The 68,481-nt window shown below is 36.1% G+C and overlaps 9 protein-coding genes across 18 annotated transcripts; 3 read left to right on the forward strand and 6 right to left on the reverse strand.

The window, feature by feature from the left end:
• Positions 1-616: 616 nt before the first annotated feature.
• On the reverse strand, positions 617-15,322 carry LOC100262222 (UDP-galactose/UDP-glucose transporter 5). Of its 3 annotated transcripts, XM_019220511.2 has the most exons (13): positions 15,103-15,312; positions 14,879-15,003; positions 11,609-11,722; positions 11,272-11,364; positions 11,022-11,087; positions 9,991-10,089; positions 5,763-5,842; positions 3,366-3,478; positions 1,654-1,742; positions 1,359-1,445; positions 1,187-1,255; positions 961-1,100; positions 617-838 (listed from the first exon to the last, which is right to left on the reverse strand). In XM_019220511.2, the coding sequence occupies exons 2-12, from the start codon at positions 14,984-14,986 to the stop codon at positions 984-986; spliced, it is 1,035 nt and encodes a 344-aa protein (XP_019076056.1). In that variant the 5' UTR covers positions 14,987-15,003; positions 15,103-15,312; the 3' UTR covers positions 617-838; positions 961-983. The 3 variants fall into 3 exon arrangements, with proteins under 3 accessions (XP_019076056.1, XP_059593428.1, XP_059593427.1); XM_059737445.1 differs by having other exon boundaries at positions 617-1,100; positions 15,103-15,322; XM_059737444.1 differs by having other exon boundaries at positions 617-1,255.
• Positions 15,323-15,417: 95 nt separating this feature from the next.
• On the reverse strand, positions 15,418-19,606 carry LOC100267389 (monofunctional riboflavin biosynthesis protein RIBA 3, chloroplastic). 2 transcript variants are annotated; one of them, XR_002030279.2, is made up of 8 exons: positions 19,424-19,605; positions 18,999-19,332; positions 18,684-18,905; positions 18,248-18,573; positions 17,537-17,666; positions 17,129-17,425; positions 16,750-17,030; positions 15,418-15,529 (listed from the first exon to the last, which is right to left on the reverse strand). XR_002030279.2 is itself a non-coding variant. In XM_002281410.4 (7 exons), exons 1-7 carry the CDS (start codon positions 19,477-19,479, stop codon positions 16,836-16,838), a joined length of 1,560 nt encoding a protein of 519 aa, XP_002281446.1. In that variant the 5' UTR covers positions 19,480-19,606; the 3' UTR covers positions 16,671-16,835. The 2 variants fall into 2 exon arrangements, 1 of the variants encoding a protein (XP_002281446.1); XM_002281410.4 differs by lacking the exon at positions 15,418-15,529 and having other exon boundaries at positions 16,671-17,030; positions 19,424-19,606.
• Positions 19,607-19,838: 232 nt separating this feature from the next.
• LOC100262091 (60S ribosomal protein L23A-like) lies at positions 19,839-23,636 on the forward strand. Its single transcript, XM_002284409.4, has 4 exons — positions 19,839-20,148; positions 20,243-20,301; positions 21,405-21,771; positions 23,328-23,636. The coding sequence occupies exons 2-4, from the start codon at positions 20,286-20,288 to the stop codon at positions 23,410-23,412; spliced, it is 468 nt and encodes a 155-aa protein (XP_002284445.1). The 5' UTR covers positions 19,839-20,148; positions 20,243-20,285; the 3' UTR covers positions 23,413-23,636.
• Positions 23,637-24,617: 981 nt separating this feature from the next.
• On the forward strand, positions 24,618-33,062 carry LOC100267249 (ABC transporter B family member 20). 5 transcript variants are annotated; one of them, XR_785967.3, is made up of 12 exons: positions 24,618-25,541; positions 26,587-26,641; positions 26,743-26,918; positions 27,099-27,299; positions 28,107-28,366; positions 28,463-28,773; positions 28,901-29,124; positions 29,214-29,554; positions 29,730-30,526; positions 30,624-30,865; positions 31,269-32,591; positions 32,689-33,062. XR_785967.3 is itself a non-coding variant. In XM_010652762.3 (12 exons), exons 2-12 carry the CDS (start codon positions 25,161-25,163, stop codon positions 32,496-32,498), a joined length of 4,218 nt encoding a protein of 1,405 aa, XP_010651064.1. In that variant the 5' UTR covers positions 24,618-25,033; positions 25,140-25,160; the 3' UTR covers positions 32,499-33,062. The 5 variants fall into 5 exon arrangements, 4 of the variants coding, with proteins under 4 accessions (XP_010651064.1, XP_059593429.1, XP_059593430.1 ...); XM_010652762.3 differs by having other exon boundaries at positions 24,618-25,033; positions 25,140-25,541; positions 31,269-33,062; XM_059737446.1 differs by having other exon boundaries at positions 31,269-33,062.
• Positions 33,063-33,614: 552 nt separating this feature from the next.
• LOC132253938 (RING-H2 finger protein ATL1-like) lies at positions 33,615-34,493 on the reverse strand. The gene has a single exon (XM_059737448.1). The coding sequence runs from the start codon at positions 34,475-34,477 to the stop codon at positions 33,866-33,868; it is 612 nt and encodes a 203-aa protein (XP_059593431.1). The 5' UTR covers positions 34,478-34,493; the 3' UTR covers positions 33,615-33,865.
• Positions 34,494-35,982: 1,489 nt separating this feature from the next.
• LOC100244942 (hypothetical protein) lies at positions 35,983-38,643 on the reverse strand. 3 transcript variants are annotated; one of them, XM_010652759.3, is made up of 3 exons: positions 38,347-38,573; positions 37,149-37,180; positions 35,983-37,014 (listed from the first exon to the last, which is right to left on the reverse strand). In XM_010652759.3, exon 3 carries the CDS (start codon positions 36,952-36,954, stop codon positions 36,097-36,099), a length of 858 nt encoding a protein of 285 aa, XP_010651061.1. In that variant the 5' UTR covers positions 36,955-37,014; positions 37,149-37,180; positions 38,347-38,573; the 3' UTR covers positions 35,983-36,096. The 3 variants fall into 3 exon arrangements, with proteins under 3 accessions (XP_010651061.1, XP_002284421.2, XP_010651062.1); XM_002284385.4 differs by lacking the exon at positions 37,149-37,180 and having other exon boundaries at positions 38,347-38,643; XM_010652760.3 differs by lacking the exon at positions 37,149-37,180 and having other exon boundaries at positions 38,343-38,573.
• Positions 38,644-50,714: 12,071 nt separating this feature from the next.
• Positions 50,715-51,941, forward strand: LOC100250080 (aquaporin TIP1-2). Its single transcript, XM_002284375.5, has 3 exons — positions 50,715-50,923; positions 51,011-51,261; positions 51,369-51,941. The coding sequence occupies exons 1-3, from the start codon at positions 50,791-50,793 to the stop codon at positions 51,741-51,743; spliced, it is 759 nt and encodes a 252-aa protein (XP_002284411.1). The 5' UTR covers positions 50,715-50,790; the 3' UTR covers positions 51,744-51,941.
• Positions 51,942-52,807: 866 nt separating this feature from the next.
• LOC100255240 (uncharacterized) lies at positions 52,808-57,825 on the reverse strand. The gene is made up of 9 exons (XM_002284370.5): positions 57,703-57,825; positions 57,541-57,626; positions 57,313-57,360; positions 57,121-57,209; positions 56,804-56,857; positions 54,653-54,720; positions 54,473-54,522; positions 54,094-54,161; positions 52,808-53,230 (listed from the first exon to the last, which is right to left on the reverse strand). The coding sequence occupies exons 1-9, from the start codon at positions 57,759-57,761 to the stop codon at positions 53,126-53,128; spliced, it is 627 nt and encodes a 208-aa protein (XP_002284406.1). The 5' UTR covers positions 57,762-57,825; the 3' UTR covers positions 52,808-53,125.
• Positions 57,826-62,897: 5,072 nt separating this feature from the next.
• Positions 62,898-64,291, reverse strand: LOC100260318 (transcription factor MYB59). The gene is made up of 3 exons (XM_019220512.2): positions 64,079-64,291; positions 63,854-63,983; positions 62,898-63,713 (listed from the first exon to the last, which is right to left on the reverse strand). The coding sequence occupies exons 1-3, from the start codon at positions 64,197-64,199 to the stop codon at positions 63,188-63,190; spliced, it is 777 nt and encodes a 258-aa protein (XP_019076057.1). The 5' UTR covers positions 64,200-64,291; the 3' UTR covers positions 62,898-63,187.
• Between the last annotated feature and the right edge of the window lie 4,190 nt (positions 64,292-68,481).

The following is a 68,481-nucleotide window of genomic DNA, read 5'->3' on the forward strand; positions in this document are numbered from 1 at the left end:
GTTTTATAACTCTATTTTATTATTAAGAGAGTGATAAATTTAGTTACAAACTTGTAATCATTACAGGATAGCATAGCATTTTTCTTTTCCAAAATCAAATCATACCTAAAAAGATTGCGTTCATCCTAAGCTGAAACGAATATTTGGCATCCTTTGGAGAATACAAATTCCCACTCCCACTTTGGTAAGACAGGTGTCAAGCGGTGGGGCCCAGCACCACTAACTCCTAGGGAAATCATATATAATAATTTAAAAGGGGAAAAGTATGTTATGGGTTGTTGATTTGAAAATATTGGGATTTTCCTATTTAGAAGCCGGATAAGTCCTAGAGCAATCGTATATAATGATTTAAAAGCCGGCTAAGTCCATCTAAACATGCCTGTTTCACACTCATCTCATATATGAAGGTTGGACATACTCAGTGGAGGGATTGTATTGTATTTTTAGCACCACCACCATCACTCCTGAGCCATGGTCTGATGATTTCCACAGACTAAGAGTCCAGGACGCATGACCCAGAACACAACCCATGGTAGTCCGAATCCTTCAGTTGGGATCACATATGAAACAGATAAAGCTTTTGACTGTAACATGACAAGGATTTCAGAGGGCAAAATTGCACAGCAATGACATACCTCATATTTTCCCTTTTTTTTCCTAGTAAATTCATCAAATCAAGATGCTGTTTCAACAATTGCCTTTTGCATTTCTTGGATCATTCCTATAGAAGGAAAATGTAATGTGAAATAAAAGGACAAGTATATGTGGTTTTAGTTAATGTGAACTCACTGCTCCCGTGAGAAGTCGTGAAGTCAAAACTATTCTGAATTCTACCCACCTGCATGAGGTTTTGTGTTGATGTAGGTAAGTTCGTGTGGGAGCGTTGTATATATTCTTTAGTATGTAGCCCAATAATCTAGCACTAAAGCTGCCTATCAACAACTGGTTAATGGCAGATACCGTGGGAAATCTGATTGCTTGTATCAGGGGCTCTCCTTCAAAGGCTTAGAAGCCTCAATCTCCCTTTCTTCAGAGGGTGAAGGTTTCTGTGGCATACTTTTCAGGAAGCTTTTTGCATAGAGAGAACCAAAAACAATGATCTGATCAACATGTTATAAACAGGGTTAATGGAGCTCCCCAAAATATGAACAAAAAAGTGAAAAGGTAATTTGAGGTTGAGGCTTACAGCTCCTATCCATTGTTGCCAGCTTAGGGGATGGGAAAACCAGACACATGACAACATGATGCTCACCAACTTCATCAGCAAAGAGAACTTGTCAGAGCCAGGATCAATTGAAGGTATAACTATGAAGAGGAGAATGCATGAAACTGAGTAGTACTGGAGACTTATATTTCACCTGTCTGGTGGTCATAATGGTGGCAAATGTGAGAGCACCAAATGTTCGAATTGTGTAAGAAATGAAAAACTGACTGGCTGTTGCTACCTGCAATGAAAATCCTTACTAACATGGAGTTCTAGGGTATATCTTTGTGCTGATCATGGGGAGTGGGGGAAGAACACATAATAATAAATTGGCAGAAGGTATGAATTGAAAACGGAAAAATTATTTAGACAAGCTAAGATCTTTCATGGGTGTGAAAATTATAGTTGTAAGAGAGCGATAAAAATAAATAAAAAATAATATCCCTTACAGTTGAAAGCAGCACAATGTCAAAGAAACAGTCATTATGGCGACGAACAAAATCTATTGCTAGAGGAAGATGTCCTTGGAATATTAGACCTGAATCAAATGAAGAAAACCAAGTTAATGAATAATCAGGTACTGCAACACAATACCAAAACAAATTGTAAAGTAGTACAAGATGCCCAAATAGGGTGTTGGAATATAAGTGAAACCTAACTTCAACTGGGATAAATTAACTATACTAAAAGGAGTGTTTCATAAACAACAGCACAAGAGAGATTGCATTCCTTGACAAATCGAAATGCACAAGAACATTTCAATCTTCCTAATAAAGATCAAGTAAAGAAGTATGAATTTTCCTCTGTTATTATAAATAATAGTAATAATAATTTTTTTTTTAAATGTAGCATAGGCTGGGATATGTTTCTCCTTTTTTGTATGAAAGGTTAGCAGTCTAAATAACACAATAAGAGAAGGTAAGCCCATTAAACATCTAGTTGTTCACACAAACTGTCCTTTAAGTATATCAGAGATAGGTACTAGAATATCAATATCAAAGTGAGCAAGAAGATTGTAAGCATCTTACAAGTTAACTTAATATCTTCCAGGCAAGGTCATTGGTTCAATTAAAAGCATGTATAATGAAGCATAATAAGGGCATATTAATAAATTAAGGCAGTTCAAAAGTTCTTCCTGTTTCATGTATATCATGCTGGTACAGATGTGTCCCTGAATGTGTAATGTCCTTTATCTAAGATATATGTTGTCTTTGGCATCTTTACAGACAGAAGCGAACCCATAACCATGACCAAATATGGTTTCAAAAGCAAGCTCTAGTCCATATCTACCTAGCATTCACCATGAAGGCTTAAAGGGATGGTGAGGAATTACCAGTCCCCTAGCTTCCTGAGTATGACGTCTTTTGCATCATGCACACAAGCATTATTGTTTACAAGTCCAAAGCAAGTCTTAAGCCCAACTCTAATTGCCAGTTACGTACATGAGTTTAATAAAGTTAATCTATACCCCTGTACTGTGCTGTGCCTCCTCTTAGACACTTCTAATATATTTTCTCATTTGTTTATCAGAAAAAAAGTTCGTCTATAGTCTGACAAAAAAAAAATTTCTCAATACTCTAGGACAATGTTTACAATAAATGCTTAGAGATTACGGAGATTAGTGGTCCAATAGCTCCTAGAAGTGTATCCATGTTCAGAACATCTAATACCCAACAACTAAGAGTTAGGAGAACTAATCTTTACTGCTCCAACTGCATTCCAAGTGAAGTGCAGTTTTCTGAATTGAGATTTCTTTTGTGGAGAAGAAAACATCTATTTTTTGCATTTCATGGTCCAATCCATATTTCTAAATTTTTGAGAACATCCATACTATGCAACAAGATGTCACTGTCAAGAAAGGTTTCTGACAACCAGACATGGTTATGCATCCTGCATGGCAAAAAAAAACTTCTGAATCAGTTTTGCCTAAGTGTGAAAGATGCTCAGCCAGGTCAATTATGAACCACTGCATGGATCAAATTTATACTTTGGTTTAGAACTTCCATGGATAAATTCCATTTGGTGAATATAGTTATATCTAAAAAAACCCCATGATGCTTCCCATGTAACGCATCCTCCAAGATATGCCAGAGTAAACTAAGAGGTAGATTCCAAAATGCCTCAAAATTTTGCAAAATTGAAAAAACGATGGGGAGTTTACCAGCCAAGCTGAGAATACAAGAACATAATGTTGTATAGAATATTTGATTGTGTATTTCCATATTATAGCCCCTAAATAGTTTATCCTGGAATGTGCTCGTGAAGCCATCAAACCTGTCATACATTTAAAAAAAAAATGATAAACCAATCAGGAAAGTAACATTACTATAACCAATCAGGAAATTAAGAAATTATCATGCTGTATCAGTATTGCACCCATGTAAGCAGAAAAAGTATCTGGATTAAATGTCCAATATTATTACAAAATCAATACCCTAGTTAATAACCTTTCAAAGGATGAATCATAGAATCCATACTTTGGTGCATATGATATACTTCAAGTCAGTCATTTGCATGTTTTTTGTTTCTTCAATCTACTGTAAGTATCCCAATGGGTATTATAAATGATAAACCATTGGTACCACAGCATTAAGCATTCCAATTAACACACTTGAGGCCTAACTCAAGTGTTTAAGGAGTTGGGTTGGGGTTGTGGGAGGTTCCTAGTTTGAGTTTGAGTGGGGATAACAAAAACCAAAGCATTCCAATTTACACAATCCAGAACATGTAACATTTCAATTCCAGCATTTCAACTTGATCCGGATTTATTCTTCCTCTTGCTATATTTTTCTAACAGCCGCCTTCCCTATCCAAACAAATTTATGATGCAAATTTTCAAGTTAGCTGATCAAATGCTCGTGCACTACTCCAAAGTGAGAATTTTATGGCAACTAGTTTTTTCACTTTTTGGGGTGATGTGGGTAATGCACTCTTAGTAAGAGGAAACCATTTGAGTAGGCATGGTTCGTTTGTGGAGAAGTGGAAGAAAGCTTCAAGGGTTGTTCATTTGTGTATCTTCCAGATGTTGTGGATGGAAAGATATAGGAGGTCATTGAAGACACTGAATAGTCAGATCAAACAATTAAATCTTCTTTTACATGCTTTTTCTTTTCTTTTTTTTGATGAATAAAGCATGATTTATTAAAAACAAAAGATGCCTGCAAAGCACCCTAAAGTACATGGGAGACGTGCATTTTTTTGGATTGTATTAGAGAGTATATAGGTGACTATTTCACATCCATGATAGGCTTTATAGATTGGTTGAGCTCCATGTAAATAGAGGGAGGTTGTTTTTAGTTTTCTCTCCTTGGTATTGCTTGTCTGATGGTGTTTCTTGTATATACCATGTATATTTTGGTCTGCCCTTTTTCAAGAGTTGTTAATACATTCTCTCTTTTGCCTATAAAAAAATGATGGAAATTCACATCCGATATTATGTTGTATTTTTCACATTAAATAGTTTTTTTTTTATCTATTTGCTGCTTAGAGCAGTAAACAATAATAATGACCTTTCTTCTTCCAGAGGCTATGTTACATGGACCAGAAACAGTTGCCTGGTGCAGCTATTTGTGTAAATGTGATATTGACCACCATAACAAAGGATACAAAGAATCCCTTATGAATACAGGATGACTATCATAATAAAAACAACAATTACACTAATAGAGATGAACAAAAATATAATTTGAAAAGAAGGACTAGTAATGCATACATTTCATCATTTATAGGTAATAAAGAAAACCTTAAGATGTGAAAAATGAAAGCAGCAATAAACTTAAACATGAAAATATAGAAGCCCATCAGTAATGGTGTTCCAAGAGAGTAGTAAATGGCCCCTTAAAGTTTGGGAGCATTTGAAGATCCGGTCACATACCCACACCAACAAGAATTCCTTCTGAGAGAGTGGCCATGGACATAGATTTTGTGACCCAACACACATTCTATACCCAAACCATGTTGTGTCATGCCAGGTGCAGACATGTTTGTTAGATCCTACTCCATGTTTTAGGGCGAAAAGGGACAAAAACTAAAGTTTAAAAAACTCGCATGCAAGTCAAAACAGTATGGAAAAATCCAATTAAGGTATAAAAATGAACCTAACCATCATCACACAAGCTTCATGTAGGTGGCATTCCATGTGCTAGTTTATATTTCTTCAACAAGAAGAATCCAATTCCAGGTAAGGTCAGGATTGGAAATTTCCCCACTAGTTTTCACAGCTAAAGAAAATTATGAAGAAGCAGAAATGCAAAAATAACCACAAGAGATCTTAAAATGCTGTCATAGCTAAGCCTTTTGGTATCCCACATACATATATGTCAGTTAAAAGCTAGTGCATGATGACTAGATCAGCTATGTCTATGCTGTGAGACAGCATGGCATAGGACTTAACCACCGAGGTTTGCTCCAAAACTTATCCTTGATTTAAATATTTTGTAAAGCAGATATTACATAATCTCTTTACTAATTAAATACACAATGGCAAGCAGATGCGGCTGAAACAACAGAAATGGTCAACAGGTAATATACTGAGGGAAATAAGTTCCAAAATCTATACCCAAGATAACCCATCATCAAGGAAACGCCCCAGACAGTGTTTTCCCTTCCTTTACTGTATGGACTAATGTCAGATGCTACCTACAATGAAAAAAACAATGCAGAAGTCATGCTAAAAATTGGTAAGAAGCTAATTCAGAGTCTCAAGCATCAAGAAAAGAAGCATCCATAATATAAATAGACCATTTAGGAAGCTCCAACAAAGCACCATTTGTTGTAGATGAACAGGCAGACCCCTAATTCACTATTCCAAAGGCAGTTTGCATGATTAAAAGGTCAGCAACACTATGGATGTGAGGAATATGTTTGTAGCACTTTCCTGGTTAATTATGAAACTAATCGGAGTTGTGATTATGTAAAGAGCAAAGGTTCCAGCAGTTCTGCAATTGATAAAGAAACTAAACAGAACTTCAAGAACACTTTTGTAAGCAACAAATAACTGAGTATAGGAGGTTTGTGGAATGAGCCGTGGTGCGTTGCAAGAGATTTTAACATGATAAGATTCCCCTCTGAGCGTAGTAGAGGAGGCCGTTTGTCTTCGACAATGAGGAGATTCTCAGAGGTGGTTAAGGACTTAGAACTAAGGGACTTGCCTCTTCAGGGGGGACTGTTCACTTGGAGTGGAGGACTTAATAATCGGTTAAAGTCGAGAATTGATCGGTTTCTCATTTCTAAAGATTAGGAAGTTCACTTTCAAGGAGCTATGCAAGTTGTTCTGGCTAGGCTGGTTTCTGATCACTCTTCGATCCTTCTTGATGGGGAAGAAATGAGGAGAGGACCCATGCCTTTTAGATTTGAAAACATGTGGTTGAAGGAGGAGAGCTTTAAAGAGGTGTTAAGAAAGTGGTGGGAGGGGATTCAGGTTAGTGGGTCAGCCATGAGCCAACTTCATTTTGGCTGAAAAGTTGAAGGCCTTGAAACCGATTTTGAGAAGCTGGAATAAAGAGGTATTTGATAAGGTTGAAACTAAGAAACAGAGTGCTTGGAATTTGGTGGATTTTTGGGACAAGGAAGAGAGTGCTCGCTCACTGTCTATGGAAGAAGGGGAAGCTAGGAAGGAGGCAAGAGAGACTTATAAAAAGTGGGTCCTTTTAGAAGAAGCGTCGTGGAGGTAGAAGTCTAGAGAAATTTGGTTGAGGGAGGGGGATAGAAATACAAGGTTTTTTCATCAGATGGCTAATGCTCATAGAAGAAGAAATCAGCTTACTAGAGTAAAAGTTAATGAGAGGTGGCTTACTGAGGAAAGTGAAATTAAAGAGGAAGTGAGCAAAGCTTTCCAAGGTCTGTTGGCAGATCCCGGTGGTTGGAAGCCCAATATAGATGGTTTGATTTTTGAGAGGTTGGAAGAGCTGGATGTGGAAGGGTTGGAGAAGCCTTTCTCGAAGGAGGAGGTCTTTGGTGCGCTGTCAAGTTTTTACGGAGAAAAAACGTCAGGCCCTAACAGTTTCTCAATGGCGTTCTGACAGTTTTCTTGGGATTTTGTAAAGGTGGAGGTGATGAACTTCTTCAGACAGTTCCATGAGTCTGGGAGCTTTGTAAGAAGTCTGAATGCAACTTTTCTAGTGTTGATTCCTAAGAAAGGGAGGGCTGAGGACTTGAAGGATTTTAAACCAATTAGCTTGGTGGGAGGGTTGTACAAGTGGTTAACCAAGGTGCTGGCTAATAGGCTGAAGAGGGTGTTAGCTAAGGTGATCTCAACGTCTCAAAATGCATTTGTGGAGGGGCGGCAAATTATGGATGCAATGCTGATTGCTAATAAAGCAATAGACTCGATTTTGAAAAGTAATAGAGGAGCGATTCTCTGCAAATTGGACATTGAGAAAACCTATGATCATGTGGATTGGTCTTTTCTTTTAGCGGTGTTGGAGAAAATGGGGTTTGGGGAAAAGTGGCGTAGATGGATAAGGTGGTGTTTATCCACTGTTAGATTCTCTGTTTTGGTAAATGGAACCCCTACTGGATTTTTTCAAAGCTCAAGGGGTTTAAGGCAAGGAGACCCCCTTTTGCTTTACTTGTTCGTAATTGTGATGGAGACTTTCAACCGCCTACTGAAGAGAGCAGTTTCTGGAGGTTTTTTATCGTCTTGCTCGGTTCGGGGAAGAAGGGGTGAAGAGGTCTAGGTCTCTCATTTGCTATTTGCTAACGATACGTTGATTTTTTGTGAGGTGAAGGAGGAGCAGTTGACGTATTTGTGCTTGCTATTAATGTGGTTTGAGCCAATTTCAGGGTTAAGAATGAATTTGGAAAAAAGTGAGTTGATACCGATTGGTAGAGTTGAGAATGTGGAGGAGCTGGCTGAAGAGTTCGGTTATAAGATGGGAAGATTGCCCTCCACTTACTTAGGAATGTCGTTGGGTGCTCCTTTTGAATCTGCTGCCGCTTGGGATGAAATAAAAGAAAGATTCCGCAAGAGATTGGCTATGTGGAAACAACAATACATTTCAAAGGGGGGGGGGGAGGATTACCTTAATTCGAAATACTCTATCTAATTTGCCGATCTATTTCATGTCTATTTTCCAGCTGCCTAGGGTGGTTAGAATGAGATTAGAGCATATTCAAAGGGATTTTTTGTGAGGTGGTGGGGCTCTTGAGCAAAAACCGCACTTAGTAAGGTGGCCGATTGTTTGTGTAGAAAAAAAAAAAAAATGGTTGGGGGTTAAGAGTCTTGGGACTTTCAATAGGGCTCTCCTTGACAAGTGGGTTTGGCGCTTTGCAATTGAAAGAAAGGCCCTTTGAAACCAAGTGATTAGAAGGAAATATGGGGAGAAAAGAGGAGGGTGGAGCTCTTGTGAGGCTAGGGAGGCCTATGGAGTTGGGTTGCGGAAAGCAATAAGCAAGTTGGGACACCTAGTGACCCTTTCTTTTGATTTTGTGGTGGGTGATGGAAAGAAGGTGAGGTTTTGGAAATACAAGTAGTGTGGAACCACCCCTTTGTGCGAGGCTTTCCTTTGTTTATTTGCTCTAGCGGCTTCCAAAGAGGCTTGGGTAAATGAAGTTTGGACAGCTATGGGGAAAAATGGGGGAAGTTGGAGTCCTTGTTTCAATAAACCTTTCAATGATTGGGAGTTGGAAGAGGTGGAAAGGTTGTTTTGTTGCTTGGATGGGAAGAAGGTTAATGTCGATGAGGAGGATAGGGTGAGGTGGATGGAATCAAAGGATGGGGTGTTTTCAGTAAAGTCTTTATATAGGGCCTTATAGCTGGTTTCTCTTGTTTCTTTCCCTTCGAATATTATATGGAACTCTTGTGTGCAGCCCAAATTAAGTTTCTTTGCTTGGGAGGCTTCGTGAGGAAGAGTTCTAACCTTGGACCGTTTGCAAAAGAGGGGTTGGGCTTTGGCTAATAGATGCTTTTTGTGCCAAATGTGTAAGGAGTCGATTGATCAACTCCTTCTTCATTGTGAAAAAACAAGGGAAGTGCAGATCTTGCTCCTTTCTTTATATGGAGTGTCTTGGGTGTTTCCTTTTTCGGTAAAGGAAACCCTTTTAGGGTGGATGGGCTCTTTTGTGGGTAAAAAGAGGAAGGCAGTGTGGCAAGTGGGACCGTTATGCTTGTTTTGGGTCATTTGGAAGGCAATGAATAAAATTGATTTTGAAGATAGTGTGCTATCCATCCAAAGGTTGAAAGCTTCTTTCGTGTATTTACTTTGGTCAGAGACCAAATAGTGGATAAAAGGTAGTCCTTCGACCTTAATAGATTCTATAGATTGGGTGGGTTTGTGATGAGGGAGAAGGTTTTTTGTTTTTTCCTTGTTGTTTTGGGTCCAATTGTAAGGGGGTGAGTGTCTCTATACAGTAATTCTGTGGGTCGCTATTTTAGTGTCTCTTCGTAATACAATTCTTTTGCTTATTGATCAAAAAAAAAAAAACTAAGTATAAATTAGAAATTTAAGCCTCAGAGAACAATCCATGGAGATGGTTATTTTATTGAAGAAACTAACTACACCGTTCTCAAATGACATGGTATATTTCAATGCCATGGAATAGTTCTGTCATCAAACAACATCCATCATTCAATTATGCGCTAAAGCGGCTTATTGTGTGGCCACTCCTGCTCTTGATTCCTGATGAGATTCAGATTAACAATTTAAGAGAGCTAAATCAAATCTACAAGGCATACATTTCTAGTGGTCGTGCTGAAATCCATCATCAGTATTCAAGGAACAAACAATTAGATGAATGTTAAGTAGCAAAAGCAGATAAAAAGGGGAAACTGAGGCAATAGTTGTTACCGGATAAAGAATAAAAAATGAGCAACCAACAGTAACCAGAAAAGCCAGCAAATAATCAGGTCCCCTGTATCTCTTTTGCATAATGAGAGTGCCCCAAACCTGTAAAAACAATAAAAGAGGATTGAATCCAAAGCCTAGCACTCAAAACATGCAAATAATAATTAAAACGTTAGCAATCAGGGAAAAAAAAAGAAAAAAAAAAAAAGAACATCAAATGTCCTTTATACGTAAAAGTAAGATGCATTGAATTGAATGTAACTCAACTTATGAGGCCAGCAATTGAAACACAAGGAATGAAGTAAAATAAAGAAATAAATAAATAATGACTGTCTGAAATCATCTTCACCAAAGAACAACTCTAATAATGATTATTAGAAAGATTTCAAACACCCATTTGCCATGATTACTAAGAGCAGGGATGGGTGAATTATTAGAGTCACTTGCCATGATTACAAAGCATTTGTTTCAACAAAGCCATCTATAACCTGGTCGTTACTCATTACTTCCTATTCATACTATTCAAGCTCACTTATAGGAGATTAGTGAAATCTAAGTTCATATGAAGTAGTCAACCATTATGAGGACACCTACCAAATCCACCACATCCCACTTTTTGAATTTTCCTTCAACCTGCTTTATCAGATTTTAATATCATATGACTGTTCTGAAGGTAACCCTGATCAGGCCAAATGGTTTACTTTATTACGAGGAAGAATGATGAAAACTTGGTTTTGTCTGCACTTTGGATGCTTTTTTCCAACATTACAGCAAAATTTTATACCACTAATTGGGATGAAGGTTTTAGAAAGAAGATTCCCACACAGGCTTTCATTTCTAAGATTTATCTTATTATGATCTGGAAATTAGCATATAGATAGACTCATAACTAGTTAAAAATAATAATAATAATAATAATAATAATAATAAAATTAAAAAACAAAAAAAAACAAAAACAGAAGCAATTTTATTAAGGGGAAGAATCTGAAAGGACTAAATATAATGACTACCACTGATAACCATTCTAAACTCACCATAACAGGTATCATTTTGGCACACTTTGCGAGCGTTTGTACTGGAAAACTGACGTACTTGAGGGCCTGAAGCAAGTATTTGTGGTCATTTAAATTGTATCAACCATTGTTTATAATTTATCAACTTGAGACTGAAACTAACTATTCATTAAATTTGTTCAAAAAATAAATAAGCAGCATTACTGCAGATATTTTTCCTCCCATTAAGGTGGCGTTCGGGTAATAAACATTGAAAATGATCACAGCTCACCTCATACTGGCATGTTGTGGTTAGTATGTTTGACACTGATATGAGGCAGTACTTGTAAACTGGAGCAACAGGATCCAATGCCTTTTTACTTGCCTACATGAAAAGACAAAGAAAATGAAAGTTGTAACTGAAGGAGATATTGCAAACTCAAAGCAATTTAACTTGTACTCCATGCCTTTAGATAGATGGTTCCTGTATTTTCATTAGGCATTTCACAGTCTACCGCATGCTGAAGTGCAGAGTGTGAGACACAGGTTTGGATCTCCATGGAAAAGACAACTAGAACTCACTCATAGGTCTACAAAAAAACTTCAATCAGCTGATTATAACAACTTACCAGTAAAGCACCCGCAGAGACAGCAGATGTTGTAATGCGGTTGCAGAAAACAAGAAACAATGAGTACTTAAAATATTCTTTATCGGCTCCATATGGAACCCTCATGATCTTTTCCTGCATGCAATAAATTTTGTTAACTTCTAAACGAAAATAACTGAAATTTATAGACTGAGAATGAACAAAATACTATGATTTAGTTAAGAAAATTAATGGCAAAAAGCACAAATTGGACAAAACAAAGCTTGACATACAATGTAGTTAAACTACAATGATGTAGGCACATATTTTTATTGAAAGATGGTGAGAATATAAGCAGATTCCAATCAGTTTACAATGTAAGTGAAATGGACAGAAAAACTAAAGCAGAATGAAGGGCAAAAACACATGCCTGAAACTGGCTAGTACCATCCCATTTGTTCCCAACAATTAACCCCGTTGATGATCAACATAAGTATGATCTTGCAGAGTGTAGGTAAAGTAAAAACCCTAGTATGACTATATATCATACAAAAGGTGAAAAGCACTAACATATTACAAGAATAATAAAACATTTCACAATCTCCTCCTGTATATCCCTAAGGCAAAGCTGCTAGTCACCTCTTCCATCATATGAGTTAGCTTCTTTTACTTGGTCATTCTTCTTTTTGCTTCAGACATCAACTAAGCTCCCCTTTTGACATTAGAACTTCTGTAGGATTTCCCTTCCATGGCCATGTAGTGATTGGTTATGAAATGATACCATGTTACAAGACTCCTACTTAGTGTTTTAGATGTCTAAAATTTGTCAGTAGATCAATTGAAATGTCCTAGATCTGGGGATATTAACAGACATTTTAAATGATGCTTTTAGACATTAAATTTTCTCTCACCGTTCCAAGATAAAACATCAACACATTATTTATATTGTCAATCTATTGAGATGTTGAGGATAATGTGTACATTTTCAATATCATTGATAATAGATATACTGGGATAGCAATCTATATCATAGATGGTACTTTTCTTATAATATTTATTCATATAATGTACTACATTTAATGTGATTCCAAAAAAATTAATTATTTCTTGATATCAATCTCAACAGCAGATTCAAAACTAATAATTGAAGTTGAAGTTTACATCATTCCTTTTTTCTTTTCATCACCAAATAGAGATGTAAGTTTGTAACAAAAAGCACATAACAAAAGGGGGTACTCATGTGCACAGGAAGCATACAAAGGGCATCAAATTGAAAAGAAAAGAGCAAGCTATACAAAAATCTTATTATCCCCCACACAGAGCATCAACAAATCCAACAAAGAGCATATAACCATCCCCAATAGGACTCTAGATTGCTCCTAAGGGGATTTAACGAAGGCCTCCTTCAATCTTTGATCAAATGACTTCTCTTTTTTTGAAGATCCAACCATTGCACTTTCTTGATATGCACCATAACAGGCAAAGTGGAATCATATATCACACTTCCCTCAGCCTCTTTTTCATGCCCCAAGCTTGCCAACTCATGATTTTTTATCATCTCTAATTCTAAAAGCACCCACAACAAATAAGCTGAAACTAACAAATAAGCTGTCCCACAACAACTAGGCTTTACAACATCTGAGTTATAATATGGCTTATTATTTTTCCATTCGATTTGCAGAGATTATGTCTATTCACCAAGGTTCATCCCCTTCTAATAAGTTGGTCAGTCAATTTATAGTAAAAATCTTCTCTCAAGCAACTTCTGAAGCACAAAATGAAAAAAAAATGCTCTCAGAGGGGCACAGGTACCACATACCATCAACACATGAAATTATAAAAGGGCCTCACATTGAACTACCCCTCCTTCCTTCCCCTCCACATGAGACTATCCCTCCCCCCACCCCTTAAATTCAAGGAATAAATTCACTGCAAAAACTGGCCAACTAACTCTAGCATCCACTCATGAAAAGGACTTGACAAGCAAGGGCTCCACTAACCCTGAGCCACCTCAATTACACAGAAATTTGCCAGTGTGCATTTGACAGTAGCAACCTATAGAGAGAAGGAAACACTTCTTTCAAAGGATTCTCAACAACTGACCCATCCAATCAAAACTTCGTCCTCATCCCACTCCTAACCAAATAGGAGGTTCTAAGAGTGAACTCTTCCCACCCCCATCTAATAGCTTTCTAGAACCCCACACCAAACACCTCTCTCACCTCCTGGGTGCACCAAGCACCATTCATCACTCCAAACTTTCCTTATATGACCTTCCCACAAGTTATACAACTCATTTGGAAACCTCCATCGTACTTTGTATGATTTTTCCTTTTCTCTCTTTCTTTCTTTCTTTCTTCGTTTTTTTTTTATTTATGGAACTTTTTGGTTTATCTACTTCAGTTTTGCATCAGAGGTATTTCATGATTTTACATATGCAACTTCTTTACTAATCTTTGCTTGCTCTTCTTAGTTCTTGCCTGTTTTAATAATTTGCCTTTGTTTAATTTCTAGGAATGAGAAGTCAAAATTGTAGGTATAAGTTAACCATTCACTTGTTGGAATGCTTAGGATAGAGTTTCATGAAATTCATACCAGAAATTCCTGCAATCCACTGGGTTCAGTTCCTAAAATCTAAACACTTGACTAGCAATGAACCAAGCCGATGCAACGAACAAGGAATAACAACCCTCAAAATGGAAGAAAAACAAGTACTTCCAGTTCTCCAGAAAATGCTTTTGCATGCCAAAAAAAGAATAGATTCTTATTGAACTTAGTAAACAAAGGGGCAGCCAGTTTATAACAATAAACAGGACTATCCTGCTTTCAACCAAGCTAATCCTAAGAAATTCCCCTAGCAATAGCATTTCAGTATCCCCAACCCTACTAAAAGCTGCATTAAAATAATGAAAAATCCTCCCATCCATTTATCTCGATCATCATAGGCCTTCTCACAGCATAAATTTTAGCTCTAAGGAGCACCCTGCTTTCAGGAAAAATCCTTGCATATTTTTCATGTTGGATGGTTCAAGAACAAAATGAATTCCATTAAAATTGCATATTCAACTTCAAAGACTAGGAGGCCGAGAAAGAGTTTTTATTGAGATCACATTACATATCCTTAAAGGTAAAGTCAGAGGTGTATATAAATTTCAATTTTTCATTCGATCAACGCTTTAAATCAGCATTGGAACCCTAATCCTACCTTCGGCAGAAGTGAGGCCGCCGAAGGATCATCATTGTCAAATTTTCAAAATCAAAGCATAAACTGGGATCAGGCTGAATCATCAAACCAAAAAAGGAAAAAAGTACCTGTAGAACACCATAGATGACGAGAGTGGTCATGATTCCGACCACCGCGAGCACACCTTTCCAGAACCTGTTCTCTTTCTGAACAGCTGGCGCTGCTGCAGCTTCCATTCAAACTCTGCCACTTGCTTCACCAATTCAACACAATATCCACGCTTATCACAATACACAAACTCCCCATAAATATATGTACAGAGAAAGAAAGAAAGAGAGAGGAAAATGCTTACCAAACTGTGCAAACACAACGCAGTGAACAGAACCGGAACGACGACGCAGTATCGCCGGAAAATCCAGACCGATTATTGAAAGGCGCGAGGATTTGGGATCAAAAAGAAAGAGTCAAGGGGTACACGAGTCATCCGGGGGATGCATCACATTGGAAATGGGCTTCGGTCTGAGAAAACAGAGCGAGTCGTAGAGAGAGAAAATGGGCGAGATTATTTGATTTTTGTATTTTAAAATTATTATGACCGGAGTCTCGATGTCGCCCGCCACTCTCTCTCCAGCTTTCCGGTCCCGCGTTGCCACGTAGGAGTGGGTCCCGGATCAGGTGTACTAATCGAGCTACAAGATGTTGGCGCGTGGTGGCACGGACTGATGCGGACCGTTGGTATAGTGGACGGCATGTTCAATGAAAAAAAAAAGCTCACGTGGCTGCATTTTAGACTATTAAAGTTAGAGAAAGTGCCATTTTGCAGCTTTCTATTTAATTAATTCATTGTTTTATTGAACGGATTTATTAGAATCTTAGACAACAAGCTAATATATTAATCCTACCGTTAGATTTTTAAACTTGTTGGCTTTAAATTTTTGAGCTTTTGAAGGTTTTCATTAATTGATTTTACCCATAATTTTTTAATAATGTGAAAGATATCAATTAAATAATCTATAATTATTCTAATGGCCATGACAAAATAAAATAAAAGATATTAATTTGTAAGATATTTTTACTTATTTTTTTAATTTAAAAAGTAGGTATATAAAATTCATTGATCTCAAGTTTTCTTAAACTAGCTCATCACACATTTATTGCATGTGAGAGACTCCTGGAAACATTTAAAAAATAAAAAGAACTTGTATCTACATAATGATGATTGAGAAAAGTTTTTATAGTTTTATATATATATATATATATATATATATATGTATGTATGTATAAATTCATTTTAATCTTGTAAGGGCGTTTTAAACAAATAATATCCACACAGATGTGGATTTTTTAAAAAATGTCTAATATCTATGAACACATAATGTTTAATGTTTCAAATAAGAAAGTTATGTGGTGTTTGTTTTTTTGATTTTTTGTTGAAAGCAATTTGTTTTCAAAATTTAAGTTGTTTATTTTTTTATTTTTTTTATAACCTATTATAAACTTTTTATTAAATGGAAAAAGTCAAAATATATAGTTTTTTTTTAATAAAAAAGATAATATATTGATTTTTATTTATTTTTTAATATTTAATAAAAATAAAATATTATAAAAAAAAACAACCTAATATTTAACATTATTAAACATCAAAGTTCTATTTAAAATTAAGTAAAAAAACAAACACCACTATATACTTGCTCCAAATGGTAAAAGATTTATTTTCTCAAATCTCATAGACATGTAGGGTTGATCCGATTCCAAGCTTTTAGGAAGGAAAGTTTACCTTACTATACGTCTATACCATATGAAAGGAGGATGGGATAAGAGAAAAAGATATTACTTTTTCAAAGGCCGCCTTTTTCTATACATTTATCTTTCTTTATCCTTTTAATCAGATGAGTATAGACTATAAAGAGAGAAAAGATAGGTCCACTTAATAGCCCTTGATATATGAATGGAAAGAATAACAAAGTGAGCAAGAAATGAATAAGTTATAAGTATAAACCTGTAACTCTTTGTGTGAGAAGAGAAAGAGCTCATGTAGAGTGGTGCTCTGTCTCTTTGGTGGTTTGGTGTGGTCTATATTACAGGTCATTCTATGTCAGACCCATAGATATGTCCCATCTTGGTGCGTTTTGTTTCCAGGTACTTCTTGTTTTCCTCTGTAATGGGAGTCAACACCGGAACCCGCCCAACAACTGCTAACCCATATCCCTTCAGACCGGTGAACTTGGCAGGGTTGTTGGTCATTAGCTGCATGGTTCTTACTCCTATATCTCTTAGGATCTGTTGGCACCAAAGTGAAACAACTTGGGTCAGGACCAGGACTCAAGACTCATGCCCTTGAGGGCAAAAAAAAAAAAAGAGTCTGCCAAGTTGCTGACCTGGGCACCAATCCCATACTCACGAGCATCAACTGCTAACCCAAGTTCTAGATTGGCTTCAACTGTGTCATGACCTTCGTCTTGTAAGTTATAGGCCCGAAGTTTGTGACCAAGACCAATCCCCCTCCCTTCATGACCTCGGAGATAGACCACAACTCCTCTGCCGGCTTGCTCGACTAACTGCATTGCCAAATCCAACTGGTTGCCACAATCACATCGAGCTGATCCGAATATGTCCCCAGTTAAACACTCTGAGTGAACTCTTACTAGGACATCTTGCCCTTGTCCAATGCTTCCCTGTTGAGTTTTGAAGCCCCGGTTTATTGCTCAACAGAAGTTGAGATAGCAGTGCCATATCAAATTAGTTAAACAGAGGTTCTTTTTGAAGAAGTAATCAAGTATTAATACCTTTACAATGGCTACATGCTCTGTTCCATCTAGCTTTGAGCGATAGCAGTAAGCCTGAAATAGACCCCATTTAGTTGGTAGTCTGGAAATAGCAGTTCTTTCGACCAGTTTTTCCCTCTTTCTCCTATATCTACAGGCAGAGTGCATAATGGCCGTACATAAACACAGCCCAGAAACATAGTTCAGAAAAAATAAATGAAAAACACCAAAAATATTGTGAAACTTTTATCAATAAAATGAAAGATGACAAAAAAAAAAAAGTACAGTAAATGAGACCAAGAAAACAGAGGAATGCATATTTAGAAATGTTAAGCTAAGTGCAAACAAACAAGTGAATATCTATGTTGGATTGTGAAGTCTGAATGAATATTGTTGCACTACATAGGGATGTCTAGGATTGAGCACCCAGCGATCGAATTGTACGATCAGCTCGCAGGTCGCAGGAGTTTAAGGGGTATTGTATTTTTAATCCATTTAGGTTTCATTTTATAGAAAAAAAAAATTAGAATGTAATCATAATTGAGGGGAGAGAGCTTTCACTATTATAGCCCTTCATTTTTATTACCAGATTTTTTAGTATTGATGCACTCCATGAAGATCATATTAATCACGAACCACGCCAAAAATCTCGTCTTTTCTTTATTTTTGCTCTGTGTGGTTTGGTTAACAATCTCAAGTATATTAAACAGAAGAGAGGGTTGCATTGCTCACCTGATCAAATCAGTTATTGAGACCATTGGGATGCTGTGCTCCAAGGCCAACTTTCTTAAACTGGGCAAAGTGGCTATAGAACCATCATCTCCATCAACAATAGCTGAAAGAACAGAAATTGGCTGCAAGCCCGCCAGCATGACCAAATCTACGGAAGCCTCGGTATGACCAGCTCTTCTCAGAACTCCGCCTTCTCGGTACTTGAGGGGAAAAACATGGCCTGGCCTTCTGAAGTCTTGTGGTGTAGAAATAGGAGATGAAAGAGCGAGAACAGTTTTTGCCCTGTCTGATGCTGATACTCCAGTGGAAGTTCCAGCTTTTGCGTCCTAAACAATCAAACAGTGGTACTTGAGTAACCTGCATTAGCTTATTTCATGGCTTTTCAAATCAAGTTCATATTTCTTATGTACTCAGATTATTGTGAACCAAACAATACCACTGTGATTGTGAAAGTGGGAGCAGAAGAATCTTTATCTTCGCTGTCAGGTGACATTAGAGGGAGCTTCAGTCTCTCAAGGTGCTCCTCTTTCATGCCTACAGACACAATTCCCGACCCATGCTTAACCATAAATGCCATGTCCCGAGGACTAGTAAGAGATGCAGCCATGACAAGGTTCCCTTCAGCTTTCCCAATTTCATCATCTACTACAATCACAAACTAACACAATTTGAAGTAATGGGTCAACAAGTTTTTCTCGATTTTCCTGGAATTTTAATATTAAAGAATTCAAGAGACCAGCGAATATGCAACCTTTCCTTGACGCAGTGTATTGAGAGCTTGCTCGATGGAAGAGAACCCCTCAGATGGGCTGTCAGGATCACCCTCAGCATCGCTAACGAAGAAATCAATGGTTTCGGGGGTAATTTCAGCATCCAGTGTCCCAAATGGCGCTGAAGTCGGCCCCTCAAGAGCACCCAACACAGACCCATTTTCATTTGCCTTGAGAGGAATCTTATCAAAGACGTTTCCAGCTCCAACTCCAGACACCCCAACAGCCCAGCAAGTGGAACACCACCTGTGCCTGGAAAGCCCAACCCCAATCCCAACCCCAATACTCTGTGGAGCCGCAAGAGAGCGAGGAAAGCTGAAAGATAACCATCGTTAAAGTATAAATCAATTCAAAAAGACACCATACAGATGTGGATGAAGAGAAAGCAGACAGTTGGGTATCATACCTTGAACTGATGAATATGTGGGGGAAGAGAGGGTGAGGAAACAGAACGGAGTCCATGGAGGGCTGAGCGTTTGAGCTGAGGAGGTTTGAGGACGATATTCACAACTCAGAAGCTTCTGAAACTGGCCCTTTCGGTAGCTTTGCTTTTATAGTTTGCACTTGGACTTGCCATATTGGAGAAGAAAAGCCCACCTCAAGTTCTGGATGTGTATAGCCGTTATCCAAATTTCTTAATCATTGGCTTGTACGGTGCTTTTAGCCACATGCATACTAATCACCAATTTCTACACTTCACTCGGAGTCGGATTCCCACTTCATTTAAGCTAACAAGGAAAGTACGCAACCATCTCCCTTCTCCTTGTCGAATACACTAAGCCCAAACATTTACATACTTTCCAACCTTTCATTCTCATTGTCTAGTACAAAATCCAAACATTTGCACAATGTTTGACCTTTTCGGTCTAAAGCCATCCTTGGTGTTCTAAGTTAGAGCATTTGCACAATGTTCGGTCTTTTAGATTTGGACATTACTGCGGCCTAGCATTCTGCTTTGGGCGGTAGGCCCACGTAAATGTCGTTTGCGAACTCAACCTTGGCCCTCGGCTTGAGCCATTCCAAGCTCATATGAAATCCTTATTCAGCCCAATCGGACCGGCCCATAGTCATACCCATAAACCCCTGCTGCCTTCTTCTCCAACCCCAAACCCTAGAGGCACGCCACCACAGGTCTCTCCATATTCACTCCACTACGTAGATATTTCATATGGTTTTTCAATAAAACTGACTTTTATATATATTTTGAATTTTCCTTGTTGATTAGGGTTTCTATTTGATTGAAAGGGTGACAGTTTGTTCAGCAATCAATGGCTCCTGCTAAAGGTAGTCGTTCAATCTCTGAAGTGTGTTATTATTCATGTATGTGATTGGTTTTTCATATAAAGGTGGGCTTGTTGGTTTGTACCATGGTTTTGTCATATTTTCAAGGTATATTCCAATGCTGGTTCATTTCTGTATCCCCTTCTGTTTGATTACTGGGAAAGCCAGGGAAAGGGAGGAAAATGAAACTGTGGATCTTAGGTTTTGTGTTGGTTTGGATTTTAAGAAAATGAAAAACTCGTTTTGACTAAGGTGAATAACAGCAGTTTGCTAGGTTGGGTGGAGGTGTCTGTATTCGAGGCTTTGAAAGGTAGAATTCTGAGGGTGCCTCTTTTTCTCTCTCCTAAGGAAAAAGTGGGAATTCCCTTGCAAAAGTGGGTTCATATCATGTTTGTGTGACTAATACGTATACTGTGATTTGAGTAATTGGGTGATGGCTTTTTGGCTATTATGGTTCATGTTCTTTTTTAGTGGGAATAGAACTCAGAAATGTAGGAATAGATCAAGAATATAAATTTTGGATGGATACAGATGGAAGGATCTGTAAAAATGCAAATGCGACAGTATGATTGATGGTATTGCCTGGCATACCTTCCAACTTCAATCATTCACATTTGGTAATGGGGATTGCACTATAGTCATTGAAGTTATAGGCCTATAAGAAGTTGGGATATGGTTAAGCGATGGAATATTGATTAATTGAATCTTTGAAGTTGGATTGGATCTGTATATTGCTCTGAGATCTCCGATTTTCAAAACAAAACCTCTGTCTCAAAAGGAATTCAAAACCTTATGCCTTGTTTGGTGCTTTTTATATTGCCTATTTTGAGCCAAAAATGAAAAGATACCCTATTTTAATAGTATTATTTTGTTGGGGAATATGAGTTTATGGTATTTTATCTCTATTTTATTTTTAATTGTTTTCATTAAATGAGCTCGCTTGAGGGTCAATTTTCTCACTTTTAAAAACATGAATGGAGAATGTGTTTTAATAAAGTGCACTCAAATTACCCCACGCTAGGAAACATAGAAAAGAAATGAAAGTAACAGTATTTTATGTTCTCTCTTTCTTCCTTCTCTATCTAAATGATATGTCTCTCATGTAGCTGATAGTTCAAAAAAGGCTGACCCAAAGGCACAAGCCGCAAAGGCTGCTAAAGCAGTCAAATTGGGTGCATCAACTTTCAAGAAGAAAGCGAAGAAGATTAGAACGTCAGTTACCTTTCATCGACCAAAGACATTGAAGAAGGAAAGAAATCCCAAGTATCCTCGCATCAGTGCTCCTTCAAGGAACAAGCTTGACCAGTATCAGATTCTCAAATATCCTCTCACCACTGAGTCTGCAATGAAGAAAATTGAAGACAACAACACTTTGGTTTTCATTGTTGACATTCGTGCCAACAAGAAGAAGATAAAGGATGCTGTTAAAAAGATGTATGATATTCAGACCAAGAAAGTGAATACCCTGATCAGGTATCAATATTTTTATTCCAATTATATTTTTTATTATCCCTGAGTATACAGCAGTTATTGGATAGTCGATAAAGATATCAGACTTTTCAAAGTTAGATTCCATGTAATTTGGCATGAAGTATCCTCTTTTTGCCAAAAGTATGCATTGGAATCTTTATAGTTTTCTTACTCAATATTCAAAGAATCCCTGTTTCTACAACAGCTTCACTTCATTTCCTGAAAAATGTTATTTGATAGTTAATGGCATCAGTATTTAGGAATTTGGAAGACTGCTCCAGAAGTTAAATATGGGTAAAATTTTGCTTATATCCGTGAATGGATAAGCTTAGCAGTTAATGTTGTACTCAAACTAACTATTGCTGACATCGGTTTCCCAAAAAAAGGGAGGACTATCCTGCTGAAATGATGGCATTGAAGCAGAAGTGGGAGGTTTTTTTTTCCCTGTTTGGCAAATGGAGGAGGGGCCATGGGAATGATTAAGGGAAAGAAAAAAATGCAAAGGAAAATGGTTTTCTCATGTTTGGTTTCACTATAATTTTTTTTTTAAATTAAATATAATTAAAATTAGTTAGAAATTTATACATTTTAAGATTATTTAATCTTTATATATTGGAGGAAATTAAGTGAAATGAGTTTGAAGAAATATATAAAAATAATTTATTAATTTTAAATATATTTTTTATTTTACTTCATTTTTTCTTTCCTTCTACTTTTTCTCTTTATTTTCTTTTCCTCACATTTTTCCTCAAATTTTCTGGGAACCAAACATAGCCTAAGTTGTTAACCCAAATTATAGGGAATGATTAAGTTGTTAACCCAATCATGTAGCTGCCTCTATGGCAAAAGGTAACAGCTTCATATGGTCTCCACTATGGATAGCTAGTTGCCAATGTACTGATTCAAATGCTGAAAAAATTGCTTAGTAGAAGTTTATCAAAAAAACAAAACAAAAGTTCCAGGATTTAGGATAGCCAACAAAAATCTTAGTCAATGAGACAAGGGAATGGTGCTATCATGACCTCCCTGACTTAATCTCTATATTAAGTCCTGATGACTCAATTTCTGTTAGTTTCTGATGGCTTAAACCTTTCAAGTGAAAATTAGTGGGGCACACCGTATAGCTAACCTTCACTTGTTGCTGAATTCATACTGGTTGAGTAGATTCCAAAAACATTGAAATGTTTCCACAGTTTACTCTGCAACCCCATAGAAAAGGCCAAATCTATAGCATCAGCCTGTTTCAACTGGTTTAGCCATTTGTTTGGTGAAAATATGAAGGCTGACTTCTTAGGAGTTGCTTTCAATCACATCTGTAAGTTGAGGGGATCCGAATATCTATGCCCATTGTAAGATATAATTATCATATATGCAGAATTGGTCTCAAGTTGAAGATATAATTCTTGTATCTGGATAATTGGTCTGAATTATCTAAATTATGTATCCTTTAAATGGTCGATTAGATTGGATAAACTTAATTATGAATATCCTGAGCAAGAATGTTCTTTTGCTGGGAAATATTTTCGACAACTCTTCTGACATTAATTTTTGTGATCCAGGCCTGATGGTACCAAGAAGGCGTATGTTAGGTTGACCCCAGACTATGATGCCTTGGATGTGGCCAACAAAATTGGGATCATCTAAGGTAGGATCTGTCTACATTTCTGGTGTCTTCTTGATCAATGCTCCAGAGTAGGACAGTCCCACTAGGATTTGAATCAGCAGGGAGGGTTGTGAAGGGTTGTAATGTTGTAGTACTGCTGGTAATATTTTGGTGTTCTGCAGGTTCTCTGCCAGTGAAACAGAGTAGGATCTTTGCATTTTTCTTGAAATATGGAATTCACTTAATATATCTTACTTTTTACTGATGCTTCCAAGGAAGGTTGGGGTTTGATATTAAATCAAACCAATTAGGCAGGGGCATTATTCGAAATAGTCTCCCTAATGAGCACGCCCACATACCTCATGCCTCTTTCTATTAGCAGACAAAGAAACACTCCTCCATGAGCGTATTCTTTGACATGGAGTGGGCTCTTATAAATTCAACGAAAGAGATTGCGTTAAAATTGAGCGATATGATGGAGAATATGAAGCTCCATGGAATCTGTCCAAGGTGGGTAGCAGGTTCTCTGATCCCAAATGTTTTTGTGGAGGGGCTGTTTAATCATTTTCTGGACACTGCTAATTTTGATGATGAATTAACAGGACCCCCACCATTACAGCTTTCGCATCTTCTTCTTTTCTGATTTCCCCTCAACACCAGTTCGATTCCAGACATCTAGAAGTTTGCGTCGTGTAACACAAGTATATATATAATTATTTTCGAGAATAAAATTTTATTTCTGAATTATTTTTCACTTATGCCTATGTTCGATTCTCTGAAAATCATTTTCTTTAACTTTATTTTTATTTCTTTGATGTTTCTCGGGAATCAAACATAATTTAAAGGTATCGTAAAATTGTTTGAAAGCTTTTTGAAAAAATTGTGGTATCAATCGTGTGTTTGAAAATCGTGGCATCGATTGAGTGTTTGCTTATTTTCCTTGAAGGAGATATACATGAGCAATAAAAAAGATTGTAAAATATTTTTTCATATTTTTAATCATTTCTTAAAATAAATTATAAAAAATAATTAAAAATAACTTGAAATTGTTTTAAACAACTTAAAAGTCAACAGGGTATGATCCAAATTTAGAAAAAATGAGAAATGGAACATGAGTTGTATCGAGGTCGGTTTGCCTAAAATTTGAAGGGGACAAGACAAGGTTGAAGATGGTTGGTTGATCAGTATTTCTTCACTATTTTATTTTTTAAAATTGATTTATAAGATTAAAGTCAACAGTGGGTTGCCTAGTGTTGGGTCCCACCACCCAACATTCCATTCATTATATCTAATTGCACCACCAAAACGACACCGTTTGGATCCCCATCAACTGAACCCTCCCTCTGCTTTGCGGGAGTATAATAATAGTAATAAAGAAATGCGAGCAGCATGGACTGGCATTGGCAGCGCAAAAGAGCGACGTAATGATGTTTGGTGGAAAAGAAACCAAAGGAAATCAAAAGAAACTGTTTCTTTCACTTATTAGGAAACGCCTAGCAAAAAGCATGGACAGCATTTGAAACGGTGCAGGAAAGGCAGCATTCATTTCGAGAGAGAAAAAGCAGTGAAAACGATGAGAGAACGGTGCTGTGACGACACTGTCGGAGGAGAGTATTGTGCTGTTTCCATCCTTTTTGTACTTGGCGGGTGACTTTATCAGAGGTACGGACGGACGGACAAGAACCTTGGCAATTCAATTCTCTGATTTTCATCTGGAATTCACTAAAAAAACAAAACAAGGGGTTGTTTTGAATTTCCTGAATCCCAGGGTTCTAGGGCTTTAGCGAAGATGATGATATCGAGAGGCCTCTTTGGATGGTCCCCGCCGCATATACAGCCATTAACGCCGGTATCGGAGGTGTCGGAGCCGCCGGAGTCTCCTTCGCCGTACTTGGAACAGAGTAATGACGCGGGGCCAGCGCCCGCGGAGGACGATCAGGAGATTGACGAGGGGGAGGAGATGGAGCAGCCGCCGGCGGCTGTGCCTTTCTCGCGGCTCTTTGCTTGCGCCGACCGACTGGATTGGGTTCTGATGATCGTAGGATCAGTGGCTGCTGCGGCTCACGGCGCAGCTCTGGTCATATATTTGCATTTTTTCGGCAAGGTTATTCAGTTGTTGAGTTATCGTCATCCAGAGGAATCAGATGAGCTATTTCAGAAGTTCAATCAGGTGGTTTAAATCCCAATTCAACTTTTCTCCTATGTTCAAATAACATTTCTGATACATGTAAATACTATTTAGCTGATTGGGAATATGTTGAGATTGGTATGTTGGCGATAAACATTGGAAAGGATAAAAATGAAAAATGAATTTTAAGTCTTATAATGCTCATTAATGGGGGGGGGGGGGGGGGGGGGGGGGGGGGGGACCTGGAGAAACTAAAATCTCACCAATTTGATTAGTAGGCAAGTTGGGTTTGTGCTTTCTTGGCAAATTGAAACAGCCTAACCATTCAAGTGGAAGCTTTGTTTTCCTTCTTTACCTTTTTTTCTTGATGTCAATTATTGTTTCAGTTGGAAGTTCAAATGCCCTCCTGTTCTATTTGATTTGGATTTCAAAAACTAGTATTTCTTTCTTAGATTGAGTTTGCTTCAATGGAAAACTTTTCCTAGCATAAGTTTTTTGTGAGAAAAAGAAGATGTTTTCACTAAAGCCAACTGGAGAGACATGATAGATTTTTCCCAGGCTTCAAAACAGTTGTTTGTTTGGAAATGTAGGGATGGTTTTACTTGGGCCTGAGCTGAAACGCCTAATGACTGTGAAACACATTGCCAGCTGTAGAATGCTGGTTATTACATTGATTAACTTCATCCTCTCCAATCCTGAAGTTAGAGGGTACAGATGGAATTTCTTGTCTGTAAGAAATTCCAATGGGATTTCTGATTTAGATATGGTGTTCTCCATGGAAAATTGCTGTGGTTCATGATGCTTTGATTGCACGTGATGTTGGAATTTTTCCATGTTCGATTTCCAGCCTTCTTCATATTCTGAGTTTTTATTTTTTCATTAATGTGTGTTCTTAATTGAGCTTTCTCTTGTTTGTTGGTTTTCTTATTAGATCAGATCAGTTTTTATTATGACAATGAGTCTTAATTTTCATTTTTTTATTATGTGTTAATATAAATTTGTAACATTGGAAGTTGTAAGCATTTATACATTACTTTCTTATTGAAAATAGAATTTATTAATTGAACTTGTCTTTTTTATTCTGCAGCATTCTCTGCACATTATTTATATAGCTTCCGGTGTTTTCCTGGCTGGTTGGATTGGTAAGATTAAAATTTTATTGGTCATTCCTAAAATTCTAGGTTTTAATTCTGCAGACTAAGCTTCTTTATTGTCTCAATAATAATTCCCAATGACTTGATAGAGGTATGGTGCTGGATTCTTACTGGAGAAAGACAGACTGCTGTCATTAGGTCAAAGTATGTACAAGTATTGCTTAACCAGGACATGAGCTTTTTTGACACATATGGGAACAATGGGGACATTGTGAGCCAAGTTTTGAGTGATGTTCTACTCATTCAGTCTGCTCTTAGTGAAAAAGTACGTCCCAAAAAACCTCTACAATATAGGATTTCTTATTGCATTTTTTAAAAGACATTCACAGTAGATTTCCCTTTTTTTTCGTACCTCTTACCTTTGGGGCAGGGAGGGGGTTGGGGTTGGAATTGCAATGCCTGGTTTATTTGTTGTTACCTTAATTATTAGGTTCTGTTGTGACAGGTTGGGAATTATGTTCACAATATGGGAACCTGTTTCAGTGGTCTTGTGATCGGATTCATCAACTGTTGGCAGATTGCACTCATAACATTAGCCACTGGACCGTTTATTGTTGCTGCAGGAGGAATATCTAACATATTTCTCCATAAACTTGCTGAAAATATTCAAGATGCATATGCAGAGGCAGCAAATATGGCTGAGCAGGTTATTCTTCAATTTATTTACATTTTTTCCAAATTTTTCTCTTTAAAAAAAAATCTTTTGATGTTTTTGAAGACTTGAAAAAGATGCAAGCTAATTTTGCACTTTTATTTGTTGTTATTTATCTTTGGTTCCATTAGGAAACTTGACTGATGTTGCTCTTTAGATGCCTCTGAGTTTTTCCACAAAGGTTTGCCTAAAACAAGATTAGTCCATGTGGTAGCATAAAAGAAACAAACAACAACAACAACATACACACACAGAGTGAGAGTGACTGTGATAATAATGTCAACTTGTTATATACACATGATTCTTTTCCTAGGAATCAGCTTGCATAATGTTGTATTAATCAGAAAGAAATGTTGCATGTTTAATAGGCTTCGTGAAAGTCATCCTGCTTGTCTTGAATAAGTTTGAAATGGAAACAGTATTTAACATGTACATGCAGATCTATAGAAGGGTTCCTGTTTCCTTTTTTTTTTTTGTTGTAATGAATGTGTCAAATGGACACAATAAAGTAATAGCCATCACGGTTCCTCTTTCTTCTGGTTTATTTATAACAGGAAATAAAGAGGATAGAATTGGCAAAGAACAAGTATATTTAGTTGAAATGACATATTGGAATCTTGAAACAATTGATTAACCACCCTCTACCTTAATATGTGCCCCATCGTCTGATATGTGTGTGTGTGTGTGCATAATAACCAAGTCAGTGTGTTTTTACTCTAAAAGGACTAAATGTAGTTGTGCTGTTATTGCAGTAGAGCTAGAGTTTTTTGGTTATGAGATGCAATTTCTCTATTTGTGCAGGCAATGTCTTATATTAGGACCTTATGTGCATTCACAAATGAAACACTGGCCAAGTATTCCTATGCAACTTCTCTCCAAGCAACATTGAGATATGGTATATTGATAAGTCTTGTGCAAGGACTTGGTCTTGGCTTCACGTATGGGCTTGCAATATGTTCATGTGCATTACAGTTATGGGTTGGGAGATTGCTAGTTACTCATAGGAAAGCCCATGGTGGCGAAATTATAGCAGCTCTATTTGCTATTATCTTAAGTGGCCTGTAAGCTTCTTCCTCTGGCCTCTGGAGTGGTACTCCTACACCTCTCTCTGCTCCATCTCTCTCTCTTGTTTACTTGAAATTTCTTATGTTTTGTAGTGGACTGAATCAGGCAGCAACAAACTTCTATTCTTTTGACCAAGGGCGAATTGCTGCTTATAGACTTTATGAGATGATAAGCCGTTCAACATCCACCATTAATCAGGATGGGAATACCTTAGTTTCTGTGCAGGGAAATATCGAGTTCCGGAATGTTTACTTCAGCTACCTCTCTCGTCCTGAAATTCCTATCTTAAGTGGGTTTTACTTAACCGTACCTGCTAGAAAAACTGTAGCTCTTGTTGGCAGGAATGGATCAGGAAAAAGTAGTATAATCCCACTCATGGAACGGTTCTATGATCCTACATTAGGTATTAGATACACACTGGTTTCCTATCTTCTTCTTGCCTATTTTCTTTTTCTCTTATGTGAGTCTCATTGGAATCCTTTTGAAAAATCTCTTTTCAGATTTTAATGTTTTAATATCTTTTGGTACAGGAGAGGTACTTTTGGATGGACAAAATATTAAAAGCCTGAAACTGGAATGGTTAAGAAGCCAAATTGGACTTGTGACCCAGGAACCTGCCTTACTAAGTCTGAGCATAAGAGATAACATTGCTTATGGGCGGTCCAATGCTACTTTTGATCAAATTGAAGAAGCTGCTAAAATAGCACATGCACATGCATTTATCAGCTCTCTTGAGAAAGGATATGAAACACAGGTAGAAAGTAAACTGTACTGGACATCTTAAGCACGCATTATGTTCTTGACAATCATTTTTTGATGTTCATCTAATTCAATGCACTGTAGGTGGGTCGAATTGGTTTAGCATTGACAGAAGAGCAAAAAATAAAAATTTCTGTTGCTAGGGCAGTGCTTTCAAACCCATCCATTCTTCTGCTTGATGAAGTTACTGGTGGCCTTGATTTTGAAGCAGAAAGTGCTGTTCAGGAGGCTCTAGACATCCTCATGTTGGGACGATCAACGATAATCATAGCTCGGCAGCTAAGTCTTATAAGGAATGCTGATTACATTGCTGTGATGGAGGAGGGCCAGCTTGTTGAAATGGGTACACATGATGAATTATTAAGCTTGGATGGCCTGTATACAGAACTTCTCAGGTGTGAAGAAGCTACAAAACCTCCTAAAAGGTATATTCTGATCATAAACTTATGCTTCCACAGGACCCAGTGCAGTTTCTTGTATGGTTGTGGTGATGTATTAAATTTGGCAGTCAAAACAAGTAATATTGTCTAGCAATTTTTTTATAAATTGCAAACATGTGTATGTCAATTGTTATGTTGACTTATGCTGATACTTCTCCAGGACACCAATTAGAACGCACAAGGAGAACACAACTTCCCAAGTAGAGAAGGACTCACCAGAAAATAACTCCTTTGAAGAATCATCATCTCCTAAGATGGTTAAGTCACCATCTCTTCAGAGGGTCCATGGTAGTCATGCAATTCGGCCTACAGATGAAACTTATAACTTTCAAGAGTCACCTAAAACTCAGAGCACACCTCCAGATCAAATACTAGAACATGGTTTGTCATTAGACGCAATTGAACAGGAGCCATCAATAAAAAGAGAGGATAGTTTTGGAAAGAGATTACCAGAGTTACCTAAGATTGATGTTACTTCAATAAGTCAACAGGCCTCAAATGATTCAGACCCGGAATCCCCAATTTCACCTCTGCTAAGCACATGCGATCCAAAGAAAGAACGATCCCACTCAAAAAGTTTCAGTCAACCGATTGGTCAGTTAAGTGATGTGGCTATGAAACAGAGGGAGGTGAATGATAAACAATGCCAGAAACCTCCTCCATTTTGGAGGCTCGTAGAGCTTAGTTTGGCAGAATGGTTATATGCAGTTTTAGGAAGTATTGGTGCTGCCGTGTTTGGTTCTTTTATTCCTCTTCTTGCTTATGTTCTTGCACTTATTGTGACGGCATATTATAGACCTGAAGAACATAATCACCTGCAGAATGAGGTGAACAAATGGTGTTTGATCCTCTCATGCATGGGTGTTGTGACAGTGGTCGCCAATTTTTTGCAGCACTTCTATTTTGGTATAATGGGAGAGAAAATGACTGAACGAGTTAGGAGAATGATGTTTTCCGGTAAATAATATCTTCCTCATTCCATGCATGTTTCTTATTAATTTGAGCCTTGATTGTTCTCACCATCAGAGTCGACTTACATTTTTTTCCCATTCAGCAATGCTTAGGAATGAAGTAGGATGGTTTGATGAAGAGGAGAACAGTGTTGATACCTTATCCATGCGCTTGGCCAATGATGCCACATTTGTGCGTGCAGCTTTTAGCAATCGGCTTTCTGTTTTTATCCAGGATAGTGCAGCTGTTGTTGCTGCTGTTATTGTTGGGATGTTGCTTGAGTGGCGATTGGCATTTGTTGCTTTGGGTACCTTACCCATTCTTATTGTTTCTGCTATTGCACAGGTTTGCATTTGTGTCCATATGCTTTTTAATGACAAATATAATATAGTCCATTGTTTATTTCTGTTGTTATTTGATATGTATATATTTTGTTTTTTCTAAATCCTTTTCAATATCCAAATGCACATTCCTGTTGTTTGTATTAGCATTAGTGACTCTGTTATCCATTTTCCACATGCTAAATATTGTAAAACAAGAAGCATGAGATCCTCAAAAACATGTCATCAACTTAGTTTAAATTATTCTGCATAAGTTAATAAACACTACTAGTTGTTGTGATTGATTGATTGATGAAGTGGGAGGTTAACTTGCAATTGAGTTTCTTTTCTTTGTGGTCAAGCATCACATACATGCACGTATTGACCTTCATTCACTTCCTAATGCACCCCTTAATGATATTTTGCAGAAGTTATGGCTTGCTGGGTTCTCAAGGGGCATACAAGAGATGCACAGGAAGGCGTCTATGGTCCTCGAAGATGCAGTTAGAAATATTTACACTGTTGTAGCATACTGTGCTGGAAACAAGGTAATGGAGCTTTATAGACTGCAGCTGAAGAAAATTTATAAGCAAAGCTTCCTTCAAGGAATGGTGATAGGCTTTGCCTTTGGACTTTCGCAATATCTTCTTTTTGCCTGTAATGCTCTTCTTCTTTGGTATACTGCTCACTCCGTTAAAAATGGCTATGTTGGTCTTCCAACAGCACTCAAGGAGTATATGGTATTCTCTTTTGCAACCTTTGCTCTGGTGGAACCATTTGGCCTGGCCCCTTACATACTGAAAAGGCAGAAATCTCTCATTTCAGTTTTTGAAATCATTGATCGTGTCCCTAAGATTGACCCAGATGATAACTCTGCGCTGAAACCTCCTAATGTATATGGAAGCATTGAGTTGAAAAATGTTGATTTCTGTTATCCAACTCACCCAAAATCGATGGTGTTGAACAATTTCAGTCTAAAAGTCAATGGAGGACAAACTGTAGCAATAGTGGGAGTTTCAGGTTCTGGAAAGAGCACTATAATTTCTTTGATAGAGAGGTTTTATGATCCAGTTTCTGGTCAGATTTTATTGGATGGAAGAGATCTAAAACTGTTCAATTTGAGATGGTTGAGGAATCACCTGGGTCTTGTTCAGCAGGAACCTGTAGTGTTTTCAACGACCATTAGAGAAAACATCATATATGCAAGGCATAATGGTACTGAAGCTGAGATGAAAGAGGCAGCAAGAATAGCTAATGCACACCGTTTCATTAGCAGCTTGCCTCATGGTTACGATACTCATGTGGGCATGAGGGGAGTGGATCTAACACCAGGCCAAAAGCAGAGAATTTCAATTGCACGAGTAGTGCTGAAGAATGCACCCATTTTATTACTGGACGAGGCAAGCTCTGCAATTGAGTCTGAATCAAGCCGGGTGGTGCAGGAGGCCCTAGACACACTGATTATGGGGAACAAAACAACCATTCTCATTGCACATACAGCTGCGATGATGAGGCATGTTGACAACATAGTGGTTCTTAATGGAGGCCGGATTGTGGAACAAGGAACTCATGATTCTCTTGTAGCAAGGAATGGTTTATATGTACAGTTAATGCAACCTCACTTTGCAAAGGGTTTGCGGCAGCACCGACTTGTCTAGGATTGGATGGTTGATTCAAATTAGGGTCCTAACTCTGCAAAGGTTTTACAGCAGCTCTGACTTGTTTAAGATTGGAGGGTTGATTCAGATTAGGTTCGGCTCATTGCTAACATTTCTTATTCCCCGAAATTGCTGAATGCTGGAAACATCAAAGCTTGCCAAAGTTTGACCAAGTTGTCTTTCCTAGCAGGGTAGGTGGATTGAAGATGGGATGGTAAAAGTTAACATCGTTGAAATGCAGACGTGGCAATCAGGATCTATGAGCATTATTCGGGTGATGAGGGTTTGGAAATTTTTTTTTGGAGGCATGCATGTGTGGTGTGAGGATGTGGTGTCTCCATGGTATAGCGATTTTGTTAATTTATCAAATTCAGCTGTTCATCTATCTTATGAAGCCCTAGATTGTGGTTTGGTGATCTCATTTTATTTCTTTTTTCCTTTTTTTTTCTTTTTTGGGTTCACCTTTCTGGTGTCTTAGGTGGGTTGAAATGGTTTTGCTGTATACTTTCTTCAATTTTTGTGTAAGTTTGTAAGGAAAAATGAAGTGCCTTCACATTTTCAACAGTTCCACTCTTGTCTTTTACTTTGAGGCGTTTTTCAGTCTGAATAGTGCAAACTTACAACCAACTTTGCTGCAATAACATGGGCAATTAATTGAAAGGGAAATTCAATGCTGATTTGGAAAGATAGAATAAGTGTAGTTATTATTCCTTTAATCTGATAGAACAGAAGCTTGGGGAGCTGAATCCTAAACTTAATCCAAGTGCTGACTGTCTAGACTTATCCAATCCTCCGTGTAAGCATTGAATTGCTCTACTGCAAGGCACTGATGTTGAAATGTATCAGCTTTGAATTGCTCCATTGCCTGTCCCTGATGTTGACATGGAATCCTGACGCAATTATAATCCTTTCAAGGTCATTCATTCACTCATGTTATATTCTAATTTCATGTAGCATTTGAATTCAACTTCCAGTAAGGTCTAATAAAATCAAGTTCAATTATTAAAAGTTGATGCAACTACAGTATTAGACTGACCAGTTGCATATTGAACAGTAGTTGTGCCTGCAACTACTACAACAGTTCAGTTGCATACTGGACACTAGTTCTGCCTGCAACTGCTACAACAGAGAAATGTTCATCCGTAATGGGGTTAAAGACGCCCTCTGGATCGAAGAACCTCTGTATCTTTCCAAGAGACAGCATTGATCAAACCTTACAATGCATGGATAACTGTTAACTAGCCTCTGCTACTTGGAATTTCCTGAGCTACCCAAAATGTTAATAGCCATATTAGCGTGGCTCCACAAATCGTATGTCCTCATTTTGCCTCTTTCAATGGGGGTTTTACCCCATTGGTTAGGACAAATCAAGTGCCATTTTCCGGCTCTTGTCTATGTGTGGACGTCTGTAGGATCTCAACCCGAAGGATTTGGTAATTTTCTACCCATTCTTGAAAGAAATCTTCCCTCCTTAGAGTCTCCAGCAAAGTATACATTGAACCCGAGAATTCATTGTCCATGGTGAAGTCATAGACGTGTGATCTACAGAGGGGACAATTGGAATGAGACTCAAACCAAGTGTCAATGCAGGGAATGTGGAAGACATGAGAACAGTTTGGTAGATGTTTCAGAAACTCCCCTTCTTCGAATTCACCCAAGCAAACTGCACAATCAGTATTGCTATGGCTTGGTCCTTCATTCTTCTTGAACTGGGCGATGGGCAGCGAGTATACAGTGGAGGAATCCAGGCCTCGACTATGGAATTGTTGAGAAGGATCATCAGGGTTGGCTTCGTCCAGAAGTTGCCTCTCAACCCAGTTTCTAAAGGATTCTCCATAATGTCCATAGCAAATTTGTTTTACAATCCTGTAACAAGTGAACAATAAGATGCTGGCAAAGGCAGTAACAATCAAGCAGATCAAGGGTAGACTCCAAATTGGAAATTTGGAATTTGGATATGGGGTTGGACTTAAAGCCATGCTATGACAGTAACAATTGCAGCTTAGGATTTCCAAAGACTGAAAGAATCCACCTGGTCTGATATGAGAACTCCTAGTGTTCATTGAATTCGAAGATTAATGGGGATGATAATATCAATGTAGCAACAGAAAAGAATATTTTATGTTGGCGATAAAATTAAGGATCCAGTTGAATGAACTGCCAAATGGCATTTTATAACATTCAAATTATTTGATACCAGAACAATTTTTATCCTAGGCAGAGTTGGAAACTTCAGATTCTTTTTAACTTTTATACGGAACATGAAGGCCAGATGCCTCATTATTTTGGCCATGTTTACCACTAAGAACAATACAAAATACCTGCTGATGTTTCTTCCCTTCACCCCCTTTGTAAACAGCAGAATGCTTTGCCGTCTGTTTTCTGGATTAGAGCCATTTCTCTGAATGACATATCATAACATGTCCTCAGGGTACAGAACTGGAAGACAGATGTAGAGTGAGAATTTTGTATGTATAGATCTTGACATTGCAACAGATGTGATTTTAGTAAAGAACACTTCATCTTCAAGAGAATGTGACTGCAGAGATGGGGTAGCTTTTGTGGTTCCTGTCTTCAGGTTTGTTTCATTTCTCTTTCTTTAATGAGAGGGATAGTTTCCATGCTCTTTTGGGTTGATTCAATTTTTTCTTTTTTCTATGAAAATAGCTTTGTTATTGAGAATGGACAACAGTTAAAACTAGATGGTGAATTGCACAAACATGAAGATGTTCCAAACACACTTCTTGTCCAGAGAGCAATATTGTGTTGGAGCCTGCAACCCATGTAAATTTTTTCCAGGGTTCGTTTTCTTCACACTTTGATTTCCTTTCATCCCAACACGAGGTAGGAGCTTCAGTGGAGAACGCAGCATATGGAATTTCATATCTGTTTGCTTTTCAAGGGGTGAACAGAGTTTCTCCAACTTAAAACTATAAGCTGCTTCCTTGTAATTTGAATGACTTAAGTTCCAAACTAATGGTGGCAGTGATGTTCAGATTAACAGCAATTAGCAGAATGGACTTTTCAGCTCCTTGCAAAATTTGCACTTAGAAATTTCAATGGGCCGAGACTAGATTTTGGGATCATGCAATGAAGCAATTTCAATGATAGCCCTTCATTCTGCAATGCAGATTTCATATCAGTGGCTTTGATTTACTCATTCTCTGCTTGGATTTCTCATTGTTTTTTTTTCAATAGAAGCAAACTGCTTTGCCCTTAATTTCAATTCATGTTTATGTTAGATTCAGACTATATGAAGTTAGTTCTTCCTCAAGTGAACTGATTGATATTGGAAGCTCATTGATCTAAACAATCAAGGTTCTGATGCAGCCTCAAGAACCAGAGATTACAAGTGGAAGGCTTCCTAGGGGAAAGCCCTTGATCACCTGTTTTCTTTTAGTATTTTAAGCTTCACAATCTTCAATCAATATAATCATATTTCAAATCAAAGCTAGAAACATAACAACTAGGATGGGGAAGAATGTAAATGGAGAAGCTAAGTCATAGCTATGTCATCCAAATTTGAAAACAATGTGAACCATTTACACCATCAACCATCAGTTTGTTTTATACAGATGAGTAGCAAAGTTTCATGGCTTCAGTGGAACCTTTGTCTCTTGCCAGTTGGGATTTGATTGTTAATATTGACACCAGAGGTTAGCAGACCCCCAGTGCTGAAACACGATCCATTATGACCGCTTGCAAAATTCAACATCGATGAGGAAAACATTTGAGAAGAACCACAAGACATCTCAACATATGATGAGGAGTTCAATGGTTTTTGAACAAAATTGCTCAGATTTGCAGCTGTTTTCTGATTGTTGATTGCTGTGTCACACCCTTTGATAGAAACAGGTGGAATTTGGAAGGGCTGCAGTGTGGGAGGGTTCCGCCACCGGGGAAGAGGCCCTGCAACAAGTAGTGTCTGAAGAAGGGGACCTGCTTCCATTACAGCCTGTAAAAGATTTCCCTTTTGAGGCAGAGCTTTTCCCTTAACAAGATTATCAATTACTGCAGAAGCTTGGTCAATCTTCGCCGTTCTTGAAGAAACCAAACCTGCTGGTACAGAGCCATTATACTCTTGAACAAAAGGCTGATTCACAAATGCCATATTACTTGAATCAGCCAAGGTGATATTGGATAGATCCGGGGACGTTACTGTATCAAAGAAGGAATCCACTGGGGGAGAGCCATGGGACTGGGGATTATATGTTTCTGATAGACTGTTGGATTCAGTAATGCTGGAGTTTGCTTTGGTGGGCTTTATGAGGGGGCTCTCAGGTTGGAGCTGAGGTCGAAGTGGCAAGAACTCAGGCGGGCTAGAAGGCATGACCTTATTCAGTATCTTCTGCAGCTGATCTCTTGCTTCATCTCTTTCTTGGTAAGCAACCTTCAAGAGCTGAAGTAATTGCTTGATGCTCTCCTTGTTCTTTTTCATTTCCTCATTTGCTTCCATTCTTGCTGATTCCAGTTCAATGGTGGCATACAAAAGCTTCTGCTTCAGCTCTTCGATGTTCTGCAGATTCAACATGAACTAGTGAGTTTGATACAGAATTCAAAAACACCATTGAAATTAAAAAGCACAAGCATACAAACACAGAATTCATCAATCATGGGAACATTTATGGAATCCTAGAACAGAACTCTTACCACAAAGCCAATTCTTCAGGGATGAAAAGCATCTGCAAACATTATAAAAATCACAACCAGATACTTAAGTGCTTGAAAAAAGTCAGAAAGCTTGTGCTTAAACAGAGACAAGGAGAATAGACAGGGGTCCCCTAATTTCTGAGAGAACATGGATACCAACCGGCTTTTTGGAAAATTACAAAATATCCATTGGTACAAACTGGGATTCTATATCAATCAAGTTGATGAACAACTATTTCAAAGTTAGGAAGAGCAGTGAAATCCAACATGGGCCCATGAAGATCACGAGACATTTTGTCAACCTATTCTTCTTTTTTGTTAGAAAAAGAAACTCTTATTAGTTTACTCCAAAACCGACAAATACTAACTCCCTAGTTTCAAATGCACATGCTTTGATCATTGCAGGCAAAACATGTATACCAACATGTATTTGTAAACGAGGAAGGGAGCATGGACCACATACCCTATCTTGAAAAAGTGTAGAATTTGAAAAATACTATGTTAATTCCAAAAATTGCCCCAGAGTCTTATGTATTCTGGTATTATCTTCCTGATATTTCATCTTCTGCTTTTGTTTTCATTTCTTGGAAATGGTTTTTGAAATTTCAACAAAATTTAACTAAAACATTAGAAAACAATGGCTCGCTCATAATTTGAGCCCCACTAAGCCACTGCTCTGGAGCTGATTGTCACTTTTTCAGAGAAAAAGAAGCCAGACCTTCATGGCCATATTCATATTCCCATAGCACACTAGCATTCAAATAATCCAAAAGAGAGAAGAGGGAAGAACAAGAAGAACAAAATTGCTTCTCAGATGAAGAAAATGGAACAATAGCAGCACAAATCCTTTTGAATTGACAGAAAAATCACAAAAGAAGAACAGCAACATTTTTGCTTCTCTGGTGAAGGAAAAAATGGCAAAAACATCCATGGATCACCTTAAACCAACAGAAGAATCATAAGAGAGTATCATCCAAACAAAAAATGAGATATATTCAAGGCAAAATATGGATGATATAAAGAACAAGTACACCTTGAAATGAAACATAAGCAAATAGAAATGAACAATCATCACACAAAGAGACATTGAAATGAAGTGGAAATGCAACATTAAAGAAAACCCAACATAAAACCCAGAAAGAACTCCCATTCAAAATGAACTGGAAAGGGCTGGAGACAAGGAATGAGGCGCACCCACCTCCTGAAAATTCCACAGAGATGCCATGTCCTCCATGTCTCTGTGTGAGAGAGAAAAGTCTCGAATATTAGGAGATAAACCAAGGACAGTAGTGACCCATTTATAGAACAAAAAGGAGAAGGTCATTGGTGGCTTTCCTACAAAGTTCCAGAAACACCAATCCACATCAGCCAAGGAAAAATTTAAGGGAATTCAAAAACTTTCCAATTAGAAAAATAAGAAATTGCAGATTCCATTTCTCCTCTCTCTCTCTCTCTCTCTCTCTCTCTCTCTCTATATATATATATATATATATGAAATTTGAATTATAAGAGAAAAACTCTCCCCCACTTTCTGGGCTTTTGTCCCTTAAAACAAAATTCTACTCTCACTGTGTCTCATAGTCAAATGATGACTAAATCCAGTTAGATTTTCCTTTAATATGTATATATATATTCCTACCATTATTTGAGGAAGAAAAACGGTTGATTTCCCAGAGAGGTTAAAATAGAAAACTGTATTATGTGGATGGTAAGTTGCCAACAACACCCTTTTTGGCCCTTTTTGAGACTGAAAATTTCCCTTCCGGCGGCTTTTTGGAGTTTGAACTTTTTTGAGACTCATTCAGAGCTTGATCAATTGTGACTCACCATCATTATTGATGATCACATCTCCTCTTTTATTGGACACAGATGATGATGATCACCACCATCCAATTCCTTTGTTTCCAAGGGAAAAAAAAGGGTTATCTCCTGTCTTTTGTACAATGTTTTTCACTAATTTTACAAATTTACTACAGGATAATTCTTGAGTCAAAGAAGAATGGGATGACCTATAAACAGCCATGATCACCAGCTATCCTTCTCAATGAAGTGTACAAGGTAAAAATTAAAGGTTGTTGGGGCATTTTGACCATATGTTTAAGGGAGTCATCATATATGGTATGCCGGCCATATTCATAATAAGGAACCATAAATCTTTTGTGGGGTTTTACCATCTGGGAAATCTCCATTCCTTACTATATAAAGAGTTGCTAGTTTCCATGGAGAGATTCTGTATAGGTGGCTGGTAAATTGGTAATGTAGGCAGTGTTTTTTCTCCTTGGATTATCAAAATGATTCTCTGTAGTTTGCAACACCCACCCACTACCACTATTGTAATGCTATTTTATAGAGTTTCAACTAAATTTTGAAGTGTTTTTTAATTGGTAATGGATCCATTTTCTTAGATTATCTTCCTAGGAGGCGCTGTGCTAGATTGCCTTGTGAACTGCCCAAGACAACTGAAACCAACCATACTTGGGTTGACTTATTCTCTACACCCATATTCTTATTCTCTTCGGCAACTTTTCTCAAACTTCCATGTATATCTCTTCAGGCCATACTCGCTGCTCACACATGACAATGTCCCACCCTTTCCAGCCTTTGAACCACCCCACATCGGGATTTTAATTGGCCTAGCAACCAATCTCCATTTTCATTATCTTTTCACACAAGGTAAGTTCATTGAATACGTTAGAAACCCATCCCTTCTCATTTCCATTTGCATAAGTCCCCATGTTACATGGTCCAGGTTTATTTTTTCTTTTCTCTTAAGTTTTTTTATCACAAGTACAAAACCAACTGGATAAAGCCTGGCTTCTGACAGGGACAATGAACATGGGTGAGGAATTTCATCGTAAAACCAGAATATTTCTGTTGTCATTCCCGACAAGCGGTTTCAGCACTCTTTCACGCTACATATTATATTCCACGACTTAGTACCATGAAAGAGCCATAACTTAACACTTCAACCTTAGCCATTAGATCAATAACAAATGATGATGGCACACATTTATAAATTACTTTATCATTCATTAATCCAAGCTTTGGGATTGAATATGTATATATATATACATTAGTAGTCTGCTTATACAATACAATGGGCATCAAGAGGCGTGCCCGTGCTCCTCTAATCTTATTCTAATCCTTAGTTTTCTATATTTTAATCGGCTTTTTGCTGTTAACGAATAATTAATCAGCTGAATTATTTTTAAACTCCTCGATTACGACAAAACCCGAGGATTAAAAAATATGGTTCTCTTAATGCAATGTATCTAGCAGCTTAATCTTTGTGTAACCATAGTTGTTTAATCTTCCTTGATTTCCCAGGTACCCTGCATAAAGTTGCCTTTTCTAGAATATTTATACTTGAAGCACTATGCAGAATTGGTGTTAAGAGAATTCAATCATTATACCTTATAAACATTTTTGTACAACTTGCTCACTTTGAAGTTGTCAAGAGTCCCAATATTTTCATGCTCCATGGGGATTGGATATTGAGTTGCGTACATTTTTAGACCCATGTGGAATTCCTATACGGTCATGGACAGATTAGGGTTTTTAGTTGGGTGGCTGGAAATGGTTTTGACCATAAATTTGATCTTTAAGTGGGACTATATTCTAACATAAAAAAATAAATATTATTAGATAATTGCTTACGTATCGATTTAGTGTCTAGATTATTAAATATTGAAATTTATACCATGCTATGACTTATGATTGAAAAGTATTGATTTCACTCTAAATACATTTCCAAACTTTTGTACTCATATTGACTTAATGGTTCACAAATTTTTACTACAAAATTTAAAATAATATCCAAAACATTCATCTACTTGGATACTCTATCTATGCATACAGCCATGCAATCCAAACCAACCCTACACCCCTAGCGTACTGGGAGGGGTATTACAGTAATCTCACCAAAATAAGTTTATAGTACTTTGGGAAGCGACCGAGAAACGGTCCAAAAAAGTGCCGACCGGTCGCCCTTTTACCTCCTTTAAGTCCTAACTAGAAACGACTTTACCTGTCGACCTAATCATGTGAAAGCCCCATTATTTTTATTCATCTTTATTAAATTAATCATAATCATTTTCTTATTATTATTAAAAATAAAAATAAGAAAAAAAAAAAAAAAAAACCACCATTCTCCCTCATAATGAGACGGTGCCACACCATCCCCGTCCCATTGCCCCACTGAGAATCTACCCTTCTCTAAGCACTTTTTGTTTTCTACTTCAAATAAGATTAAAAATAAAATCTACATGTCTCTATTAGAAGGTGGGGGGCCATGGAGAAGTTTATAATAAGCCCATAGGCTTGCCATCTTGCGCCCAAGGCACATGGCGATTAGGTGCGAGTCATGTGGAGTCCACTCGAGGGGCGACAAGTGTATGTGGTGCCAAGTCCTCAAAGTCGCACACACGTGCCGTGCATGACCCTCCATCGGCGAACACTTGGCGTGTGGACCGTGCCGCCAGGCACCAGCACATGCCGATGCGTAGCATCAATAGGTCGAACGTGCACCATTCCACATACCAACAAAATTATTTTGTTTCAACTAGAAATTTGTAGATTAATTTGGTTTCGATTTTGTTTTCTTTTTGGAGGAAAGCAGTCTATGAACGGCATTGTCGCATTAGCAAAACACATGTAATGTATGTTGGGGTGTTTGGGTCATTGACCCATGAGACGGTACATTTTGAATTTTCATTAATTTTGATCAAACCCTAAGTTTTAGGGATGAGTGTGACAAATGGGGGAAGTGGGTTCCCCACCACTGCTCATATGTCCTGGTGGGGTGTGAAAACCTTACATTGACTTGCAATGGTTGGGGTAGGGGTACTAACACCTTCAATGGTGTCCCCCACTTGAGATGCTTCCAGAGTTATAAAGGGGTCAATTGATTCATATGTTGCTTCTATCTCAATTTGTGCCTTTTTGTTCTTATTAAGAGGGCATTTAAAGTTGGTTCTAGAAACAATTTGTCAAAAGTTTGAACTGAAATATCCATAGGTGAGAACATTTGAATTATTGAACATGCATTGTAGTATTATAATTTTTTTTTTTTTTTTGGTTCTTGTTGATTTGGAAGAGAGTTTCTATTTTAAAATTATTTATCTAATTTTTTTTTAAATAGTTTTTATTTCTTTTTAAAAAATTTCTTGAGAAAGAATTTTGTGGAAGAAAGTGAAATAAAATTCCATCAAACTATTTTTAATATTTATATTCCATTTGTACATTTGGTTTTAGAGTGTGTTTTAAGTGATTTTATTTTGGTGTTTTTAGTCTTTTAGAAAATTCTTTTTATTTTAAAAACATTAAAGTTATACTTGAAAAATAATTTTAAAAAATAGTTTATGAGAACTATTTTGAAAAACTATTACCGTATTTTGTAGAGTAAATATCTGTTTAGGCCCTAGAAACATTTTTAAGGTATTTTCCATATTTTTAGCTTATTTTATATATTTTTAGATTTTTTTTAAAATTAATTTTTGTCTATAATATTTCATTTTCAATCATTTCCCATATTTATATAATTATTTTTTTAAATATGTCAAAAAAAAAAAAGTTAAAATATTTGAAAACAATTAAAGTATGTTCTCATAAAACATTTTGTTTTATAATTTAAAAAATAGAAAATTATTTTTTATTTCCTATCATCAAACATATTTTTCTTTTATTTTAAAAAACATAAAATTAAAAATAATTCCCAAACATAACCTTAATCTTCATTTGATAGACTTCCCTTTTTTTATTCTTAAAAAATAAAATATAATAATAACGTCTAAAAAACATTATAGACTTCCCTTACCTTTTCAAAAATCACTTTTAAAAATAACAATTTTTAAAAAGTGTTTTTAAGTCAAAGAATTTTTGTGTTTTATATGGAAATTATTAACATTTTTTATTTTTATAAATATAAAATAATTCTGCATATATAAACTACGCCTAAATTGACATTTTTCTTACTCTACAATTTTTTTTAAAATAAAAATAAATTTAATATAGCCAACCATTTTTAAAACTGCCGCTCTGTTTTATTCATAATCTTTTTGACCTTTTAGTGAAAGGATTCTTATATAGGTCTTAAAAATATCTTCTGAAATGTAATGTCAATTTTTATCCTCATCACTCTTCACTTTTGCTATTTTAAAATAAATAAAAATAGAAATAGCTGTCATATCATAAATATGACATCAAGTTCCCATTTCATCTTGAAGCCCACCTCACCTAAAAAGCACAATTATACTATAATAATTTAATTAAGAAAAATTTTAAAGTTGAATTTATCAAACGTGTAGTCCCGATCTTCTGTATGTAAATTGTATTAATCGTTAGGATTTTCATTGGATAGCCTCTTTTTGTTCCTAGCCGTTTGTTACGAGTCCGGGAGGGGTTAAACTAGACCAACTAAGAGCTAGATTCGATATTCCAGATGCGAATGCTATTACAGGACAAAAGACTATAGCTAGGGGACTTCAATTGAATAGGATGGAAAATGAATTGCGTAAGGCACCTTGTTTGGGTTTAAATTAGAAATAATTTATTAAAAGGGATAAAATACTCTCTATATCCATGAATTTATTCATTCTCATATTTTTATTTGAAGGATAACTTATTTTTTTTACATAAATACCCTTAGTTATTTTAAGTATTAACATTATATTTTAAAAGAAATTGTTATATTTATAATAAAATAATATGAGTATTTTTTATCAAAATAAGATAAAAATGATAAAGGGTTCGATTTCCAAAATTGGGTTTTCAATAATCTTTTTAATTAAATAATGCTTTAAATTATACCCGATGGAGAAATATTGAGATTATCGAGAGTGCCGAAAGAGACAACGATAGAAAATGTACAAGGAAAAATATTAATTGTCAAATTTGAAGGGGTAAAGTTGATATCATGGTAAGAAGCAAGGAATTGGAGACCAAAATCATTTGAAAAGTCAGTGGTTTAGGGGTGGCTTTGGTGTAGCTTTTGGAAGACAGGGCTTTAAGATGAAGACATACCCATCACAATCCAAACATGCAAAAGCACAGTAAGTTTACAACATAGGATTCTCCAATTGAAATTACTTACCAATCGCCATTACTTGGTTAAAAAAGAGACAGAGCTGCCATTTTCAAAGGAGTTTGACCCATAAACAATACAGTTGGAGTTTGGTTTGACTGAAACCTAAAAAGAAAATATCCCAAGGCCCAAAAGAGCTAAAAAGCTGGTCCAACATTGAACACATTCACATTGTTGATTGCTCTCACACTGGAAAAAGACACTTATACTTAAATGCAGAGGTGTCTTATCTACATTCATTGTGAAGGGTAGTTTGGTGTGTGAGTAGGTGCGTGGCGGCAAAAGGGGTGGTGTTGTCTCCTTTAGAAAAGGGTGTATGGCTTGCGTGTGAAACGCTCGTTCTGTCTACACCCTATTCCAGCCTTCATTAGGGTTGGATTTTGTGGGTCCACGTAAAAAAGATGGTTTTTGATTTTTATCTTGTGACCCACGCGAGGAATTTTGTGGGGATGATCACCTAACTTCGGCAATGAGTGAGAAAAGTCTTGGAAAGCACTGTAGAATGTGGATAGGGTGTCTAGTCAACAAAAGTCATATTATTATTGGAAAAAAATTTCTTAACATAAAAATTGGAAGTGGGTTTGGGGGTGAAGCCCAATATGGTTAAGGGTAGTGACCCAAGTTAGTGGGTGGGCCACATTGGGTCAAGGGTGGAATATGAGAGAAAAATTAAAGAAAGGGAATAAATCTCTCCTAAGATTGTGGCATTGCCGTGCGGCAGGTGTAATGAGTCAATCTTGAGTTTTGTGGGTGGCTTTTGGTGGGCCGTGGGCCTGCGGCCCAACCAGTCACAGTCAGGTTGAAAAAGCCCTTTCGATTCGTCTCTTTCCTATTTAAATTGTTGCGATGACCGTCAAAGAAAATTCGTATTGCCAAAACTTTGAACTCGTTTGGGAGTGACTTTGATTTAAAGGGATTTTAAAAAGTGATTTTAGAATAAATTATTTTAATGATTCCTAAATTTTTTAAAAATTATCAAACACCTAATGTGTAAGAAAATACTTTTATGAAAATACTTTTAACTCCTTTAAAATCATATTATTCAAGTTTAATAAAAGCTTTTAAATAATCTTGGATAATTTCATTGGTCAATGGTTATATGTGGGTATGCCTTATGTATATTATATCAAAAAGAAGGACAATCAAGCTTATATCTAGATTCAATAGAAGTCCAAAGGGTGAATAGGATCTCAAATAATGAAAGATAAGTAAAAGTCAAGTTCGATTACGTCTATTCCTAATCTTAAATGGAATGTAACAAAGGTTATAATCATAGTGATCCTCTTATTCAATTATTTCAACCATTTCTAAACACCTCATAGCGTTTTCAGGCAATTCTCATCGTCATTTATGTATGATTTGATTTCTCATACACTGTCCCTTCTAATACTAATGGGTTTCAAAGATAAAAGTCTTTTGTTAATCCATAAATTAACCTAGGTAAATCTAGGAACTAAATTGGATTATTTTTATTCTTAATAAGCACTTGAACTATGAATTGTCTTATGACTCACCATTCAAATAGATTCATTTTTTGAAATAACTGATCAAATAACAAATGATCCCTTTTCTTACTACTAGTTGATCTCTAAACTTACCCTTCTCGTTCCATCAACTAATCTTATTCTCATATCTTGTTTGTGAGAAAAATAAAAGGCAAAAAGGTTTTAAAGTGGTAAAAATTAAGTGTTAATTTCTCTTATTGGATCAAAATGAAAAATAGGGATTCTCAAGGTAAAACAACAATAATACAACTTTGATTAGAAATACTTCATTGATGTAACTTTTGTATATTTATAGATTTAAGAACCCTAATAGGGCCTATTTGTGAGGATTAAAACCCCCTTTTTAATGCCTTAAAAGTATTATTCCTATAAAAATCAGGTATTTGGGAAAAAATGTAAAAATTATTTTTCATAAAAAAATACTTAAAAAAAAAAAACTCATTATAAAAAACATTTTTAATTCAAGTGATGCACACAAAATTTGACCATAATTCAAGTGTTGCCCAGAAAATTTGACCATAATCATCTGGAAGCAAGCCCTAGCTGGTGTGGCCTAACTATAGTTCATCCACTCTCTCACATGTGAATTAGTTCTATTATTAGGGAAAGAATCCATCTTAATGGATCGACCCCACAATCCAACTACATTTTGCCCTTTTTATTGATCTATTTGGATTTAGATAGCTGGTGGGATCTGGATAATGCAAGTATGTTGTATGCTTTTCAAACCATTTGATATGTTTTCAAGGAAAATTATACTCATAAAGGTGGTATATAAACTTTTTTTCTTGGTCTTCACCAATCAGGGTCGAACTCCAAGCCAAAACTTAGCCTTTTTTTTGTTAATTTATCATGATTTTTTTAATAGTTGCCCAAAACTTTAGGGAGAGAATGGAAGCTCAAATCCCTATCTTAAATAGGAATGAGTGGAATTTTATCAATATTTTTATAAGTTTTGATCAATTTTTATTTCAAATTATTTTTTTTCAACGTTTTTTTTATTTCATAAAATTCAATTATTAATACTTCACCAGTTTATGATATTTTCGTCTCGCATGGAATGTGAATATCGGTAGGAAAGATTTGGGGTAATGCTACTCTAAGCCCACAAAAAGGGTTGGTATTGGAACCCAACTCAATTATCACTAACATGGCTCCCGGTCTATTAAGGTGGGCTACAGCGAAAAGGGCCCAAATGGAAATTGAACGTACTGCCGTACAGGAGAAGGTTCAATTTGGGCCGGCCATCTCTGACCTCACAATAGACATCGTGTAATCGGTGGTTGAGCCCAACAATTAAGCCTAGTTATAAAATTTTAGTTTAATGCTTTTATTAGAAAGTAGGGATGCAACTTGGGCAGGTTGATCCTATTGATTACTAACCCAAGTTTAATCGGAATTAAAAAATAATCAACCTAAACTCAACCCAATTTGACCTTTAATTAGAAGTACTCAACTCAATCTTATTTGTCTAAACTTGAGTTGAATTTGAATTAGTCGAATTAAATTCGGATTAATCGAGTTAGATTCGATTTGATCAGGTTGATTTGGTTACATGATTCAAAATCAATTCATAATGAATTATAAAAAAACTTTTTTTTTTATATACATATGCTACAATTTAAATTGTAAATTGGACAAAATTTTAAAATAATAAAAAAATATAAAAAAAAACTTATATTTAAAAAAATGAAAAGTATGTGATATATTTATCATTCGATATTTTAAAAAATTAAAAAGAAAATGACTATTATTATATAAAATAATAAATATTATAGATAAATTAAATCAAATTCAAGTTAGGTTATGGGTCGTCTAAACCTTAATCAAGTTCAATCTAAATTGAGTTTGAATTGAAAAACTCAACCAAAATATTAAAAATATTTACTTAAATATGTCTAAACATCGAGTTAGATTTAGATATAGTTAACTTAACTTATTCAAATTGTACCCCTCGTATGAAATAGAAGCAACCATAAATCATGATTTTATTTTATTTGTGACTTAATATTTGAGAATTATATTTTAAAAAGGTTTTTCATTGCCAAAACATCCAATTTTTTTTTTTTTTCTATTTGATAAAAACATTTATTTAAACATGAGAGACAGGCCCTTTCACCTTATCAAATGACGTAAAAAAATGAGTTCATTAACAGAAAATTAGAATAAAATAATCTCTAATCACAGATCTAGACCATGTTGAGATCCACTTTTAGGCCTATGATTAAGCCTATTTATAGCCATATTCTTCTTCCAAAACCCCTAGCCGTCCAAGATAAATTAATCACAAATACGTAAGCATGAAAGAGAAAGAAAGCAGCCGTGAAACATTCTTTAAGAGGCATACCCTCTCCATAAATTATAATATTTGCAGAGCAAGATAAGTTCGGATGCTGATTAGGATTATTGAAAGAGTGGATTAATGTTTCATAATCATATCATTAAGTTATTAAAAATGGCAGAAATGCTTGGGCAGTCAGTCATATGGTCGGTTTAATAAATCATGGTTAGGTTTTGTATTTAAATGCTAAATACTAAGTCCACTTTCTGCCACATTACCTACTTAATTTTCAATTAAGTTTAACAACTCATTCTGGACTTTTTCTAATTAAGTAATGGGAATAGGCTGTTCATGCAGAGAAATCAGATTATTATAAGGCAAGTGAACATGTTACCATTGGATAAGAGGCTATAAATTAAGTAAATAATTCCCACTTTCTTTCTCAATTATCAATTTGTTTGTTATGATGATGCTTCCAACACCTTTTAATTTTTTTTTAATTGTGACTTTTTGTTTTTTCATAGGAATTAATACATTGACTTCTTTTTCTAATAAGTTTTATTATAATTTTTCATATCCTCTTTTTTTTTTTAATTTTTTTTTTTTTTATGAAATTGTTGAAACCATGTTCTATTTGGAGGTTGGTCTTGCAAGATTTAATATTTTCCCTTGAAGGGAATGAGAAAGAATAAAATATTTCAAGCAATTTTCATTTAATTATCATGGCATGCTTAAAAAATGCTATATGGGGAATGATCCTCGGTATATACTTATATTTTAATACAATATAATTTTATTTTATTTTTGGCTATTGGAGTTAGATTTGGGTGTTCAAATAGATTGACCAGAACCGAGCTCATTAATAGAAACTAAGGGAACAATTTCTAAGAATTTTAAAATTATCAAATTAATGTCACTATAAATAATTTGAGAAAGAATAAGTTTCTTATATATCTCTATTATGAGTCTATCTCTTTCCATGAAAATCATATTTTTGGAATAAAAGTCTTTTTTTTATTTTATGTTTTACTGTTTTTTTTCGTGAAAGTTATATTATTTACTCTTTTTTTTTCATGAAAACGAAGATCAAAAGACTTATGACGTAGAAATAAAATTGTTTTCATACTCTTAATTTCATTTATAACTTAAAATGAGAAAATTGATAAAAAAAAAAAAAAATAGTCAATGGAGATTTTGAGCATTTTAAAAAATAACCCGAAAGCCTTGATTTCTGTGAGGAGTGTTATAGCAAATTCTAAACCGTAGTCTAGTATCACATGCACTTAGAAATAGTGAATTTATCCTGACTCCGTGATCTGTAGACCTTTTGAAATTTTCCTCTTGTACTTTTTGACCTTCTTAAATGGTGCATGTGATGAAGATGAATATGGGGAGCAAGTGGGAGCCAATCCACCCTACTTTGTGTGGTTATTCCATATACTACTTGCTTAACATTTTTCTAACTTCTCATTTTCAGTACTACTAGTTGAAACAATACGAGCCTTAATGTACAAGTCTTTATATAAGAATATGCTTTTTGACGTATTTATTAAAGAAAGTACATAAGCAACCAAAATATTTCAATTCTACATCATTTTCAAGCTGAATTATAATAAAGATTTTTTTTTACTTATTAGATTACATACGAACAATCATTAAAAGATTATGACGATTATGACACGTTTTTAACTTTAAATCACAAATATTACAATGACGATGTCATACATCATGCATGTATATGAGATAAACGAATGACGTAAAGAAATTTTAAAAATATTTTTATACAAAAAATTAACGGGTGATCTAACTAACATTTGAATAGGAGAATTTTCACATTGTAAGTGAAAAAAAAAAAATTCAAAGCAATTATGGGGCCAATCCAAATGTTGAGATGTAATGAAAATGATGTAAGTAGGAGAATTGCATGCAAACTTATTTTCTTTATATCACATTTTGGGTAAAAAAGAATTATACTACTACATCATGGCTCTATCAATTTACTATCGACTCTGGCCTTGTACATACCATATGGCTTCCAAGGTTTTTCTAGAGGAACCTTCCTTTATTTAATTTTTTTAAATGTCACATGTGATGGGTATGAAGTATGGGGGAAGAAGTGGGAGACAATCCAGCTCATAAGCTCTTAGCTCACTCCGATTTTCTCATGTAGTTGGATCCATGACAAGAGATGTAGACCCTCAAGACAAAGAAAGTCATTGGATGGAAACATGAAACTCAAGATCCACATCACCAGGGGTCCAGGGCCACTGAGTGATATCATCACCTACCTGTTCACCTCCCCCACTAAAACGGCACCATCCAATAAGATAATAAGTTTGAAGAGTAGATGATAATAAAGCCAGCCCAGCCAACCACGGTAGTCCACGTCAGCGCCCATTAAAAATCACATGGTCGGTCAGGCCACAAAACTCCAACAATCATTGGTGGTCCCACCATCACAGCTTTTGGTCGGTGATCCCGAAATTTTCACCGGACCAAGTCACATCACGCCGTACACGTGGCGCCATAGGAACAAATGGGAGGCCCGCCTTCGAGGCTTGTACGACTAACCGCAAAGCCTGACTTCTTTTAAACGTTGAAAAAACCTGTGACCGGTTAGGAACCGGAGAAACCGGCTGTTCCGGGTAGCCAGGTATTAGCCTAGGACCTATATATAATGACGACTTATTAAACCGAAGAACCCAAGTGATAGAGAAAGCAATCAAGCTTTTTGTGAGCTTCTGGAGCTGAAGCAAAAACTAAATTTGAGAAAGAATGCCGATCCCCAGAATCGCCCTCGGATCTCCGGCTGAGGCTGGCCAGGCTGATGCGCTCAAAGCCGCTCTTGCGGAGTTCATTTCCGTGCTCATTTTTGTTTTTGCTGGCGAAGGCTCCGGAATGGCTTTCAGTAATTTTTTTAAACTTAAAACTTAAGCTTCTTGTTTCTTTATCTTAAACTCAAGTTTAGAGAAATAAATGAATGGCGTTTTGGCAGATAAGCTGACTGATGACGGGTCGTCGACACCGGCTGGCCTAGTTGCTGCGGCAGTGGCTCATGCCTTCGCACTCTTTGTGGCAGTTTCAATTGCCGCCAACATTTCCGGAGGCCATGTCAACCCTGCTGTCACCTTTGGTGCTCTGGTTGGTGGACACATAACATTGTTCAGAAGCCTTTTGTACTGGATTGCCCAGTTACTTGGTTCAGTGGTTGCTTGCTTGCTTCTTAAGTTCGCAACCGGCGGATTGGTAAGAAATCACTACAACCATAGCCATAGGCAGCAATTGAGGATCAGGGTCTGCATTTGTTTGACCTTTGACTAATGTTTAACTGTTTTTCACTTGATTTGTTGCAGACAACATCAGCTTTCTCCCTATCCTCTGGCGTGAGCGCATGGAATGCACTTGTTTTCGAGATTGTCATGACCTTCGGCCTGGTTTACACTGTATACGCAACAGCCATTGACCCGAAGAAGGGCAACATCGGCATCATTGCACCCATTGCAATTGGTTTCATCGTGGGTGCCAACATCTTGGCTGGTGGTGCCTTCGATGGTGCATCCATGAACCCTGCAGTCTCCTTCGGACCTGCTGTGGTTAGCTGGACATGGTCTAACCACTGGGTCTACTGGCTCGGTCCATTTATTGGTGCTGCCATTGCTGCATTCGTTTACTCCATCTTCTACCTCAGCCCAACCACCCACGAGCAACTCCCTACCACAGATTACTGAGAGTTGATCTTTCCCTCCCGGTGATGTGATGAGAAGGGGTTGGAATTTGGTGCCGTTGGGTTCACTTCTTTGGCTGTTGTGGTGTTGTTTGAATCTGGTTGTTGTTAATTGTCAATTCCAGCGAGGTTGTGTTGTTTTCTTCAATCATTTTGTTCACTAATGTTCATTTTCTTTGGGCGAGAATCTCCTTTTGATTAAGCATTGGATCAGCAGATTAAGATAATGGAGCTAGTTTACAAACTGGCTCTGTAGTTTCAGAAATCTAGACTCCTGAGTTGGTGTATGTCATGTTTAAAGCATTTCCTAAATGCCCCATCACAGTTGCCGGTGGGTCTCAAAGACCTAAGCCCTGAAGTCCCCAGAGAGTTGACCCTAGACCAGTGACCACAACTCCGGTGGTGCCTGTGTCTGCTTCAGTGACAACATGAGTGAAAAAGTAAATCTAACATAAATATGAAACAATCACCAGAATCATTTCATAATCATATGTAAAATCACTCCTCCAGAGCAGATGGATATTAGATTGGAAAAGAAAAAAACATGTTTCAGTCTGTGGCAGAGGAGCAAGAATTAATGTTTTCGGCCATAGAATTGATAAGATTCACATGAACTTACAGTACAAACTGGGATTAAATCATCTGTAGAATGAGATTGAAAGTTTCAGTCTCATCAGCAAATTGGCAGGCCATCAGCAATCATGGAAGCCACAGGACAGATGGCCCAAAAGTACACATACTTCAGAATAGACAAGAATGGACTGATTTAAAGAAATAGTCAAACAGAAATTATTCTCCATATTTCATATTTGGTCAATGAGATCATTTTTACTCTATAATTTTGAAAAGTTGTGATCTCTAGGGTGTAAAATGGGGCATTTGAATTTAGCATGTTCGTAATGACAAAAGAAAGCATTGGTTTCCTTTTTCATTGAATGCCTTCAAATCTTTCCTATGACAAATAAATTATATAATATTACTTCTTGATGAATAAAAAAAATGGGTTCATGCAAAGGGGTTGTCAATTCAACACCATGTAACTGCATTTCACAAGGTTTACAAGAAATGGAAACTGAACATTAGCGATTGCATAGTATTGCATCAAGACAAATATTCAGTAGAATTCAGAGGAACAATTTGGTAGGATCAGTACCATTGGCTTCATTAAAGCAAAAATACCATTTGCTTTACACCTAATATTTCAATCATTACAAGTCCCTAAAACAGAAACTTCACCACTAAAATGGTTTGACACATTGGATCAAGGAAGAAATACATTGAAAGATATCAAAAAGATCCACAACCATGGAACAAGATGTCTGAATTTCTATGTCCAAAGTAAACACTAACCAAATAATTGATTGGTGCCAAAATGAGCTCAAACCTTCACCTTCTCTTCTTTCCATCGTGTTTACCAAGTTTTGACCGTCGTTGCTTAAATAAATGCAGGTAAAGTTTCAACCATAGAAATGGATAGCACAGAAGCACAACCTGCATCAAGATTTCCAAATTAATATAAAAAGAAATATACACAACAAACCTACAAAGATAAAAATGAAGTAAAAATAGGCCTGTTAGCAAATAACAAGAGAGGCAAAACTTTTCTCATGCTGAACTACATCTGTTGGAGTATGTGCATAGGATTTTACTGTCTTTTGATGGAAACAATAGGAGAAATGAGAAAAGAATCAAATTATATGACTGCAAATATCTGCAAAACTCCATAAATTTCATATATAAATTCTAATTCCAAAGGAATCCAAGTCTATCCTAAAGGTGGAGATGGCAATGGAATGGGACAGGGCAATCCCAACCCGACCATGATTTGAGATCCCACCTCAAACCTGCCTGGAAACTGGTTTTATATGTCCGAACTCTGTCCCAAATGGGGGTGCCACAGCAGAATACCTAAGTATCCCAATTACACAGGGTTCTAAAGTACATTATGTATGTAAAAGATATAAGATAAAAGTGTTAGATTGACAAAAAACACCATATGTCTAGATCTGAAACTACGTTTAGAACTCCCAATCCAAACTCAAGTACAAAGATTCCAAACCCGTCTCCCATAGGGACCTGATTAACCCATCCACTAATTACCATCCTTACCTGAAAAGGTTAAAACCTGTATAATGGAATTCAATGCTGTAGCTTTAAACTTCATACGCTTAATCAAAACTCACAAACTAGAGCTAGGTGACAAAAGCTGCAACCCAAGTCAAGGTTTTAAACACTTGCATGAGTGTCTAAGAAGAATAGAGCATTAAGATAGAGCGAGAGAGAGAGATCATCCAGCTTATCAAGAATAATAGAGATTTAAAAAAAGAAAAAAAGAAAACAGATACTAGACTTACCCAGACAAAATAATAATGGCTGATGTTTTTCCTTTTTATAAATGGAAGTGCTTGGTACATGAGCCACACTGCGTGGAAGTAGCTATCAGAACAAATTATTAAAAGCCAAAAAAAACACTAAGGCTATGTTTAGTTCCTGAAAGGTTTGAGAGAGAAAAAGAGAGGAAAAGTATAAGGAAAGAAAAAGGTAAGAAAAAAAAAAGCAGGGAGAAAAATCTTTTAGCATTTTTCCTCATCTTTTCCTTAGCATTTATTTTTTTCCTTTTTTTCTGTACTTTCTAGGAACGAAACATTGCATAAAATAAGGGAGAAAAGAGAAGGAGATGGGCACATATTTTAACAATAAAAGACCAAGATGAATGAAAAGCAATGGACTCACTTTCACCAGGAGCAACCCCCACTGGGTACAACAGAATGAAAGCAGTGTACCTGATGAAAAATAAAAGTATTTGAAAAAAGGAAAAAAGGAAAGGAATGGATCCTGCTTAGATAGTATGCTTTGTGATTTTTTTTCATACATCTGTATGTGCATCTAAGAATTTACTGAAGGGAATCAAACCTGAGGTAGGTAATACATGATGGACAACTTCCCATGCAATGCAAAGCATAATGTGAATACCGGATTACCTGCATCCAGGTTGGTGTCATATCATTTTCCTTATAAACCATAAAAAGGCAGAACTTGAAGAACTTGAAACATATACAAATATGAAGGAAGGCAATGCACATATCTAGTTATTCAGGCCAATAAAGGCTAAAAATAAAATTAAAAAAATGGAGCAATTAGTCTGAAACATATAAACAAATGAAGGAAGACAAAGACCCTTGGAGGAAAGACAAAATTCTAAAACCTTTACAAAGCAAACAGGTTGGTTAGATGAATGACATGTTAAGGTAAACTGGAGTGATGATACTCATAAACAAATGAAGCAACACAAAGAGGAAAGCCTAACTTCTAAATTTTTAAAAGGAAAATAAGTTGACGAGGTGAATGATGCCTAAGATGACAAGGCCATATGATCAGAAGTTAACTTAATCTGTTACAGTTTCAACTTAAATGAAGTCTTCCAGAGATATAATTTCATAATGGGCATTCTAGAGCATTATGACAAATATTAGGGACTAACTCAAGGGTGCAGCATAACTAGGGTTATGAAGTTACTAAGAACTCAAGCATTGACCGATGTGACCAATCAGTGAAATCATTACTGAGGTAGAGCAAGGAACTTAGAGAGTAGCAGATTCCCAAAATTACTTTTGTCATTCAAAACTACCATATCCTAGTGCTATAGTGTGCTGCATAGTAGAGTACTCCGCTATGAGAGTTTTGATAGTGCATATGTTCTATCAAATAGTTTGATAAATTATCAAATTGGCACAGGCTTGTAATATCATAAGACTTCAGCTCTCATTACATGCCAGTCATACAGTTCCTTGCACCAGCTACAGGTTTCATGCTAAATGGAAGATATTAGAAAATCCAACTCTTCTTGCCTTGAGGAAGAATAGGTTGAATCCAAAGATCTTCCCACCTTGGATTTTGAACACAATGATACATCATCTTTCATTCTTATACTAACCCTTGAAGCAAGTTTCGATGTGATTGGTAACACTTCGTTCACTAATGTTCTAAAGATCCCCTGCTGAGCCAGGTGTGAGCTTTACAGTATTTTATTATTTAGCTGTTAACCACTGCCTCTTATCACTGACATGTGTAACTAATCAGTTTCAAATTTTCAATGTTATTCAAAAGCTTCATAGCATCATCTGTCACTGTCAGATAATTTTTTGCTAAACATTCCAAATTACCCAATGGGAAGCTCTTTCTTTTTTAATTCCTTGCAATGCAATCCACTCATGCAGCAACACATTTTCTTCCATGTAAGACTCATATATAAGCTCCTAAAAAAAACCAGCTCTGCTTGAACCTAGGGGTTTGTTTGGTTCCTGTTTTCAAGAACTGTTTTCTGTTCTTGAAAAACAAAAAACACAAAAAACTTATTTGGGGAAGGGGGTGTGTTTTTGTTTTTTGTGTTTTCCGTGTTCTCAAAAACCATTTTTTTGAGAACAATAAAAAGATGTTTTCATTATTTTTTCACTATTCAAATAATAGATTGTTTTTCTTGTTTTTTTTTTAGTTGCTTTTTATGTTTTCATAAATGTGAGCTTCACTCAACCACCATACCCCACCCCACAAACCCTTTTTTCTTCCTTAAATTATTGAAATTAATATACTTACACATAGTTACAAAGTCATCGTTTAAGAAAATTATAACTAGTGTAAAAATTCAAACTGGAATAATTTTTTTTTTCAATTTAAATGAATTATGTATATGAAATTTATTTATATATTTATAATATCAAATTAATGGAAGAAAACATTTTATTAATTAAAACAAAAACTTTCAAACATGTTTTTTGTTTTATTTATTCTAATCTTTTTTTTATTAACTCAATCAAACATGTTTTTTTTTGTTTTTGAGAACAAAAACTGTTTTTCATAATTCAGTTCTCAAACACAATTTTTTTTTTTTTCTGAAAACACAAAAAATTGTTCTTAAAAACTATTATAAAAAATTGTTTTCCAAAATAGTTTTCAAAAACAGCAACCAAACAGACCCTAGATTTTTATTACTTTTTCTAAATAAAGTATAAAATGTGCATATGGATATTAAAATTTGAAGGAAGTGTACCAAGAAAACCAACTTACCTCACTAATACTCCAAGCAATGAAAGTTATGAAAACTGATGGTAACTCCTGAACCTACAAAAGTTTAGGAGGCTAATGAATTGCAGTTGGTGAAAATATTATAAGCATGCCATATCTAGACACATATAATTCAACTCAATTCTACACTCGACAAAGTGCCAATGCACAAGCAAGCTATTGCATTCCTGCCCTTCTCTTTCTCTCTGGTCTTACTGCATCATTACATCTCATGAAAGTTCATGCATTGTCCAGTTCAATAAATAGTGATTTAATGCCAAATGAATGAATAGAAAGTACTAAAATTAATATCCGCAAACCTCAACAATTCGACGAACAATTGCTAAAAGGAAATGAGTCCTTCCTCCCCATTGCATCAGAGGAAGCAGCACCCCACTTGGAACCAGACCTTGAATTTCAAAAGTGTAAAATGAACATCAAAAGAATAAAAATAAAAATGATCACAAGCTTAATCGGTCAAGCTAAGTAAGATTAAGCCTTACAAAACCCACCTATGGCTCCATGTACAACTTCCAAGAATGAAACAGTTTGCAATAGACCTTCACAAAAGAAAATTACATCATTTAACAAAAAAATCCCAAATAGAGTTTTGAAACAATGCCCCGTTTGGTTGCTGAAAAACAAAGTAGAGGAATAAAATAAATTAAAAACCTTAGATGATCTCATTTCCTTGATTATCTCAGCAAACAAACGTAAATGTAAGTAGAAGAAATGCTTACAGACTAGATCTCCTGCAGAAGCGTAAGCTCCATTGAAGGATCTAGTGTCTAAGAAGGAACTCAAAATTCTAGAAAGAGAAACCGCCCTGCCATAAAATCAGAATACAGAGTTTCTATTAGAGAGTGAGAGTTGGAGTGAGAGTGAAAATGCGTGAGTGTTACCATCCAAGGGCTTGAAGAGAATTGTAGGCCAAGAGGTAGAGATTGGCCAGTTGATGCATTCTCTCTATGATGTGGCCTTGGATTGCAGGATACGCACTTTCCGCATTATCTGCTACCCAACTCCCAAAACGATGCGTCTAGGCGTTGGAGAGTCACGTGATAGACACGCACTTATTTGTACAAACCACCAAAAAAAAAAGGGTTTATACTAACTAACTATAAAGCAAAACAACAGCACATTCGCATAAGCCTACCAGAAAGTTTTAAAGCAAACCCAAACGACGTCGTTCCCAGGAAATGCGAAAACCGCCCCCTGGCGGGAACGTCTCCAAATCCCAAGCACCAATGAACGCCGCCAAGTGCTTCGTTTGATGTTCAAAACCGACGTCGTTTCATTCCATGTGAACGTCTCATTCTCAAAACCTTCGAATCTTTCGCAGTCTCCAAACCCTAACATCTACATATCGTCTCCGTCGAATCACATAGAAATTCTCCCCGTGGATGAGATCAGAGCCATCACAGCCTTCAATGGAGGTACTCCAATATTATGAGAAACTGGACATTTATTTTCTTACTTGTGATGTGAGCTGAATCATATGTTTGCATAGAATCACCCTTCAGTTGAAATGTATTCATGTTCTTAATCCTCATTCAATGCTTCGTGTATGAAATTAATCTGTTGTCAGTGCCACTGGGATTTAATGATTTGGTATTATAGGATTTCATGATATTTACATTGAACTTCGATAAATTCGTCAATTTTGTGGAAATGTTATCGATAGAAATTGCATATAATTTTTTAGGGAGCTAAAAGGCGAAGATTGATGTGATTTTTGTTAATAACAAAAATATTTTTTACCTTATGTTCAGCGATTAGGATATAGAACCATAATGTGTGCCAAACTAACACCTTCATAGTTCCTTTTAGGGAGAAAAGTGGAAGATTTGCCCACAATGTACACCAAATTAACCCCCACAATTCCTTCATGCGTGTCCTCTTACCTGCACAGATTAATACAGAGTAGGAGAAGCTCAAAGTGTAAAATTGTGATTAATCAGAGCTCTGATACCATCTTAAGCACCAATTGACCTAAAAGTTCAATCTGTTAGAATAGGGGCCCATGATGTATGCCAGGCTAACATCGTGCGTTTGATTGCCAATTTATACAAATGTTAGGTAGTCAATAGTAAACCTGCTAATAAAATGAATGTGACAAAGGAGGATGATGTTAAGATGGATGAATGGTAATGAAACAAGAGATATAATAAGTGATGAATGTACTTGTGAGAAGCTTTGGATGGCACTAATTGAAGCCAAGATGGGAAAAGTGGGCTAAGATGGTTTGACCATGAGAAAAAAAAACCAACTGGTGGGTAAAGAGGAGCTTAGGTTAAGGCTTGGATTAATGACACCATGAACTTAATGGAAGAAATGGAATAAAACAAAGCTAGATGCCACAGAAGATTTTCTGATTCCATGTAATTGGTGTAAGGCTTTCTTGAATAGAGTCTTCTCTCATCAGCTTCTCGAAAGATGAGGAATTTTTAGGCTGCATTGATGTTGGAAGGTTTCAATCTTAGTGGTTTCATTGGTAGAGAGGATGTTCAAGGTTTTGTTTATTTGGCTATTGCAGATTCTATAGGCAGAACTTAACATGAAAAATAGAAAATTAAGCCCTTTTACATTGGTATTTTTATGGAAAAATTCACCCAGAAGCTTGTGTAACAAAGATAAATTTTTTGTTTAAAACAATCACAAGCACTTACGCATATAAGAGAAACTAAGACCCTATTCTGGTTGAATTCTTGAGCAAAATCATTTCACAAGTTGCTTGAAAAAGGTTGAGAATTGATGTCTGTCATGTTTAGTTATTTGACCAAAGTACATATAATAAAATGCACCATTTCAGTTGGAAAAGATATGAATCTTTTGCTTCAACTGAGTGTTTGGAATTTGAATGACTGGAACAGCACAACAGGATTATATTTTAGATCTATGAATAATTAATAATGATATCTGGAGCACTGACCTACTTGTTTATGTAAAACATAGCTTAATGATTTGTTGAATTTAGGAGAGAGAATAACAAGATGAAAGATGTATGCAACAAAGAACAAGTTGCAATATTTTAATGAAGATTTTCTAGTACTGGAGGGATTTTTTCCAGCAGATGTGCTTTTAGCTACTTTTGGTTGCAAATTTTTTATTAGAGAGATATTAATGGTGTTGTTACTGGTAAATTAGTTTTTGTTGGAACTCTTTCTCTGTCTAATTGTAAAGAGCCTATGGTTTTTGGACTCATTAATCAGTTGAATTAAGATGTGAGAAGTATTATTTGGTTGCTTATCACTTTTGATTGATACAAATCAATACTCAACTTCATGGATTGTTCAAGTGAAATTGGGCAACATTTAGGTTATGACTGGTTCTTGGAAAGTACTAAGGAAAGATAAAAAAAAAAAAATGTTAAGGAAAGTAATTTTCTCAGATTTGGTTTCATCATGAAAAATACAAAAGAAAATAAAATCTAATTAAAATTAATTAAAGCATTATATATTTTTAAATTATTTAATCTTTACATAGAAGCGAAAAAAATAAGTAAAATGAGTTTAAAGTAACATATAAAAATAATTTATAGACTTTAAATCTATTTTTTTATTCATTTTACCTTTTTTTTCTTTCTACTTTTTGTTTTGTTTTACTTTTCCTCTCTATTTTCTTTCCCTTGCATTTTCCTTCAAATTTTCTAGGAACCAAACGTAGTCTTAGAGAATCCTCGTTTACAAGTTGCATCACCCATTGTCTATAGTGAATGTTTAAGGTTTGTTTTTTTTTTTTTTTTCTAAATTGTAAATAATAGGAAGTGCTTCCTAGATTTGTTCTCTAGGTTAAATAATATGCCACTAGATGGGTTTGCATAGACATGGAACTAGACTATGATGATGTGAGTGGTGAGTGGTGGGCTTATGCCCACATGAACATTGTCTGTCTTTGATTTGGTTGCATCATATAAAATAAAAACTTACTATATACTTATCAAACCTTGAAAAACAAGTGTGCATATTTCAAGATTTCTACCCAACACCCACCCTAAAACGTGCTAATCATAGTGGGCAAATTATTCTCATGATAATAATTAATATTAATTTGAATATTACTATTATTATTATTATTATTATTATTATTATTATTATTATTATTATTATTATTTAGTAATGTTATTAGTGAAACAAAAAGAAAAGAAATTAGAGAGCATAATTATAGCAAAAGTATTATAAAAATAATTTTTTAGGAGAGACGTGAAAGTTAATTTTCAATATAAAGTAGCATTCAAAAAAAAATAATAAGCAAGATAAAAATTCAATGCTCTTTCATCCAACTTGACAAAATCACCCTGATAGTCAGTCTTGGGATGATTCCCTAATCCCTGGATGTCCCTTTCACAACCTCAAGTCACTTTGGACCATAGAAATATGCTAGAATTTGATACGAAAGAGGATAACTTCATGAAATGTCATATCATTGCAATTAGGGGATTTTCTTGATAAATTCATTCTCTTTTCTCAAGAATTGAATGGTCTTGGTGAAGCTGGGCTGGACCCAACACACAATGGGCCGGTGTAAGGAGATCCGCACATTAAAAGCATACTCAGTGAAATGATAATGCTCTGCCATTTTCCCTTTTCTTTAGACTGTTTATGCATCATTCTTGATTGACCAGAAGAATGAAGTAAATGGACAAAAGATACAAATAATTTAATTTATTAAATAGTTGAAATGGTTTTGGGTGGCAAACCACTAAGCCAATATTTTATTTTAGAAACATTAATGACAACAATTTTATTATGGCCATGCCTCAGAAAAGCAGAAGCTCTTCACATATCACTCTGAGCAGCCTATACGCTCGTATCACTTTTTTTTTTTTTTTAAACATATTTGTCACAGTTAATTCACTACCACAAATCCATCCACTGCACTCTCTTCAACATTTAAAAAATTTCTAGCAATTGCTTAGTTGTTTAAATCTGCCTCCTTGACTCCACCCACACAAAAGAGCCAACCAAAATTCTCTTCTCCTAGCTTGCCAGGACTGCAAGGTTTGTTTGGAGAAACTGATTATGAGTTTGGATGGTACCCAAAATTTGAATGGCAGCTGTAATTTGACATAGCATTTTATGGGAAAATTTATGTTTTTCAGAACGAGGCAAATATAAAAATTTGAAGCTATAACCACATCTGATGGCAGTATGTGATTGATTTTTTTTCCCTTGAAAACGATTCAAATTTTAATCATCAAAGTTCAGCCCATCTTCTTCTCCATTACTTTTATGTCCAATACTTTCTGGTACATTCACTCAGGTGGGACTCAGTATCTAAAGCAAGATCCACATTAGATGTGTGAAGGGTGATTGTACTGGGAGAGTACACAAAGTTGTCTGTTCTGGAGAGTCTCTTTCGAGGTAGCTTCCAGTTCCTTAAATGGTTGATTGCAGTTGACGAATTTCTAGTTTTGGTGATATGTTAAGCATAATAGGGCCATCCAATACTGTTGACATGACCTGTCAAATATGCCTTGGCTATTTTCTCTGTGACGAATTAAAAGAAACATGGTATTTGAGAGTATCTTCTTTCATGATTGCATTGATAGACAATACTGAAAGAAAAGAAGAGATTTCAATCGGAAAAGCCAGATAAAATTTCTTTTAGAAGATTCTCAAACTTAAAATTCAAGTTGCTCTTGGAAAGTTAATTGAGCTGTTAAGCATAGTTATAAGAGAAGATACAGACTTTGACTGAAAATATTATTAGTTTGGAATTAGGATATATCAGATGCATTAGGTTTTCATTTTTGCTCTCTGATATTCTTGTAATATTACTACCAATTTTTGAGCTTTGTAAGAAGTGTTGGGATAGGTAATTGAAAGAGACTACATAATTTTATCGAGTATTTGGCTATAGAAGTATTGAAGTGAAGTTAACATAATCTTTACTCTCCTTTATTTCAGCATGTTTGGAAATGCACATTCTGAATTACTGTAAGCTCTGTGATTTTTGAATGTTCCGTTTCTGGTGTCTTTGATGTCTGAGGAAAGCTGTTCAACCATCCATGTATACTCTCCCCGTTTCATATATCTGTATCTGTGCTTGTCATTCAAAAAAACGACAAAGTTTATATTCTGCAGCACCAGCTTGATTCAGAAAACAGAACTTAAGCATGTTTGATAGAATACAAACATGAACATACCATACTACTAATGGGAGTTTTTAGGAGGTTTTCTCTTCCTCTCTAAACCTGAAAACACACTTACACTGATACAAACTACTGCTATCCATAATATAGTTACATTAATTTCTGGAAGCTGGAGAACTGTAACAGAAAACTGACGTTTTAAGTACCGAAACCCCTTACTGTACAGGTCAATAAGAGCTATCATAGGAAATATTACATATTAACAAATTTTTAATAAATGATAGACCTATCAGCTAGCCAGTTAAAGACGCCATTCCGTGTTCATAAGATGAAATAAACTGATCACTCATTGGGAGAAACATCTTACTTTCTTCTTCATCCATCCTCCACAGCGAGTCTGGACAATAGTCCCACACCGGAGAGGCCATTGGATTTGGAGGACAAGCAAAGTCACATCCTTCTTCCTTATAGCCATCATAGACTGGTTTTATAGTGTTCTCTTCTGAAAAAGCAATATCCTTCCATATGTCATCCATGGAATACCCCTTGTCAGCTTCCTTCTCTTCTTCAGTCTTCTTCCCTGTGGGAGCTAGTGCCTTGGGTCCTCCTGTATCATGAAAGCTTCTCTCTTCAGTCTCAGAGAAGGGCAGCAAATCCACCTTAGGATTATGTGGAGCTGATGAAGAACAATTTGAAGATGGTGATGATGGAGAGATAGCCCGTTTTCTCTCTTGAGCCTTTTTTCTCATGTGTGTTCTCCAGTAATTCTTTATCTCGTTATCCGTTCGCCCTGGTAATTTCCGAGCAATTCTTGACCATCTGCATGTGATTATCATTATAGATTATGTGGGTAGAAGTAGAGATGTAAATATGTAACAGAAATCCTGAATAAATTAGTAAAATGACATTCAGAGTGAGGGAAAATATGAACTGCTAGACTACTTTGCTTATTTCCAAACCTATTTCCCCATTGAGAGTGAAGTTCAAGCACCAGCCGCTCTTCATGGGGTGTCATCTTCCCACGTTTGAGACCGGGGTGCAGGTAATTAACCCATCGTAACCTGCAACTTTTCCCTGTTCTGTTCAGACCTACAACAAAACCAGGTGGTTAAAGGTATAGCTCCTTCGAAAATCCGCCATCGCCATATAAGCCTACCTATTATTCTCTCCCGCCATCTTCAAACCTGAAACTTTTGCTATGAAATCCCATCGGCGATCTCCAAACAAGCCCACGAAGCAGACTAGTTGGAAGTCTTCCTTTTCCGTCCATGGACCCTTTCGGATTTCCTCTTGAACCATTTTCATTTTCCTTACCTTTCTGCTTCTCCAATCCTTTCTGAAAAGTAAAGGAACTGATTCCACTTTCTTACAGGTACATGGAGATCTAGGTGTATACTACTGATATTTATACAAGTCCATTTCCTTTGTTGAGACTCTTGTGATACCATTCTATTATATTATAATATAGCGACTTGAATCCTCACCGTACATGTGGTGTGCGCGTGCTTTGTTTGTGATAGTCATCCACTTTAGCATATGATGTCAGCCATTATGCCAAATAGCCAAAATAATCTAATTGAAAGAGTGATATGTTGATGTAACTTTCATAGTGAGTCCTCCCTCTATCAACATAAGCTGCTAAGTTAATTTTCTATCCTTGGTTTTGCAAATCAACTCTTTCATCAAACAAAGGCACTTTAAATTTTGATCTATAATTTTTGCCTCCGCCGTCCTCTCCCACAAGTGTTTAACTATATGTTGTTGGTTACTGAACAAGATGGACTTGGATCTAAGAGCATTACTGACGCTAGTGGGAGTATATTCATAGAATAGATCTCCACAGAATGGTCCTCAAGGCCTTGAAAATATAGTGTTATTCCTGTCGCGGCAAAAAAAGGTGAAAACTAAAGGAAGCTCTAAACAAGAAAGCTAAACTCAAGATTCGATTGGATCAAGGATATTAAATTAATGGAAATTTCTCGATGATCTTCCTCTTCCATCCAATTTAGGGAAATGATGGTGCTGTCTCTTGACTTTTAGTGAAGGCCACAAATATTAGGGGCCAAGTAAGAGGAAAATAAAAAGAACAAAAGGACAAAACTTCAAAAGCTGGAAAAGGAGCACACTGTTTAGGTGTCACAGAGGAGTGACCCCTTTTTCTTGCGATTAAAAATGAGAAGATGAAATAAGATAGAATTGTAGGAAACTATATGTCCATTAGTAAATAAATCATGTCTACTTGAGAGAAGGCCAGCATAAAGTGGTTCTGCAGCCTTAAGGCGTTTGAAAATGGGGATCATGTTGAACTATCATTAGCTTTATGTCCTGCTAAAAATGACAATAAAGGTTTGAACATGTACCCTGTTTAACTATTTTGAGTTGTCTTGACTAGATAAAAGTTCTTATAAATTATCTGCTTTATGTACAACAGAATCGGTGTTTAGTTCCAAAAAAGGAAAACATGCTCTTTCATAGGCTGTTTTATTAGCAAAATCACAGTGAAGCCTTAGAAAATACATTCCTATATTATAGTTATGGAAGATTTACCAATATCTATGGCAAAAATACCCGTAAAACTGGAGATTATACCCAACTTTTTATTTATAATGGTTGGAGTTATGACCAAAACTCTGAACCACAAAACCCTCATGTTTACCGATATTATTTTCTGAACTGTAACAAGCCAAATCAATATGGCTTTAAAACCTTAAGAAGATTTGCTAAAACACTGGAGTATCATATATTCGATTGCCTACTTCTTTGAAATATCAAAAAACTTTTGAGTCATCCCAAAACCTACAAAAAAAAAATATCATTTAGTTTTATCAAGATTCATATCTAGAGATCATTGTACCTCTAGTTAACCAATAAAAGCTGATCTGTTGGTGCTTAAACTTACGTTAAATCCATGGATGTTTTAAGAAAAAACTATTTTGTCAGAATAAGATTGGACACTGGATATGGGATATGGAGGAACCCCTAGAATATTTAAAATTCTATGTCCATATGACAAGTTGGTATATGCCTGCAGCTAGTCCATAGAGAAACCTGTTTACAATCCATTTTATCCTATGGGGGAGGGAAACAGTTGTCAAGTTCCTAGCCAGATGTATATTTCTCTTTATGAACGTGAAAGCTACCAACGTATCCGTATTGTTGATAAGCAAATCAGCTTCATGAAAGAGTAAAGAATTGAGCATAGAGAACCTTAAACAATTTGCTAGAACATTATTTCTTATATTCATTGGATATTTCAAATATGATAGAAATCTGATTGAACAATCAGAATATTTAGTTTGTGAATAATTTTAAACATCTAGTATTGATGTTCAGCCCATAGTTTCTTGTAACCATACTAGTTACAGTTTTAAGTATTTGTTTTTATCAGCAAATGTGGTGATGGGTTTCAAATGGAATACATAAAAGACAAGATGGAATGATTTGATTTCCATGGAAAATGCGATCCCTGTTGAGATAACCCAGTTATGGGTCCATCTCATGAACCCATCTTATCCAAGGGATTGACACTCCATACAAAAATTTATAAAAACATGACTATATTCAAAGATGGTTACGTGAGCGAGATTAAATGTATATTGTTTATATAGTGTGTGTAAACATCAAGATAAGCAAGAGATATTTGAAGTGGAAAATGGCGTCATGTGAAGCAGCTGCTGCTCTAGTATTAACATTATATTTGTGGTGGTGATGTTAGGACTGTATCCAGCATTGTACAGCCTCCATGAGAAAATAGAAAAGAAAATTGGGAAAATTTCAGGAATTGGGGGGTGGTGGCTCCTTGCTTTAAGGGTTCGTGGTGTGGGGATAAAAAGAGTTGCCTAAAAGACGAACCAGCATGACGTGGACAGCACCCAAGTTTTTATGGTGACCGCACTTGAATCCTATCTTCTCCATTTTTATTATATGTTTATATCTATGGGAAGAGAGCACATAGTTGGTGGTGGCATGCATTTTTTTCCAAGAAACCCATATCATTCCAGGACATGCATAAAGTGAAATTTGGCCACCATATCGGAAGGAATCCGATATTTCCTTCTTCTAATCAACTCTCTAGAAGTTTTTCTTTAAATTGTTTTAAATTATCTCTCCCTTAATTTAGAGAATAAGTTCTGAGAGTAGAGTCAATGGTTTACCTCTATGATTTTGTTAGTTGTAGCATATTGTAAGATCAATCAGAAGAGACATCTTGAAAAGATAAGTTTGTTTAAGAACCCAATTTGACATCCCTGATGGGAAAATACATAAGATTGAGTCTCAGCACATTTCACTTATAAGAAAATGCATGAGTTGGAGCTCACCTCCTCTCCTAGAATTTTACAAGAATATTATATGTGTTGTCACTGTCATGTCAAAAAATTCCAAGAGTTGAAGGTGGACTTAGAGGGTTAGCAATACTAATGGGGAATCTGTGATATCGAAGTCTCTTCCTATCTCCTCAAACCTTTGCTTTAGCCTTGCCGTATAATATTAAATTTTAATTTTAATTTCAACTCATCCATCTCAAGGAGAATGTGAATAAATTAAGCTGATCATAAGCCAGGTGTGCATGATCTGTATGTGTTATATACGGGTACAAAAAGAGAAAAGAGAGCGGAGTGATGAAGGGCCTTTGTTTTTTTAGTTTTTTTCCTTTTTGCCTTCTTTTCGTTTTAATGGGCTTTTTTTTCTTGGGTCGCCACCTGGAATGGTGAATGATCCTCCTCCCTATCAAGATGCCAATTTCCCATTTGGGCCCACTAAGGATAACACCAATCATTCATGGGTTGGAGCCCAAATGGTAGATGCCAGATGGCAGGGTAACTCGCACATGAGGGCACCAACAACACTGTACACCACTGACCACCCATCTCTTAAAAGTTAAAACACCTTAAATAAATTGCATGATAATATCATATGTGATATGGGTGTGATGTGTAATGTGATAAGATTTTATATTGTTGGATATTAGATTGCTGCTTTTGCTTTTATTTTTTGTATATATTTTTTTCTTCTCTCTTTTTCTTTCTTAATTAGCACAGAAAGGAGGATTTATTTTGTGGTTTACACTAAAAAGCTGGTGGTGGGGTGTGGAAATGGGATCGTCTTCACTCAAATGGAGTAGAGGCCCCATTCTTTTCCTCTTTTTTTTTTTTTTTTCTCTCTGTGGCTTGGTGAGAAATGGCTGCTTGTTGATGATTTATTGAGCCCAACATATATGGGTTTGAATTACCAATCATCGAAAGCAGATTTGATGATCATCTCTTGAGGATGGCTTTACATTTATACAGCTCCAATATGGGAAATGGAAAATGATCAGGATGTGTTCGATAACTATTTATTATTTTCTAAAATAAAACAAAAAAGAATATTTGATAGTATATTTTTGAAACTTTTTAGTTTCAAATTTTTATTTTCGCAATTCAAAATTACAATTTCTTAAATATGGAAAATGATTTAAACTTGAACATAGTAGTTATTTTTTATTTTTTAAATTTTGGAATGAAATTTTTGTAGTCATTTTAGAAAATGAAAATGTTTTTGAAGATTTCTTCCCATCTTGTCTTTCAAATTTAAAGATTGTTGAAAG

The sequence above is a fragment of the Vitis vinifera genome, chromosome 6, assembly GCF_030704535.1.
Source record: "Vitis vinifera cultivar Pinot Noir 40024 chromosome 6, ASM3070453v1".
NCBI classification, from domain to species: domain Eukaryota; kingdom Viridiplantae; phylum Streptophyta; class Magnoliopsida; order Vitales; family Vitaceae; genus Vitis; species Vitis vinifera.

Coding starts and splice junctions, on each gene's coding strand:
- LOC100262222 (XM_059737444.1), bottom strand. CDS start 14,986: ATGGAAGCTGCAGCAGCGCCAGCTGTTCAGAAAGAGAACAGGTTCTGG. Junction 11,088..11,271: donor CCACAACATGCCAGTATGAG/GTGAGCTGTGAT, acceptor TACTTGCTTCAG/GCCCTCAAGTACGTCAGTTT. Junction 3,479..5,762: donor TTGATGATGGGTTATCTTGG/GTATAGATTTTG, acceptor AATGTATGACAG/GTTTGATGGCTTCACGAGCA.
- LOC100267389 (XM_002281410.4), bottom strand. CDS start 19,479: ATGGACTCCGTTCTGTTTCCTCACCCTCTCTTCCCCCACATATTCATC. Junction 18,906..18,998: donor ATACACTGCGTCAAGGAAAG/GTTGCATATTCG, acceptor AAATTGTGTTAG/TTTGTGATTGTAGTAGATGA. Junction 17,426..17,536: donor AGCATGTAGCCATTGTAAAG/GTATTAATACTT, acceptor AAAACTCAACAG/GGAAGCATTGGACAAGGGCA.
- LOC100262091 (XM_002284409.4), top strand. Junction 21,772..23,327: donor AAAGTGAATACCCTGATCAG/GTATCAATATTT, acceptor TTTGTGATCCAG/GCCTGATGGTACCAAGAAGG.
- LOC100267249 (XM_059737446.1), top strand. CDS start 25,161: ATGATGATATCGAGAGGCCTCTTTGGATGGTCCCCGCCGCATATACAG. Junction 26,919..27,098: donor AGTCTGCTCTTAGTGAAAAA/GTACGTCCCAAA, acceptor CTGTTGTGACAG/GTTGGGAATTATGTTCACAA. Junction 30,527..30,623: donor TAGGAGAATGATGTTTTCCG/GTAAATAATATC, acceptor TTTCCCATTCAG/CAATGCTTAGGAATGAAGTA.
- LOC132253938 (XM_059737448.1), bottom strand. CDS start 34,477: ATGGCTTTAAGTCCAACCCCATATCCAAATTCCAAATTTCCAATTTGG.
- LOC100244942 (XM_002284385.4), bottom strand. CDS start 38,472: ATGACCTTCTCCTTTTTGTTCTATAAATGGGTCACTACTGTCCTTGGT. Junction 37,015..38,346: donor CTCTGTGGAATTTTCAGGAG/GTGGGTGCGCCT, acceptor TTGAATCTGCAG/AACATCGAAGAGCTGAAGCA.
- LOC100250080 (XM_002284375.5), top strand. CDS start 50,791: ATGCCGATCCCCAGAATCGCCCTCGGATCTCCGGCTGAGGCTGGCCAG. Junction 50,924..51,010: donor AGGCTCCGGAATGGCTTTCA/GTAATTTTTTTA, acceptor GCGTTTTGGCAG/ATAAGCTGACTGATGACGGG. Junction 51,262..51,368: donor AGTTCGCAACCGGCGGATTG/GTAAGAAATCAC, acceptor GATTTGTTGCAG/ACAACATCAGCTTTCTCCCT.
- LOC100255240 (XM_002284370.5), bottom strand. CDS start 57,761: ATGCATCAACTGGCCAATCTCTACCTCTTGGCCTACAATTCTCTTCAA. Junction 54,721..56,803: donor TTGCTTGGAGTATTAGTGAG/GTAAGTTGGTTT, acceptor ACCTGGATGCAG/GTAATCCGGTATTCACATTA. Junction 54,162..54,472: donor GGGGGTTGCTCCTGGTGAAA/GTGAGTCCATTG, acceptor ACTTCCACGCAG/TGTGGCTCATGTACCAAGCA.
- LOC100260318 (XM_019220512.2), bottom strand. CDS start 64,199: ATGAAAATGGTTCAAGAGGAAATCCGAAAGGGTCCATGGACGGAAAAG. Junction 63,984..64,078: donor TTTCATAGCAAAAGTTTCAG/GTTTGAAGATGG, acceptor GTTTTGTTGTAG/GTCTGAACAGAACAGGGAAA. Junction 63,714..63,853: donor CACTCTCAATGGGGAAATAG/GTTTGGAAATAA, acceptor AATCACATGCAG/ATGGTCAAGAATTGCTCGGA.